This window comes from Cinclus cinclus, chromosome 8 (assembly GCF_963662255.1).
Source record: "Cinclus cinclus chromosome 8, bCinCin1.1, whole genome shotgun sequence".
Taxonomy (NCBI): domain Eukaryota; kingdom Metazoa; phylum Chordata; class Aves; order Passeriformes; family Cinclidae; genus Cinclus; species Cinclus cinclus.
In genome coordinates, this window is record NC_085053.1 from 13,707,929 (window position 1) to 13,777,236 (window position 69,308).

Below are 69,308 nucleotides of genomic sequence, written 5' to 3' on the forward strand. Positions count from 1 at the left end.
AAGAACAAAGAAATTAGAGCTTTGAAACAAAACCTTATTACACAGTTCTGGTGCTAATTACTGGTGTTGGCTAGAGTCTGAGAAAAATAAAGGAAGATAATTTGGTTCTTCAAATACATTAACATACGTGCTATACATTTTCAGAGTATTAATATAAGAAGATTTGAAACTGATGTTTTGCACCATGCTCCTCTGTCAAGCTGAAAGTGGTGCTTAGCAGTATCTCAGTCCAGTCTGTGTTAATCTAGTCACCCACTTGGGAAACAGAAAAGAGCTGGTCCTTGGGTAAGGTTCTATCCCAAAGTAAATGATTGCATTTTACCTTCATATTAAACTTATATTAAACAAGAATCAAACTTTCCTTCCTTTTCACTTGTAGCAGTGCATTCTTACTGAATGAACATGAAAACATGAAAACATGAAAAACATGAAAATGCAGAGGCAGGTTCGTGCACTTTTATGCTATCACAGAGACACACAAGACAGCACGAGGCTTGGAAAGTCTGCAAGATACAGCTGAGCAGTGTGGTCTTACCCTGCCACCCCACTAGGGTTAGCAGTTGGGAGTGCAGCTATTTCCTATCTGGAAATGATCAAGCTCTAAATATTTTAACTATGGATATAAGTAGAAAAGTTTTGTTGGCAAATTGAAAGGAGGATTGATGTGATATTCACTGAGCTGGCTGTCAGAAGATGACATTAGCTGATGCTCCCTTGACACAGAGGTACTGGTCTTGAGAAGGAAACAAAACCTTCCTATGTCTGCTTTAAGCCTGCTAACAAGGCAGATACTGCTGATGACACATGCAGGTCTTAACACGACTAAATCTCATACACTTTGAACCTGATTTTCCTCTCCTTTCTATCATCAGATTAAATCCATAAATCTTAAACTACTATACAGACAGTGTAAACAAGATTAGAATATGTGTCCTTTTAATAGAGTTGCACAACTACACAAAGATTACAAATAAATGTAAATTAATTGGAACTAAATGGTCTAAAAGTTCCAGGTTCTACAGGTTCCGGCTTGTTATGAACTACACACCATCAAATTATAAATCTAGGTTGCAATTGAAAAATCTTCTGGCAACTTCTCTCAGATCTAGAGAAAATTAATACTTCTTTAGTAATGCAAGGTAGTTTTTGATCTGCCTCAGTAGTAAACACTTTAACATTCAGCCAGCTATGTAAAGGAAAATCTCTGAACCTGAAGGAAGACAAGAAACTGACTTCTATTTGCTGTCTTTCTGCTGGAAGCACTGTTGAAGTAAAATTAGTAAAGTGTTGGGTGACTCATCTTCAAATCAAAGACACTTGAAAGAAAACAAAACAAAAAAGGCCATTATACATTGCAGAATAGTTCCAAGACAATGACAAAAATACTTACAAAGCTGGAGTTTGGTCTTTGGGTATATTCAGTTCAAATATATTTTTTGCAATTAAAAATGTTGTTAAGAGAAAATGAAGCCTCTGAACAGACAAATATTTTGACTGTGAAGCTGGATTTATGATGAAATTTTTTGTGATACAATTAAACCGGTGTAATTTTCTTGGTAAAATGATTTCTGTATAGTTCTCTGTGTACTCCAGCCATATTGCTGTTATAGATCAGTTCTCTTATCTGGCACTAGTAAGCTATAGAGGAAAAAAAACAGGTTAAAAACATATGTAATAAATATATATATTTGGCATATTTTTCCTATAATAATTATCCCCGTCTCTGAAAGCAAGTGCTTATAAAAAATTTCACCTGGGACTACTCTCCTAAAGGATATAAAAATAACCTAATGTTAACAACATCTCCATTGCTTTTAACAGTCTCTGCTACTTGCCCCTTTTTTACTGACAGAGAGAGAACTGGGAGGGTTCGTGGAATAAATCTGAAAGAAGATGGAGAACCTAGCTGGGTGAAGGCAATTAAAACCCACAACTAATAGGGGAATTAGTTGCTGGGCAACACCTATGGACACATTTGGAAAACATGCCGTATTTGTCAAGTGATCAAGGCAAAATATAGAGCTGTTATGGACACTAGCATGACAGTTTAATTTAAGAGCATTTTAGCTGCAACTTTCCGTCTTAAAACCATTTTTCCTTCAGAATTAAATTAGGACAAATTATGAATGTAAGTTACAGGAGACAGCGAAGGGGGAGGTAGCAAAAGAGACTAACAAAAGCTGGTCCTCTGCCTGCCTTTCCCAAGTGGGAGTCTACACTACCAATTGCTGGCAAAATATCCAAAGAGACAGAACAAAACTTGCCTGTTTCTTTCCTGGAAGCAAGAAAATATGTTTCCCTGCATACTTCTGTTAGTTTCTTTTGACTTTAAATTTCTCCTGTGTCATCAAGTCTTAGCCCAAAAAAGTGTCTGACCCCATTCGTCCTTTCAAGTAGTACATAAAAGCCTTTGTGAGTCTAGTATTTTTTGTTTCTCAGAACCCTGGTTCCAGTGAATCACTGAGAAATGCATCAGTCAATTCATGAGCAAAGCAGGCAGTATTTATATTCCGAAAGTGTCTGAGTTCCAGCTCTTAGTGCACCCTCCTTTCTTTCCCAGAAAATGGAAGTAGCATAATCTTTATCACAAAAAGGCTTAGGAATTAGCACAGCCAATGAAAGAAAACTCTCAGCGCATGCTGAATTCAAAAACCTTGCTAAGAATCAAAACTGTTAGTAATGTATTTTCCACACCACTACACATGACTTCCCAATTAATTCATTCGGTCTTTTCAAACAAGTAAGAAACAATAAACACTGGACTTTGAACAAGTTTAGGGTTTTCATGAGAATCCATAAAGTATTTAGAAATACTGAATACAGAAGAATTGGAGACAATCTTTCAGATTCTGGGGACATAGCTTTGGACTCAAGACAAGATAGCAAAATCTGGATTTAAGCAGAATTGTGCAGTAAGAGTTTAAATACTACATCAAAAGAATTTGGAAGCCTATATTCAACCAGTTCTGGCCTCTCACACTGGAATTCCACCTCCCCCAGTGAATGGCAGTCTCTGCCTGGCAGTACTTTTAAAAAGTAATACCTCGAGTTCAAATTCCTCTTGAGATTTTAAAATTCCAAGGTGATACAATCTCATCTCAAGCCTCTGCTGTTTGTCAAAGGTGCCTATGTCAAGCATGCTTCTCTGAATAAGAGGAGAGAGGGAGGAAAGCATTCTGTGAAACATCTGAAAAATGCTGTTCAAGATTTTGTTTGCCTAGCCAGGTTTCATGTTTAATTGAAATACTTTGAAGATCTTAAAGCTCCAACAAAGTTATTAACAAAATAAAGTAATATTTAAGATTGGAATTGGGTAATCTAGATGATAATAGAGTCTTCTTTTTTTATAAAGCATTTCAGAAAAATTTATCAGGGTTGATCATGAAACAAAATAGGCAGGAAAATAGAAACATTATCAAGGACTGCATTAGCAGGTCCAAAGATTTTTTACTAATTCTTGGGACTGTCCATTAATCAGTACACTGTTATCTGCCTTCTGAGTTTTGCAATATTGCACAATATCGTATTTGATAAAGGAAAAGATCAGCACAGATGATATAGATTATCTTCAAACAAGGGCAAAGCTACCTGTATCTAGCTAAGTCTTTCCAAATCTTTCTGTATCTTTCAAAAAAGAATGTTCTGCTAGCACAGGGAGTGTGGTGATTTAGTTGAGACCCAGTGCACACCCTGACCCTTACTGACACAAAGGCATCTTCTATATAGAAGCTATTCAAGCTGTACAGTCAGTTTTTTCCTCTGCATCTAGGACTTGCACTATAAAATGGGAACAACCTCCACCAAGATTAACTCCTGGACCTGCAGGTATGTGATTCAAAACGAGGCAGTGCACTGTATCTATATACCTGAGTGAATGTAAATATGTTTCTGCATTATTATCAGACTCAACCTTGCTCTGTTTACTTCTCCCTTCTTGTGTCCCTCTGCCAAAAGACAAAGTGAAAACAATTGCACTGATTAACAGGGGAAGACTATCCCTGCTTTGCATACTTTTTGAACATTTGCGTTATTGGTTTCCTGAGAAGTTAGAAAAGGAGACATACAAGTCTAGCAGTCCTACTTGTCTTGTACATCATGTTCTGACAAAAAGAAAAAAAGAAAAAAATGAATGAGAGGCATAGCAAGGAGGAGCCTGCAGTAAAAGCAGATAGTATAAGACTGCTGAGAAGATCAGGAAATTAATATAAAGCCAATTCTCCAACTGATTCTCTTTTTTTTTTTCTAGAGACCTAAATGAACTCTTCAAGTTTACTGCAGCCCATGAAAGATTGTGGGGAAAAGGGTGAACCTAGAGGACAGGACTGTGTTTTGTAGGAAAGAATGAGTACACAACTTTAATAAGAATTTTCATTTTTCTTATGTCTGATGCTACATTATCCTATTTTAAAAGTGTATTGTTCTGATTTTTGTCTAAATGCAAGTCAGCTTTGAGTTTATAAAACCGCTTAAAGTATGCAGCATTTGGAAAAACGGTAGTACTTCAGAGTTTGCACTAAGCTGGGTTCCTGCCACCAGCACATAGACTCCCTACTACTGCTTCACCAAAGCACCAAGGAGCCTAAGTTTGTAACTGGAATCTTACAGGAGGATGGCTTCGACTTTCTAGGTGTCTCAGATTGCCAAGGAGTATTTACTCTTCATTTGAAAGATACTTTTCCTTCTATTCTAACAACTGTTGTACCAATTAGATACCAACCTCATCTTTTGGAACCAAACCCAAAGGAACCAAATTAGGAAGTGGGCAGAAGAGATACACAGTCCAAGATGTTCCTGTGAGTATCAGCAGGAGTCAGTGAGGTTTAGATAATGGAGACAGATACCAGGAAAAAAAAATCTGGTCCGATGTTATTTTGAAGTTAAATATCATGGGGAAAGAGCAAGATAAGTGGACTAAAATATAATGAGTTTTTCAAACTTAAAATCCTAGACTATCTAGCTTTTAATGAAGTAAGATGAAAGCGCACATAACTGATCAGTGTTATTGATTTGTAGTTTTTCTCTGCTCTAAGGAAAACACTCAATGTAAGAACATATTTCCTCTATGTACTTTACGTTCTTGTCAATTACACTCACAAAGCTCTAAGCACGGCTAATCAGAGAGCTACACGTTCAAAGGCATTGTAGCAGTTGGATTAGTTTGGAATGCCAGCATTCGAGCTTTACAAGAGACCCTAACTTGACTCCTAGCACACCAAAATACAAAATATAATCACACAGTTGTTTCTAAAATCCTTGAAACTTTCAGGGTTCAACATTCAGCCGTTTGCTACAAATCACACAAATTTCTTGCTGGCTACTGGATGTTTCTCCTCAGCCCTTCCTTACTAACTCCTAAATCAATTCTTGCAGTCACTAAAAGTGCACTCTGTGCCCCTGATATGGTGAAAGAATGTATTCGGGTGCTGGCTGCTACGGGAGGATTGCTCCACACACAGGAATGCAATGCCTCAGTGAGCACCAGTTTATGCTGTAGTCATCTTGCCCTTAAACTGGTTGAGATAAAATTGTTCTTGCATTCAAAGACAGAGAATGAGTATGTCTGTAAAAAACAGTGTAGGGATACTTGAGAAAAGTCCTTCAGAACTTTCCCTTAAATCAGATCTAAGATGTTTCTTTCTCTTTATACTGGACAAATAGTAAACTGATAAGCAGCAGTAATACCCCTCCCTTTGCATGGTTTTTTTTTGTTGTTTGTTTGTTTGTTTGTTTGTTTGTTTTTTGTCAGAGCTAAAGTTGTTTATACCGCCTTTTACAATTTGAGTTGACAAGTAGCCCAAAGCAGCAGAAAATATCTAGTAAGATGAGTTCTCTGCCAGTATTTTGTCAACAATAACTGGCATTAAAGGACAGTAGAATCAAATCCCCCTATCTCACAGTAAAATACTTCACATTTTACAGTGAAGTAAAATTCACTCTTTAGTGTGATGATAACAAACTCAGCTGAAATCGTGCAGCATTAGCCTTTTATATATTTTAATATTAACTTTGTCCCTTGAAAATAAAATTTCAAGTCTGACACTGGGGGCACAAGTATACTAATTTCAGTAGATATTAGGTCTTGTCTACAATATTGTATTGCTTTTTTAAAATGTAACTTTACATTGATATTTAATTACTCAGTAAGCTGTGAGCAATTATGCCAAGTTAAATTCATAATTCTTGTAGCCTTTGGGTAGTGTTCTATTGGTGTAGCAGGCTGATTATGCCCAATTATCAAACCCAGAATTATTCTCCAATAGCTAATCTGATCCATTTTTCAATTATCTTTAATCTACTGACTCCCACCTCAGGAAAAAAGGCAGCATCAACAAAGTAATGTCAAAGAACAAAGATGCAGGATATTAAAGAAATTTAATTTAATTTGCTGGTGAGTAGAGAACGGGGCTTTTGTTGTATCAAATTTCTCCAAAAGAGAAAGCCATTTTACAAGAAGATTAAACATTTCAATAGCAAAGTCAAACAGAGTGCTGTTTACCTTTTCCTCTCTCACAGCTCCTATGAATAGGTTTAATGACAACCTAGGAACCACATTTGTTCAAATTGCAGCTTTGTTTATTTTACCCATATAACTGCCTAACCTTCAAGGCATGCTTGTACCAAATATTTTTAGAGAACACTGAATTTGACTATCACTACCTTCACTGAGAAGTTATATATGTCACATCTAATACTAATGTCCATATTTTTTAACAACCTATGAGAAACAAGTTCTACTAACAGTTAAAACAATTGTCTAGTAAAATGAATTTATTTCAGTCTTGAAATCTGAAGTCATGAGCCGAGATTGGATTAAATTTGAAAAAAAAGGAGGCCACTCTTAATGTACTTGCCTCTTTTAAAATAAGTTTCATTTATTTTTATTTAATATTTATGTTGCTTTTTGGTTTATTTTTTTAAGTTTGGTCTCTTCCTCACAAACTCAGGCATGAGAAGAAAAATAAATAAGGTCTGGTAGTTGCACTTGTGTCTAACAGCACTTGGGAAAAATAAATCTTATGAGGGAGATCCATAGATTAGTTTATGTCATTAAGATACAACAGGGTAAGCTAAACACCCCAAGAGGATACTTCACAGCTGGGACAGAACACCTGGAATAAAGGGAAGCCAGTCTGCACCACGGTGTCAAACAACAGATTCCATCTTTTAACACTTTGGTTTGGCTAAACTAAAGCCTCTGGGCACAGAAGGAACCAACACAATTTTGTGTCTCTATCTCCATAGTTTCTGTTGTGCTCCAGTGACATTTACTACATCTTTTGTAATTGCTTGTCCTCTAGCAGGAGAATGTCACTAATAAACAAACCCAGCTGTTCACAGCCCTAGAGCAGCACCCTGGCACTCCTCACAGCACAGCTGTGCTATTGCTGTAGCCACTCACTTTCAGAAGTCTTCCATGCACCAAATCAACCAAAGCGTGGTTTCAATTTTCATCTACATGATCTTATTTACCCCAAGGCATCGCTGAAGATCACAGAAATAAAATACACACAAATAAGTTGGTTAAATTATTTTTCTTGAAATAGTACTGCTAAACAAGATTTTGAAAAGGATAATAAATGCATCACATATCATTCTGTGAGAGACAGGAACTTGGAGGTAACACCAAAGCAATGTTGACAAGAATTTTCAGAGTAGAAAAGGCTCAAAGCCTCCCACTCTGGGATGCTTGTCCTGCCTTCCAAGCAAGCATCATTTCCACACAGGACCCCAGAGCCCATCCAGACCCAAAAACTCCCATGAGACTTGCTCCTGTGCTACTCACTCTTTTTGTATCCATATTATAAATGAGAAGTGTGTAAGACCAGTTTTGTAACAACACAAATTTTGAAAGCAGAATATCAGAAAAACATACAACTATTCACTTCAAAATTTCTACTATCAGCAAGAAATTAATACTGCACCTGTGATTCCCTTCCCCGTAAAAAAAAATCTCTTTTGCTAATTTCAATTTTTCTATCAATTTTGTTTATTCGTTACTTTTTTTTTCAACAAGTAGAATGAAGATCCGTTAATGCCAGAACTGGATGTAAATTTTTAACTAGTTCTATCCCAGTGAAACTTTATTATTTTCTGTTAAGCTACATGTGACTTAATAAAATCACACAGTAGTTTTAGAATCACAGAATAATTTTTAATGGTTCAGATAATAAGAAAATCAGGGATTTACAAGGAATCCACGATAGTGGGACTTTCATTGGTATGGAGATTTCAGAGAAAAACACACTTTTTAGGTATAACAGTTGATTCTTCACTCCGTTACACTGGCTTAATAGCTTTGCTTACTGAAGGGAGACTATACTAATTAAGTTTCTGTGAATCAAAAAGGGAACTGAGTAACTTAGTAACTAATTTTACAACATAATACAAATTAATTACAAATACTATTTCTCAGTGGCATTTTGAGTTTGTGTATGCATTTATAACACAGTATTTGATAAAGCAGCTCTGCAAGAGAAATGAGAAGATATTTATGGAAGCAGGTACCAAGTTACAGGTTGTTACCTAAACTTCTAGGGCTTCTAATGAAATATAATTAATTGTATAATTACATTATTTACACAATCATAAGGGTCACTAAGACAAATTAAACAAAGACTGAAATTTAAGATACGTATCAGGAACAATTACATTGTGGAAAAATTCTCAGTGATTTCAAATCCTGCTCACACAAGCAAATTTTACCCCATTGGATATGATGATATTGCTGACTTTTACGTTAGCATGGAGTGATGAACGTTTTATAGCACTACAAAATTTCTAAACATTAATTACTATTACAAAATTTTACTCACAGTCTTGCAAAACCATCAGCGTAAAGAAACCAATCTGTCACTGATGTCACCTGAGGCATTTCACTTCAATAATTATATATGACAGTACAGAAAACATGATGTGGCAATTGCTGTGCTAAGCAAAGAATTATCTGCAGCTCTCTCTAAGCAAACCAGTTAGAGACTTGGCAGGTCATATGGCAAAAATAAATACATGCATCTCTTTAAAAAAATTGGAGATTCACAGATTTAGTTTTGGTTTTCTCCTCATTTTTCCCATAATCAATTGGTTCCATAGTATACATATCAAGGAAAGAAAATCTGCAGAATCTGCTTGCATTCTGGCAAACCTTCCAAATGGGAAACAGCCATGATTCCACCCTGTTCATCAGAATGAAGATGTCACAGAGTGGCAGAGGTCATCTAAACTAAATTGTGCAGCCAGGCTTGTGCTGTTCAGTGTCTCCCACATATTTTAAAAAGTCACAGCAAGATCCCCATCTCCATCAAGAGAAATGTTCCATTTGTTTCAACACTGAAATAGATTCATTTGACTTACTTTAGATGCCTACTCTAGGAAAATATGTACTTCACCTTAGGAATTAATTTTTTTCTCAGCTGATTGTAAAATGAGCACAGGATGACTAAATGGGTTAGAGGCATGTACAGAGACAATGCCTACAGTCTGGCATTCCATTCTGGGAGCCAAATACTAAGTTTCTAGACAAATTGCCAGAGCTCTACCTCAGCAGAAGGCTTGCCTCCATGTAGCTACGTATGTTTCAAATAAGGCACAACTTTTCTGAGTTAAATGAGCTGTTGAAATACTATAAAGTGGGCAGGAAATGTGACCAGAATGTCACCATTAAGTCACTGGCTGCTGAGCAGACTTCAGAGGCTTCAGCCCATGTCAGGCTGTGTGAGGTTTCTCTCTCCTCTCCTCTCCTCTCCTCTCCTCTCCTCTCCTCTCCTCTCCTCTCCTCTCCTCTCCTCTCCTCTCCTCTCCTCTCCTCTCCTCTCCTCTCCTCTCCTCTCCTCTCCTCTCCTCTCCTCTCCTCTCCTCTCCTCTCCTCTCCTCTCCTCTCCTCTCCTCTCCTCTCCTCTCCTCTCCTCTCCTCTCCTCTCCTCTCCTCTCCTCTCCTCTCCTCTCCTCTCCTCTCCTCTCCTTCCCCATACCAGTTGGTGCCTGGAGCCAGGCAGTGCTGAGCAGTTCTCATTCTGTGCTCAAATCTGCTCTTGGCTGAAGAAAAGAAAGAAGAGCAGGGGTGGCAGCAGCAGTTCCTCACTTCAGTGTTTCTCCCTTTTCCATCACGCCCTTGCCATACCAACCTGATCAGCTCTGGCAAACGGGTGTCCTCCTCCTCTCATGCTGCAGCAAGGAGAAGAACGTCTAAGAACCTAGTGTGAGTGAGCACTGAACAGCACCTTGCTGGAAACTGGAATAAGGTGGCAGTGGTCACACTGGTCAGTCTGGACAAGGTCTGGATGGTTTCTCACCTATCTCAAGTGTGGGAGCTCTTGACAAAAGAGATGTGAATAAGAAAAAATGGGCAAGAGAAGGGGATCCTGAGATTACCTGCATAAAAACTGGAAACTACCGCTGACTCGCTTTCCATCTTTTGTGATTTAACTACATGAAATTAAGTGGAATTAAAGCCTAAAGGTGATTTTAAAGTTTTACATAAGCATCTCTTTCTTTAAACATGTGTGTACTGTTTCTCTTTTTAAAGTCCTTTGAAAATCAACTGTGATCTTATAAGGCCACCATCTTGAAAAGCTAGATACACGAGACCTGTATTTTACACCAAGTTAAAAGCAGGCAATATTTTTGGCTGCTGTAATGTTGGCATACAAACACATAGAGACAGTGCTTAAATTAGGAAAATGAGAAGGTGTATGGCTGGATTTTAATGAAGAGATGCCAGTAACTTAAAAATCAAGGGTTTAGGTACGCTTTAGAATTATATGAATTCTGATGCAGACTCTGGTTGATTTTATATTGTAGTTTGTTCCATATGTATTTATTTTGCATTCATTTATTATGAGAGAGAACTGATTGCTTGCAGACGAGTATGTGTCAACCATGAAAACTAAACGTAAATAAATATGCAACTTCTCCATTAGTCTTCTTCTCTTACCTACGCGTTCCACGTACATTGTGTCAAGACAGTATCAAAATAAAAACAAAGAGTCAGTCTAGGGCTATAAACGCGTGCGTTCCCCTGAACTACGGGACAGGTCCTACTGCACGGCGTGTTTCCCACCCTCCGGCGGCAGCCCCGAGCTCCTGCGAGCACAGCTCCCTCTAGAGCTTGAGTGTGACACGGAGCCACAGCCCCGCCTGGGAGGGCTGAGGGGACACCGTGACCGCCCCGCACGGCCCGGGAGCTGGCACAAGGCTGACGTTCAGAAAACCTGTCAGAAACGGATTCCCCGTTCCTCTGGAAGTGGCGTACCTTTCCAGTGTGACCTTGTAGGAAAAGGGTTAGCAGCCCCTGGTTTATAGGAGAGGTGAGGTGCTAAGCTCTGAACACCTGAAACTTACTTTGTGCCTGGTGTGACGGACGAGCCTCGGCGGGGCTCGCTGCGCACGGCGTGAGGGGATAGAGGATGGGATCTGGCCGAGCAGCTGTGTCCATTGTCCTGTGTGCTGAGGCAGGGACTCACATATTCAGCCCTTCAGAATGTGCGGGACCAGAGTTAATTAACCCAACACCTCTTCCGCACGACCCGCTTCCCCACAGAGCAGCCTCTTCCGAGCTGGGGAGTCCCTCGACAGCCAGCTAAAGGTTTGCAGAGGATGAAGCCGGCTATCCAGAGGGGTCCAGTTTCACCAGTATTCCAAGAAGAGAAGGGAGGGGTGGTACAAGTGCCTGGTGACACCAAGCCGGCAGAGGGACCGCAGGCATGTCCCGGTGCGCCCTCACGTCCAGCCCGGCCCGCGCCGGGGGTCGCGGGACACGTGCGTCCCTCGGCGGCCCTCCCCTCCCTTTCCTCGAAGATCCCCCGCTCTGCTTGCTCAACCCGCCGCTGTCCCAGCGCTTCCGCCGCCCTCTGTCCCCTCGCCCCCGCTGGGCGGCTCCGGTAGGGCCTCGGTCCCGCCTCTGCTGCCCCGCTCCATATATGCGGGCGGCGGCCGCCCGCCTCAGCTCCCTCACGGCGCCCAGGATGCTGCCAGCGCCGGCGCTGCTGCTCAGCGCGCTGCTGTGGAGCCTGGCCGCTGCCGGTGAGTGACGGCCCGCGGGATGGGAGGGATCGGCGCTCGGGATGGGTTCCTCGGAGCCACGGGACGGGGTGTCCCTGAGGGAGGCGCTGGGGAAGGGGACAGCGACGTTGGCCGAGCCTGCTTCAGCCGCGCTCCGCCGCCGCTCCTCACTGCCCGCGGCCGCGCTGGGGAGAGGTCTTGGATAAAAAAGGAAGAATTAAACAGGACTCCAAATTAACTCATAAATTTCGGAGTTATAAGACAGAAAATAATTTTCATTTTTCACTTCTGCTGGGACACATTCCTTAGTAAGATAAGCAGTCCTTTTGTAAGGGCAGGACTGAGCCTTTTTCCCCAAGAAAACGTTTCCAAGTTGCAATTAACAGCACTGCTTCATTTAACTGAACAATGACTGCAGGGAAAAAGGAATTATATATAATAGACTGATGGCACTCTTTTCTGTATTTAAAGGCTATGAAGAACTACCAACAGCAGTCAATATTACTTGGTCTTCAATCAATTTTAAAACTATACTACAGTGGCAACCAAAACCATCAGGCTACTTCTATACTGTAGAAATACATGGGTAAGTAATTAACACCATTATATGTTCATTAATGGCAGTTGCAGAAAATGAAAAGAGAGCATGAATGAAACAGAAATGAAAGTGAATGTAACAGGAAAAGTGCCTGAACATTAGGATTTAGGAAAATTGCCATCCCAGGTGTTAATCCTTCTGATATTACCCAGGTTTAGACTTCTGTTTTTGCCCACTTCCAAAATGGAGAGATGAGTTTTAGGTCAGTATTTCAGTTCTGGGATTCGGTGCTGTTCAAGAGGCCCAGCCAGGTTATTTTAAAAACAGTTGATACTCAATCTGACATACCACATATTAGACAGAACTTCACCTTTGTATGTCTTTAAAGGTGTCTGGACTTGTGTGCTCAGTCTTGGGAGGTGTCTAATAAATGAGTCTGCATTTTATTCTAATTGGTGAATCACAGTAATTAATAATTTTGTCTTGCTGGGTAATGCTAAAAATTACCTTTGTTTGTCTACCTCTGTCAAGACTTCCTCTGGTAGCACGTTTCATGTAAGCTGCAAAATGTTGTGGACATAAAATGTAGCCATCTTATGTGAAGTGCCTAATGCCTCCTTCAGAACTGCACAAAACCTTCCATGACGCTCAGTAATAAATCTGTGCCGGTTTTAGCTCCCATTTTAATACACAGAGAATTATTAAACATGCCCTAAAGGGAAAACACATCATCAAAAATTCCTACATATTAATGAAAAAGTGGTATTGTAGACTCTAAAAGTGGCATAAAAATGAGTGTTCTCTCATGACTAACAGGTGAAATACCAGTGTAATGGCCTAGTGTGTTTTTTTATCCTTTAACAGAGTGATTAGATTAATGGACTTGGAAGCACACACTTAGCAGAACAAATTTTATTTGATTTTGAATCTGGAGTTTCTTTCCAGAGATTTTGATGCAAAAAATTGAAATCTGTTTGCCCAAGATTCAGTATAGAATCAGGTGTAGGTCTGCAGCAAAAGAGGCACCTCTTTTGACTGAAGTTGCTCTTCTGGAGGAAGTGGGATTAAATAGTTGCTTTCTTGTGTGTGTATATTTACAAGGTACATTTGTTTAATTGCAAAGATCAAACCTCTGCCCCTTTTCAGTGCATCTTTTGTGGTACTGTCCCTAACTGATCTGTGACAAAAGAAATCTGATGAAGTGAGAAGGGAGTTCAGGTGACTCTAAAACTTGAAAATTGATCTACTTTGAGGAAAACCAGCTTATTTGTTAACATTCAGTCATCACTCACTCTTCTGGCTGAGATCACAAAATTTTTCTCCTTAATTCACCAGCAAAAAGAGGGAATATAATTGAAGGAGTAATATATAATCTGTTTTTTGTTCCTTCTTGTGAGGAAGTAAAATGAGAAATTAATACTTTTTTCATAGTCTCATTGCTACTTGGCAAGTAAATGGACCTGCTTTCTATTATTTAAAACTCAAGAGAAGTGCACAAGTCCTGCTTTTTGTCAGTGTTTTTAAATTGTCATTCTGCATTGAAATTTGCTACTGCTGCCTGGTTGTTAGTGGCATTTGCATAGATGCAAAACCAAATTACCTGTACATGGAGACACTGCTGTCACATTAAACAATCAGCATCAGTAGAGCTTCCTGTAACAACTGATGTTTCTTAAGGCAATAGCTTTCAAATGCATCAAGGATAACATCTTCAAAGTGACTTATGCATCTTATATTTTTTAAAATACATTCTGCAACTGCAGAAAAAATGCAAGATCAGAACTAGTTATGGTTTCTATTCAATTCATGTAAAAAATTGAATTTTTAATTCATATATGTGTCCTATAGCATATTTCTATAATTAATATCAATCATACTTAATCTACTTGATTCTGCTTTGAATTGTGAAATACAGCTGTACAGGATAGTGGGCTTTTGAGGTTTTCTCTTCTTTTAGCCTAATACTTGCAAGACTGTTCTACCAGATGAGGGAAATCTATACAGTTTGAGGGGAAAGATATTTTTCAACTTATCTAAATATATACTATATATATGTCTGGTTTGAAAGTGTTGACACTTCTTTCTTTCTCTTTTCAGACAGACATCTAATGTAAAGAGAAAATGCATCCTGACTTCAGAAACAGAGTGTGATGTTACTGATGTGCTCAGGAACGTGAAGGAGACCTATACAGCACACATACTGTCTGTAATGCCTGCAGAGATGGATAACTTTGAAGAGCCACCTTTTGCAGTCTCTGAAAAATTTACACCTTATAGTCAGAGTGAGTAGGATTGCCAATTAAATATTAGTATAAATTCCTTTTCAAGATTACCTCTGTTGATTTAAACAAGTTTTAGATTGAGCTTAAAGGTTTCTTCTTTAGTTTCTTACAGTAGCCCTGCTGATATTGGGGAAGAAGATATTCAGGCTTAAAGCTTTCGCTGTTGTAGGGAAGGGTGTAAGATTTTAGTTACCATTTGTTTCTCACTGCACTCAGTAGACCATTTAGTTAATATTATGTACTAGGTGAAGATTGTTTACTATCTAAGCCTTCACTGGCTTTGTAAACTTGTAGTAGATTTGAGGAGGGAAGGTAATGGAGGGAGGAAAGAAAAAAAGCATGTCATATATAAAAGATTTTGTCAGTTTTTTAATTCTAAAAATCTTTGTTTAGCTGTTATTGGAAAACCAGAGATAAAGGATTATTCACAAGGAGGTTCCAGACTGAATGTCGTGTTCAAAGATCCACTTACACCATATGTATTTCCTAATGGAAGCTTTCAAAGTATTCAAGATATTTTCCAGCATGACCTGGAATACAAACTCTATTACTGGAAAGATCAAAGTTCTGGAAAGGTAAAGTCTAACTCTAGTTTTTGTCCTGTTATAATTGTTAGATTCTGTATAGTTGCACAATTTCTGTGCTACCTTAAGAGCTGACACTTGAAATATTTTTTTCCTTTACAGAAAAGTGTAACGACAAAAAGCCATAATTTTGAAGTAAGTGTTGACAGTGGAAAGAACTATTGCTTCTATGTGCAGGGAATCATTCCCTCCCGCAGAGAAAACCGTAATGGCCAAGAAAGCATGGTGCTCTGTACCAGTGCAGGGAGGAGTATCTTAGATGGTGAGTATTGGGTGATGTTTGTCACTCAGTCTTTAATATTATAACAAAAAACCCACGTCTTTAAATTGTGATGGCTGCTATGAAATAAGCTATTTACTGTGTAAGTTAGAATACACAGCTGGAATGTGGAAACTTGTGTGAAGAACTCACTTTAAGTAAGAGTCTGCCATCTTTAGCTAGCTGGAGCTGGTTTTAGGGTTTTGCCCAACTGTTTTGGTTAAATTGTGTGAGTTGATGACTGATGCTTGAGGTTCCAGATTTCATCACTAGCTTTCAGCTTCATTTTTCCTTCCAATTGCTTTCCTCAGGTCCATCCAATAGTAGGTGCCATAGTAAGTGCTTAAAGGATTAGCTCTAAAACATAGAAGTGCTGGAAACCTGCATATCCATTTACTTGTAGTATGAACTGACCTTTAGTGCAGATGATGAGAATAAGACTTTCTTACCTGTTCCAAGACCAGAAGTTGACAGATAGACTTCTTTACTGGTAGGTAAGTTAGCAAGTGCAGGTGAATCAGCCAGCCATTTCAGACTAGCCATTTGGATAAATATTAATTCAATCAATACTAAAATAATACCACATTGCTGTACCGTACCTTTCTTCTCACTGGGTAAGAACATTTGAACTCTAGAAAAGCTCTTCGAAAATGGTAAATGAACTCAAATTAGCTTTCTTATCCAGGAAATTTACCACAAAAGTGATAAATTTCAATTTCATTACAATTTAAATAGAAAAATATTCTCTTGGTGTTTTCCAGCTTATAACCTAGAATAGATTTTCACTTGGACAGAAATAATTTGCAGGCAGGGGGAATGGTTTGACTTATTCTTGTGGTGTTAGCATGGTACTTTAGTGCACTAACTAAACTAGATTAACACCTAGAGCGAACCAGGCGAAATAAAGTTTTACAAAGTTCAACAAATTTGTGTTAAAATGCATTCAGTTCACACTGAAGTGGTGACTCCCCTTCTGTGAGACTGTAAAACATAGAAAGCATTTTTTCATTCAGTGGAATGAGTGCTAAGAGTTTGTAGCACTATGGCATTGTAAGTTCTAATAACTTAATCTTGGATTTTTTTTTTTCCCCTACAGAATATGGAACAGAAGTCTTTATCATCCTAGGAGTGATAGCAGTTGCAGTCATCACTCTTGCTATTGTCCTTCCAGTGGTTCTGTGTAAACGCAGGAAAGCAAAGAAAGCAAGAGCTGTGAGAGAAAAGGAGCTGCTTAATGGTGTATAAGGATTGCAGACAATAGTGCCCGTACCAAAGCAGAAAAAAAGCCAACAACAAAAAAACCCTAACTTGGGTAATCGGATAGAGCCTTTTAGGCTCTCTGAAACTGGAATTCTGAAACCCAAACTTCATGTGGATTAAAAAATCCACTAGACAGTACAGAAGGAAAATCCAGATATCAGGAAGCCCTGTGTCATTAGTGGCCAGAGGCTGGAAGAGTATTCTGGTGATCTGTTACAATCATAGAATTATAGAATGTGCTGAGTTGGAAGAGACCCATCAGGATCATCGAGTCCAAGTCCTGGTCCTGCACAGCACCATCCCCAAGCACACCCTGTGCCTGAGAGCTTTATCTAACAGCTTCTTGACCTCTGCCAGGCTGGTGCTGTGACCAGTGCCCTGGGGAGCTATTCCAGTGCCCAAACACCCTCCAGGTGAAAACCTTTTCCTGATACCCAACTGAAACCCTCCCTGACTCAGCTACATGCTTTTTTTTTCAGTCCTGTCACCGGTCACGAGAGTGAAGAGATTGGCACCTGCCCCTCTGCTTCCTCTGGTGAGGTTGTTGAGGACCACAGTGTCTCTCCTTAGTCTCCTTTTCTCCAGGCTGAACAGACCAAGTGACCTCAGGCACTCCTCATAGCTTCCCTTCCAGACCTTCACCTCCTTGTCACCCTCCTCTGGACCCTCTGGAACAGCTCAGTGTCAGTTTTATATCGTGGCACCCCAAACTGCCCCCAGCACTCGAGGTGAGGCCGCCCCAGCCCAGAGCAGAGCAGGACAATCCCCTCCCCTGCCTGGCTGGTGATGCTGTTCCTGATCCCCCCAGGACAGGGATGTCCCTCCTGGCTGCCAGGGCACTGCTGGCTCATGTTCAGCTTTCCCTTGATGAGGACCCCAGTCCCTTTCTGTGGCACTGCTCTCCAGCCCCTCATCCCCAGTCTGTCTGTACAGCCAGGGCTGCCCCATCCCAGGTGCCAAACCCTGCACTTTCCCTTGTAGAACTTCCTAGGGTTGGTGATTGCCTGTCTCTAAATTGTCAAGGTCTCTGCGGAGAGATTGCTCCTAGACTGTTCCCAAGCCCCTTCTATTGTCCTGTCAAACAGGATAATGAACCAGAGGTACTTTTAACTTGATCAGTATGGCCTTATTGAGCCAGAAGATTTATGGTACTTGTGAGGGGAAAAAACACTACTTTTAAAAAATAGGTGTCCTTTACCTAACTCAAAGGAACATTTTTCTGTTTCTATGAAACAAACCATGTATTTATCTGCCTTTTAACAATATTAACTGGTGAAATTATCTGTTAGTTCAGATGTGACAAAACTGCTACTATTATTTCTGTACTTCTTGGATAAAATTAACTTGGATAAAATTAATCTGTTTATCTTTGAATGTAGACAAAGGTAAACAAAATGAAACTACTGCACTGGCAACTTGTAAGAAACTCTATTGAAGCAGGTACTTGCTATTTATCCGGAGAGTATATCCAATTACACTACACCTGGAGTTATACAGACAGGGGAGTCTGATAGTTCCAAGTAAGTGTTAGAACAAATACTTTGCAGGCTTTGAGTCAGTAGTAACTCACTTTAGCTAGCACTGAATAGGAAGCAGTATTTACTGCATTTTGAACATAATTCTTAATTAAACACTTGATGAATGGTTTCTGTGGTGTAGATTCAAATCATCTTGGTGATGGGATTTGGAGATGCCTGTTGCTTTGACTTTTAGTATTTATTTTATAAATGAGACTCTAATTTTTATACTGGTGTTATCTGTATTTATGATGGTAATTTATACTTTTCTAGTGAAATAAAGGTGACTGGAAACATATGTCTTTCTTTTCTTTTTCAAAACAAGGTACAGTATTCAATCCAGAGCTAAATTAAATATACAATCGGAAACTTATTTTGGGACAGCAGTATAGGCAAGCTGCCACAATAACAAGTGTGTAAAGCAGACTACCAGGACACCTGCAAGGAGAAGCCACAGTTCCCCAACTGGAGATTTTGAAGAGTCCTGAGTCACATTTCTGCTGTTCACTTACATGAACAATTAGTCAGGATTTGCACTCACAGCTTCTTCCATTTCCACAGTGCTGCCTGTACTTGTGCTTGTGGTACTGATGTTCATTCAAGGCATTATGGGGCCTGTCCCAGAGATGAGAACTCCTAATGATGATGGTGGTCAGCATACACAAAACACAGAAACTCAAGAAAATAGAAAAAAAAATCATCTTATTGGAACTAATTGGCTGTGGATCTCAACACTTTATACATGCCTTAAAAGAAGGCAGCTATTGTGCTCACGAGAAGGAATACCTGACAAAATTAATATCCAAATCTGACAATTTGAACAGAATTATATTTTACATTTTTCATCCCTGCTGTGCTATAGCTACCATCTGTTCATGGGTTAAGAATCCTGGGAATGTGTGAGTGTGCTTGTTGGGGGGGTTTTCTTGGGTCTTTAATTCCTCTTTTTACAGAGGGAAGAAAAACTCCAGAATTTCCCCCCCAAAATCCTGTTTACTTCATGTTGAGCAATAAACGCTTAATGAATTTTCTGCTGATGCACAAGTCTTGTATGGAGAAGGAATCTTACACCAGCAATCAAAAACACGAGAGCTCGTGGGAGTCAATTTAAAAACATTCCAAAGTTGTCATCATTACTTCCCTTCCCTGAGGCGCTCTGCTTCCTCAGCTTCAGTCAGTGCCAGACTCACTAAAGGCAAGAGCTAATAGGAAAAGGAAAGTCTGTAATTACAGCATAGCATTTATTAAATTAGCCCATGCAGTTGCTTGTCATAAACTACACAGAATGATGTCATAAATAATACTTCATTACATGAAGACATTCTTGGTAGGGATCTCTAGGTAGAGATTCTCCCTGAGTAGGGAGGAGGGATGGAGGGGAGAAGAGACACCCACAGAAATGCAAACGAGTGCCTTAAATGGCAAAAGAGAGACCCCTGACTACACGAGTTGTGGAAGCCTGAAGCACTTCTGTTTCCTAGCTGCAGTATGTTATCATCCAACAATGCTGAGTAACCAGAGTCACGGGGCACACAGATCCCATTTCAAATAGAGGTTTTTTTCTGCTTGTGGAGACAGCTGAGAAAGCCCCTTTCTCATTGCAAACTTCTCTATCCCTTGGGCTGAGCCCACACAAAATGTTTTGTGCAGAGACTTTCAGAGTATTGGGCTGGGCAGAAGTTGTTACACCAATAAAGGTGTTGTCCCTAGGAAGAAAGACTAGGCCCACACATGTGGCCACTTCAGCACTGAATGGATTTAAGGTGGAGCCAAACACACAAGGAATGGATATGAGAAAGAGAAGGCTTTTCCTATGTACATAAGTTCCCTGGCTCCTCTTCTAAGCAGGCTTCTGTAAGCAAGCATGTTCCTACTGATGCTCCCTATTCCCCTTCCACTTTGCTCCCTGTCATCTGACAAAGGTATCCAACTATTTCAAGTGGATAAATAAATTTGCATAGTTCCTTACAATGTGTTTGTGTTCTCCCCTTGTATAAGGGAATGTGTAACACTGCACACTGTAACAAGTCTGCTTTAAAACCACATTCTTCTTCACATAAGAGAATAAAGGCTGATGCTGTTCTGCTACTTTTCTGTCAGCCCTAACAGCAATACAGACAATAAAATCACTGCCATTACTTAAAATGAACAACTGTAGAGGATTTCATAAGTGTATGATGGGTATGGCAGCAAACAGCTTAGCTATTTCTAGCAGGCTCAGCTTTCCAGTGTGAGAAGGCTGCTGCTGAGAGGCATGTAATGATAAGAACGTGATTATGAGCTTAACTTGGATCACTAGTTATGTGGCAACTCAGGACAAAGAGTTTCTGCATGAAGTGAGAATGAACAGCTGTGATAGATTACCCTCTTGGTTCAGTTTTGTAAAGCGGATTATTTGCAGGTTACTAGTGATTGCCACAGTTTCAGAACCTTGTAATACACATTATCTGACCCAAGAGTCAACTGAATAATCTAATTACAGAGAATTTATCCACATATAACTCACCATGCTTTCTATAGTCTATGTTTGTCCTGGTGTTCATGTTTGAGAATGACAGGAAAAGAACAACCTGCTGGACAGGACAGAAGCAGAAACTGGTCAGTTGAAAATCTTTCCACAACCCTTAGGTGTGGTGTTACTCACCATGGCATATGTTCCCTGACAGACTACACCCAGTCAGTCCCTCACAAAGACAAACTGCCACAGGGAGCTGCCCTTCCCTTATTTGATGGTGTGTGTCCTCCAATGCTCTACAGCAGAACTTTCAGCAAAGCTCAGGGCCTTAAAGATGTGCTGCAGATCTCTTCCTTACAACATATAATGAGAAACCTTTCCACCAGTGAGATTCTTCTGGCACAGCTCTCATTCAACCCACAGAGCCTCTTGCAGCATCCCTCCAACGGACCCAGAAAAAAATATCTTTCCCTGTAAGTCCTCAGCCTCTAACTGCAGCTGAATTAGCCAAGTTCATAGCAAGATTTCCCTCTGGGGTGGTTTCTTCCAGTAAAACCTGCCAGCATTTGGTTTTTTATCTTCTACAGCTCCCCTTGGTCACTATTATTGGGACAGTAACTTCCAGAACATTCACCAACACTGCTCCAAGTACCTTACTGCACCTAATTACATTTAAGTGTATTTTTCTTAGTGTCTTTTTTAAGATAGCAATGAAGTTATTAACATGAACTTAAAGAATCTTTACAGTTCCAGATCTCATTTATACTCCCTGAAGCATTTTCTTCTAAGTTTATTTTCAAGTTTTCTACCTTATTACTTCAAGAAATATTTAAGTAGCAAAGTACTGACATTATTAAACTAAAAAAAAAAATTCATTAAAAGAAGTTTAATTAAACTCACCTTCCTTTCAACAGAGAACTGTTTTCCCAATGAGATCACATGGTAATTTTTAAATTGGCTATTCAGTAATTACAAAACTCAATTAAATAGCTAGCATACTTGAAGAGCTAGGATGACAAATGAGATTTTAAAACACGCTTCAATAGGAAGCACTCGTTATTCCAGGGAAAAACGTGGGTTTGTTAGTTGAGAGTTTTTATTTTAAAGAGTGCATCCCTGATGAACACAAAAGTTTTCCCTCTGTTGCTTTCATACTTTACCACCCATTCACCCCAAATACCCGCATCTCCACAGAGATAACACTCAGTCTGATTTCCCAACTTCGCACTCGATTGCCAGCACGATCACTTGCTGCCAGCACACCCGGATGTCAGCGCTGCAGGAGTCACTCCGGTGGGACTGTGGGCACCACACCTGCTCCTCCCTGCCCTCGCAGCGATGTGTGGAGCAGCCCTGCGTGCACAGCTTCTACCGCTCTGCCATCTGCTGCCTGTGCTTCGTGTGCCTGGAAAAGGTGACACCAAGTGGTAAAAATGGGCATAATCAGCACATTAACAATCCAAATGTTTCTAAATGACTCGCATTGAGATCCAGCCTCAGTCCAGATCTCACCAAAATTTGGAAGAAAAGGGCACAAGAAATTTATTAGATCCTCTCTTTTCTACTAATGAAAAGGAACAGAGAGTCTCAACAGCTCAAAAAGATCTGATATTATGGGTAGGAACACTTCCCATGTCCTATTCAGTGCTTCCCTCTGACAGTTTCTCCAGGAATCTTGGGCTATAACATGCCCTGTGCTGTCCAATATTCAAACACTGCTGGAAACAAGACCCCACTCAACAATCCATCAGTACTTACCTGTTGTTTGCATGCTGGTATTGAAGCCTGCACAAAACCATACTCCCTTCTCCTGTCAAACTTCTTTAGTCTCAGAAACTCAGGAAGAGCTGAGAATTAGATCTTCATGCTGACTGCTAAGCTTCTAACCAGACTTTCTCTCCTCAGTTATCCTTCAAACAGAAAACAGAGTCCTGTTGCTGCCCTTTTAACTCTTAGAGGGATGGACTAAGCTCCTCACAGAAAGAGCGGAAGTCTTCTACAAGTGCTGGAAAATGTTTTACTATTGCTGCACATAAATTGAGCTGTAAAGCCCTGCGAATTACGTTGAAATACAAGCTATGTTGGGATCTGTGATAACATGCTATCCAGTGGCAAGGAAAAGAAAGGCACGGGTAGGAATAACTGGAATAGCTGTGTTTGAAACCAGGGCTATTTTTGGCTGTACGTGCTTTGAGTTCTGCTGAGCCTGTCTAGCAAAAGTAACCCCAAAAACACCTCTTGAAAATAATTACTTTCCACTCCACAGCCAGTGATAAGCTCAAGAAGTCAAAACAGGTCCCAGCGGAGAGGCTGCTCTTCTGTACCTGTCTCTCAAGCAGGTGCCTACAGAACAAACTCAAAGACAATAAAACACGTGGTGCATGCAGGAACTACTGCTCTCTGTCACACACACCCCTGCTGCAGCACCTTCTATTCCATCAGCATGAGACACCCCAGGGCCCAAGGGGCAGTTCCAGAGGTATCACCCCAAGCATGAAGAGAATGTGCCCATCTAACCTCAAGTAGCCTTTCTAAAACTCTCTGCATAGAACCACTGCAAATACAACTATTTTCATAATTGAAAAAAATTGAAAGGTTTTTTTCTTAATTAGAAGAGTAGAGTTGACCTTGGCCCTTAATTCCCTACTATGTCCCAAAAAGTCTTTGCAAATGGTTCCTGGCTTTTCAGAGAAGTCTTGTTGCAATATATATTGCATCCAAGTTTTTAAGAAGCCTCTGGCACACATGCTTTGCTTTTTAACCATTATTTTTCCCCAAGACATTAACCCCTCTATAGATACCTCATCTCTCAGTGTGTTTCCACATCTGTCCCTACATAGCTGTGTTTAGCTGTTGCTTTTGTGCCAACGCAGTAAAATACCACAATTAAGTAAATAAATAATGGTTAGCTTATTTTGGGGAGCACCTTTACACTTGTCATGATTCACAGAGATTAAAAGTAGTCAATTATTTTTTAGGACCTACTTGCACTAAACCACTCAGGATAAGGAAATTAAGGGTGTATTTGGTTACATAGAATGCCTCTTCAACTGCATACATGAAGTGTGTCTTTCAGAGCAGCATCCATCAAACTTTCAATAACCAAGCTTAAAATATTAGCTTTGATTTGTGCCAAACTCTTAAGTCATTTTAATGGAGGAAAGTTGCTAGGTCACATAGGTGGAGTTCCCTATCTCTACCCAAGTAAACCACTCTCAGCACTTTTTTTTTTTTCTTTGTCTAGACAGAATTGACCTCATTTTTCCAGTTCTGCTCTATTTTGGTTCAGCATCATGTGTAGATGCCACTCATTTCCTACAATGAGGAACGGGTGGGAAATAAAGGATGTTGGTTTGTGGACAAGCAGAGCAGGGAACAGGGCTGGGCACTACAACAAATGTGCTCTTTTCACCAGTAAAAGCAATTGTGTTCAATCTTTATGGTTCACACTTGCCAAGGGTCATTAAGACTAACACTAAGCAGTGTAAGAGAGATTGTGATTAAGCCTGGTTTGTGAAAGACACATTTCATATAAGTAGATTGTCCAAGTTTCCCTTCTCTCCCATTTTAAAATGCCAACTGGATGATTATTCTTGCATTGTAGCATTCATTGCAGAATTACTGGCAAAATGTCTTCAGTTGCCCAAGTAAAACCCCATGGAATTTGCTTAGGCATATTATTCCTCTTTAATCCCTGAATTTACTGTATTTTCCAAATTACTCCCTTAAAACATCATCTGTCTGTGAAGTTCCAGGCTGCTTGGCACCTGACTCTGCCATTGAATACAAGGAAAGAAAATGATGCAGAAATTCAAAGAAGGTTTTGAAGATAATATTTTTTCTAAAGTTTTTAACATGAAAGACAATCTGCCTTCATAATAATCTAACTTGGTTATATTTCTGTTTCAAGATGAATGATAGAATGTTTTGGGTTGAATAAAACCAGTTTCAACCCCCTCTTTGAGTACATGTGACAGGATGGGTTTCATCAGAACATATAAAGAAACACAGGAACCTGCAACGTGCACAGCCACTCTACACTTCCCAGTGAAGTTTCAGGCATCATAATAAAAACCTGACTGTGTCCAGACCACTGGCACGTGGAAGGAAAACCAACCAACCCAACTCTTCCTGACACAGCTGCACATCCCTGATTAGTGAAACCAAGAAACCTCTTTCCATGCTCAGGAAAGGGACTGGCACAAATCATGTGGCTATGTACACCTAATAAAGAAGCAAATGGATTATACATAGAAATAACTGCTTTGAACAGCAGCTTTGAACTAGACATTTCAACTTGGACACTGTTGATTTTCTTGACAGATAAAAGCTGTGGTTTATTTTCTCTATAAAACCTAGGCAACCTTTCCAGCTATTTTTTTGCAGTGGGATTTCAGATGGTACCATGAGATATCCATAGAAACAACCACGGTAATGATCAACGACAGTTAAATTTAAATTTTATTAATGTATTTTCAACTTCTAGCTTGACTTCATGTACCTAAAAATAAACTTATGTATTAAACATCCCCTCCACAACACAGAAGTTCCTTTCTTTCCTCCTCTCTAACTCATCAACCTAACTGAACAACACTTTGATTTGTAAGACTGCATTCATGACTGAGACTTTTTCCTTCAAAGGGAACATTACTCTTTAAGAATGCTTTACAATACAGTTGTTGCACAACTAATCTCAGTTAAGTAAAGGAAAAATCCATACTAGTTAGCATTACGAAACTCTGATCACTTAAAAATACATTAATTCCAGGGGATCTTGGCTGCACCTTTACACTACTGTGTTTCAAGTATCCTGACAACTAAGGAAAACAATTTAAAATTACAAATACAATAAAGGTAAAAAAATATTAACTTATTAACCTCAAAGTACAAAGATTAAGGAGCCATTCAAAAGAATCACATACTCATACTGTGTTAATCTTATTCAGGCCCTTCTAAAATCAGAGGGAAAAGAAATGGCCAGGAGACAAAGGAGAGAGAGAGACCAGGATCACAGAATATTCTGAGCTGGAAGGGACCACAAGGATCATGGAATCCAGCTCTTAGGTTAATGGCTTGTACATTATTAGCACCATGCTACAGCCAATTGAGCCAATCTCAGTGCAGATTTAGAGCAGATTAATGCCTCTATAAATCCCACTGCTACATGTATGTGTCTTCAGGAAATGAACTCATGCACTTGGTTAAGCCTAAACCAGATGGCATCACCTGGCTGATTCCAGGGCAAATTTCCAGGGCACTGCAGATTTTCAAAGCTGAACACAAAACAACTGGCTCACTGAGCAACTCAGCATTTGTTGCACATGCATTCACTGTACTATTACAGGATTGCTAATCACATCATTAAGAAACATGAAAAGCCTAGGTATATTTTATCTTTAGATTTTTTTATTATTATTATTTCAGAGGCACTTAATGTCTTACATTTACATAGCGCCATTCCCCCTCCAAAACACTTTACATTATTTACACACAGGAATGTTTCCCACCGTTGAAATGCAGCCATCTGACTATTTCCAGTACCATCTTCAAAGCACCAACAATTTGAGAATGAAAGTATTCATCAGTATGTTGTCTATTAAGATAGTTCAGAATTCCATTTCATGAACTTCCAACTTGTGCTATTAAAGAAACATAACTAAAATCACAGTGCAATTCTGCAACAGAACTGAGACTTTGATCATTTTCATTAGATTTTTTTTACAATCTCTCATTAGATCAAGTCTATCCCAAACACTTCAATATAAGGCTTTTTAAGAATAAAATTCTAAAATATCATTCCTTTTAATATTTTCTTTATAAGCCTCCCTTACAATCAAGCACAAAAGAATATTTTTCTTTCCTTCCAGTATATTTAGAAACACCAACTCCTGGCCCTAAGGAGATACCAACATCCTCAGTTTCAACAAATTAATGGCACCTAAAGGCAAACCTATTTCTCCTTGGTTTTGGAGATTTTTTGTTTGCTTGTTGTTAGTGTTAAAAATAAATACAAGATTACACAAAATTCTGTTACAACCAGTAAAATTGTAAAGTACAATTGGGATTGGCTGCTGGGGGCAATGTAAGTGTGCTGCATATGGTTTTGCTTGTTAGCATTAAAAATACATTAAAGTATTCCAAGTTCACTACTCCATGGCAAAAGACTGCCCTACTCACAAAGATCATAGCAACTTTCTCAGTTTAGAGATGAACTTTTTCTTTGTCTCCCTAGAAGGCTACTAAAACATCCCTTCCAAGAGAAGAAGTTGCATTTGTGCTGAGAACTCTCACAAAAAAAACCCAAACCAGAAAACCTTCCCAAACAACAACTTATCTGGCATCCCCATTTCCATGGTTACACTTTGAAAAGGACTACAGCCTCACACACAGCATGCTGCTACCTGCTACATTACAGCTGATGTGAGAATCTGAATGAACAGAAATGAGAGATTAGTGAAGTCAGGCACCTACCTGCCTTCCTGTAAAACAAGCACAAAAAATTTTCTGGTACCTTATTCTCTTGAATATGCTATACTTCAGAGAGAAGCTTTTTATCTTCATTGATGCATTAGACTCTGATTCTACTGTGGTCACTAAATTCTCATACCAGGATAGCTGTTTCCATTTGAGTACTTTGGAAGAACACTGACAGGTAGGGGCAAGAACTATGATAAAAGGAAAAACTATTAACTGGTAGCAATTTCAACATGAAAGAAAATTACTAATAAAACTTGGTAAAATTAACAAACAGCAGCACATCCAAGTACATATTCATTTTATAAAAAGTAGGAACTTTTTAAAATCTAAACCCTCGATAAAAGATGCACAAAGTACAGATGTATTGCATATTTTATGCATGCCTTCATGTAGTGCATTTCTATATTGTATCTTACATGGAACACTAAAAAACTACTAGACCTTCACTGTACAATAGGTATTGTATTTTTTTTTTTTGTTTTAAAGCCTAAACAGCAATTCAGTTTGAATTACACCTTCCCATTCCCTCATCACAAAAAACACCTTGCTGCATTGATGCTTGTCAAACAACAACCACAGTAATCATTTGTATGGAAAAAACAATTACAGTAAACTATTGTACGAGCTTGGTTCCTTTGAGGGCACTTGGAAGCTGGAACAAGAAAACCAGCAAGGACTGGAGATTCTTACAAAACACAGAGAATCGCTGGTAAATAATTTGTATCTGAAGTCAAGAAACATCATGATAATAAGAGAATAAACATGAAGAATGAAAGCACTGTTTCAGGCTTCACAGCCCAGAAGACCAAACAGAGTACCATTATCACTTGCTATGAAATTCAGATCTGAAGGGCAGCTAAAACTGTAAGATATCAGATTTTTTCAATAGGGAGAAAAGAAGGAAGTTGGAAAAAGTAAATTCTGTAAACTGAAGGACTAGACATAGGACAACTGTCTGCTATTTCACATATTAACATTTTTGAGCCCATTATAACCTCTACTGATTTGAGGAATGACTGGACCCATATTCTTTTCTCTGTTTCTTCTTGTGGGAGTCATTCATTTCTTCAGAGCTAAAAACATTCACAAGCTTGTTTGATACAAGGATCATCACTTTTCTTTTCCCCGTTTTTTTTTTTTGTGGGTTGATCCTTTCCTCCTTCAGCTGCCTCTCAACTCTTCATTACCACAGTATTTCTAAGACAGAAAAAGGGCATTTGGGCTGGAGGGTGGATGAAGCTTTTGCTAAACTGGGGAAGAATGGGAGCTGAGCTCCAGAGAAAACTGCGTGGACAGATAGATGTTAAAGATGAATCCAAGTCCCAGCAAAGAACAACCTTATTTTTTTTTAACACCAGAAGGAATTAGTTTTGTCTTTTAGTTTCAGTTCATCCTTTTTCAGCAAGGACATATTGGCTACATCACAAGGCTTGGACAAGGAAAAGGCTCTTTCATTTAACAGGGCACAGATCTGAAGATGGGACAATGTCCTGCACTGTGTGAGATCTCTCTGAAACATGCATAGAACAGAGCAAAAATCCAAGACTGCTGTGCAGGAACGAGAGAGGTAGCAACCCTAATTTTAACAGGGCTTTTCACTGAAGGGAAAGAAGGTCTACAAAAGTCAAATCAGCCGATTTCAAATGGTTTGCATCCCAGGATGAATCAGGTTACACTAATTTAAGCCCAATTTAATTTAGGCAGGTTTTTAAACCACAAGAATAAGGACATTCTTAGTACTTATCAATAATTAAACCAACATATACACAATTAGCAATATCCTACATAATAGCAAATGCTTAACAAGCTGAGTAATTTTATGTTACATTGTCTGGCATTCTACACACTTCCTGTAATCATCAATCTCTAGCAGTTCAGTTCATGACTTTAAGATCCAAATTCAACTGTATCTTCAGTTATTTTCTTGAATTCATAGTTTCCTCGGCCATCCATATGCAAGTAGAACTGAAAAAAAACCAACCCAACATACATTATTAACCACCTAAAAAATACCAGCTCTATAAAGACCTAAATAAATTAAATTTTGAAGTACTTTTAAAAATAATTTAAAAACATTTTAAAAGTTTTAGCAATATCTTAAACTCAGAGGGTAAGCTGCTCTCACCTCACACATCATTAAATTCACCTGCCTCTGTAAAAATGTTAAACTGTATTTTTGCATATCCATCAGACTGCTAACAGCCACATCTAGACTTAACACTGTTCTCTTGGGTTTTGTGTCAATATCCTTAGGGCACAGATTCGTTCCTGTGCATTAATTCAATATCTTTATCCACATGTACAGTCTGTCTGCATAAAAAGAACAGTAAAATCTTAGTTTGCAATAAAAAAGTCCACGTTTTAGAGATTCTTTTTAAAGCATAAATGTATTAGATATAATGAAAGCAAAAAAAATCTATGGTGTTCACTAGTTGCTGAATTCTAGTTCAGGGATTTTTTTGAGTCTAAGAAAGAAGACTTAAGCACCTAGCCAGCTTCTCATTTTATAGATACATAAAAAATTGTTGGATACCATTCTTTCATAACTAAAAGTATAAGAATATTTCAGAGTAAAATGGGATTATAAAAAGTAAAAGCTTATAAAAACCCAAACAGAACATGACCTATGAGGATGTGAAATGGTCACAGCTCGGATAACCAAGTCAATTTCACACAGTCAGTCAACAAAACCCACAAAAGTTCTTCATAAAGCAAAGATAACATACATCATGATGCTTCCAGAGAGACTTCCTGTGGGAAACAGTGAAGAGAGTGATGCCAACCTAAATGAAAAAATACCCACAAAACAGTTAATTCTTCTCATGGATAAGGTGTTATTTATTTTTCAGTAGTCTATCAGATGAAGATCTTAAATTCACAGCCACAAGCTTCCAGACAATTATTAAGACTATACATACATAGTTTTTATTACAAGATTTTGCAGCAGGGGGAAGCAATCAGGAGGGATTTATAATTTTTAATTGATTTCACTATTCTTTTGCTCCTAAAGATTTGTCAAACATAGAATTAACTGAGTAAAAGAGGCAAGGCAGGAGGCAGGTAAAACAATAAAGGTGATGAATAAAGGAATTCTAACAACAAAAAAAAATTCCAAACCCACAAAAGCTGCAATGAATTACAAACTCAGAGTGACAGTTTAAAGTGAATAACCTTCCTTTGTTTCCTTTCAACTCAGTCAACTATTCATCCCCAACAATAGCAGCAAGGACAAAATTACTCTGATGATAAAGCAAGGTAACATTTTTTCTTTCTGCAAGGACAGCCTAACCAGGGACTCTATTTTTTTCAGGAACATGCATTAGCCACTTGGCAAGCATAAATGAATATTCAAGTTAACAGAATAAGAAGTATGTGGAAAACAGACTTTAAAAATTGTCAGGATATTGATACCAGTGTGAGAAAATCAGTTCATGAAATAATGCCCCTTCTCCTGCAGAGTCCTCACCTAAAGTCCATGCACTACTACACAGGGCTCCTTTTGTTTCAAACATGGATTTCAGTGGATGCACAGCTTTGCTCCATTATCATTCTGGAATACTGACACTCAGTAACTAATGTCATTCAATAACCTTTCTTTCCCAGACTAGGGTGTGAAATTGAATCTTATTGATTTCACATGGCACCACAGAGAAATGGTGAGTTTGAGAGTAAAAGGAAACACAAAGCTATATTTAGCATTATCATATTTTCCTAGAATGCTTGGCTTTTCAGATCTCAAAATAGATGAAAATGTTAACTTCCAGCCTTTCATTTCTGTTGCCATGGCCAAAAGAAGCCTTTTGAACAAGACAACATTCTACAGTTTTAGGTTATTTGGTCCTGACTTGACATTCTAAGACTATCTGGAAAAGTAAGGTTACATGGCAGTTAGTAAGAGCTCTCTGTATACCACAGAGGCTACATGTAGATCTGTATTATCCTAGGACTACAAAATGATCCCTGAATTCTAGTGTGCATAAAGTTGTACGCCCCTCTAGGATATTTTCAGTTTTTTTTTTTCTTTAAATTTTTAGTCTGCACTAGGCATAAGGAAGAGTGAACCTTGCTCCATTTTAGGTTTCTTGTTAATGTACAGAGAGGTAATTCCAGAAACAAAGAGCTCACCTTTCGGCAGTGGCTGTAAATGTAGCCCTCTACATCCACACTAACAGCACTGGTGCACTCATCCAGAATTGCAAACTGGGGCTTATGATAGAACAGCCTTGCCATCTGGAATGCAAGCCAAAAATAAGGTACTGTGGATACAGAACAAGCAGCAATGGTATAGTGTTAAAAGTTAAACTAAGAAATAGTGTCCAAAAATCTATCATGGAAAGGGAATTAAGTTGATACCCACTGAAACACAAAAATCCAAAAGTTGCACATTATCTTACACTTCTTTTACTCAAGACAAGTACTTTAGAAGTCCTGCTTATACAATGAAAGCACAAGACATGATGAAAGTATGTTTAAAAGACAGTATTTAATCTTAAATTTTGACTAAAATCCCCACTATTTTCAGTTGTTTTCACAGTATTTAGATATTTCACATTTTGGGGGTTTCTTCTAAGTCAAATACTAATATTTAATACATAAAAATAGCTTACATTTAAAAAATTATTAAATTTTTAAAAATTAAATAAAATTTATTTTAAAATAGCTTAGTTCAGGTTTTATTTTTTACTTATGTTCTGCATTTGTTAAGCATTTATGCTTTTGAGACATACTGCCATTCTCTGTTTTTCTCCCCCGCTGAGTACATCCATCCAGTCCTGAACACTATCCCAGCCTCCTTCACGTTCCAGGATTTGACCCAGCTGGACATTATCCAAGTACTCTTTCAGCACCTTTTATGGAAACAGGAATGACAAATAAAGCTTACATGAACTTAAAAGACAAATGGTTGAAAAAAAGCTATGAAAGATTATACCACAACATTATTAACCCTGGTAAATACTAAAATACTATTAAATGCAGTGTTTTTCATAGCAGTTTCAATATTTCTGAACTGGAATAATTACTCATCCTAAGCAAGACACAGGGCTAATGAACTAATTATCATTACCTGGTCAGAAATCCCTTTCTTTTTCTGATCTTCTAAAGTATCCGGATATATAACTTGATCTCTGAGTGTTCCAAGAGTCATGTATGGTCTCTGAAATACAATTAAAACCAAAAAGATAAGTCAAATATTTTTAAACATAATCAAAGTACAAAGAAAGAGAACATGATTGTCAAGTAAAGTACTTGGTCTCACCTGAGGAACATAGAACAACTTTCCTCTTACAGGTTTTGTTAAACGCCCACCAAACAAAGGCCACAACTGCAAAAGGAAAGATTAAAACTTGACAAAAAAGTCCAGTTACAACCATGCTTTGCATTATTCCCTGTTTTTTTTATAATGCTCCCTTACCTCACCAAGAACACGGAACAGGGAGCTCTTTCCACACCCATTTGGCCCACAGATCAGCACATTTGCACCAGATCGAACCTAAAATTGCAAAGCCAACATGGGAATGAGGCAGTAGTGATGAAAGCTTCTACAATCAATAGGACAATCTGGTATTATCATATGCTTGTATACAACTTTCTGACATTACAGTCAGCAATTTCCAGCAAAAATTAGTCTTTTTCCTCAACTGGTTTAGCACCAATTGCAGCTGAAGAAAACGTACTTGTAACAATAAAACTTCTTAGGATAAAATAGCTTATTGCCTTTTTTTAAAAACTAACATGACAATTTGTTTGCACTTTTCTTATAAACACTATGACCTTTGAAGCTGTCATCTTCCCTGTAAAATTTTATATTAATTTTGTTTCCTATGATACTAATAAACTCACCTCAAAGTTAAGGTCTTGAATCAAAACATCTCCATTAGGTGTCACCAATGGAACATGATCAAACCTGTATGTATAGCAAAGATAAAAAAAAAACAACAGTTGTCTAAAAGAAGTGAACACTGCATGTTTCCTTGAGAGATTTAAGGCACTGGGAAACACTTCACAGTATTTCATTCACTCTCCCAGTTTCCAACTACTAACAGCTAAGAAAGTTCTTGAAACAAAAAGGTACCCTAGCTTTTAAACATCTACAGGGTTGGTTTCATGCTGTGTTTGTTTGGTTTTTTTTTAAATCCTTCAAAGCCTTTTGTCTCCAAAATATCTTGAGGACATAAACCTACATTTTAAACCTAGCAGTGAAGTGTATCTCACTAGTTCTACAGCATGCAATGAATGACTTCTCTGCTCACCTCCCCCTAACCTTTTTTAAAAATGAATAAAAATAGCTACATAGAGAGGAAGGAAGGGGGAAAAGAGACTTTCTCCTCTACTTCCCTATCTGCTTTCCACACTGTCCAGATAGAGATTATTTCATCTTTTAACTGGCTGTATTTTATGTTTTTAAGTAGTAATACTATGTCAATTCCTCAGACTGCAAAGAATGAAGGAATTGATCACAAGTACATCAACGAAATCTCTAAGCATGCAGAATTACGTACTTTGAAAATGAATACAGACTCGCCCCTGATTTTTACACCTGAATTATATAATGGAATAAAATCCATAACTAACGTATTTCTGAGAGGAAACAAGATGGTCTGAGAAGTCCTATTGTAAAGGACAGTACAAATACTACCAAAAAGCCCAAGTCCAGAGAGCAGATTACATCTTCTGCCAATATGAGAAGATAAGGATTGGCTACAGAACAGAAATGCTGAGCGGGTGCGACGTGAAGTTACTAGCAAATAAACTGAAGCACAACAGGAACTGCAAATTGTAATAACAGGTATTCAGACCTCTACTAATGGTTGTAGAGGGGAACACTTATAAAAAACCTACATTAAAAATATTGAACTATTGAACTTGTAGAAATTTCACAAACATACTTGATAAGGTTATCACTGTGGATAATTTCTCCAGATCCAGGTATCAAAGACAAAGGTTGCTTTTTATCTCCATCTTAAATAAAGAAGAAAGTATTAGTGACTGAAATCCTACAGAGATGCACATAGTGGATATTATATCACATCTACCTTTTTCTTGTGATACCATAGTACGCTGATATTTGCCACTGTTCAAGTCCTTCAGAACCTGCATTAATTCTGTGATTCGAGCTGTGAAACTTAAAAAAAAGAAAAAGAAAAGTTAGAAGCTCTGTTGAGTACTCTGTCAAACTGCTAAAATCACAAAGTTATTCAACACATAACAGAAGCAGAATGTTTACATTTCAGAGTTGCACCAGGTTGTCAAATATGCACCATATTTACAAGCTCCTTTTTCTGTAATAACCAAATTTTACTTCTTACAATGTAAAAAAAAGTTTGGTCAATAATCAATACATAATTGATTTAACAGCATTTGACAAGGTTTCAGCTAAACATTCAAACTGCATGCTAGTACTACCTAGATGTGAAAGTTCTAGTGGGCATTATTAATCTTCAGATGTGTTTTCAGCATAAAATGTTTTTAATTGCTGAATTTTTTGCACACTGCAAGGAACAAAGCACGTAAGCTTATCTTAATTCTACAATCAGTTTCTGAAATTGAGATGAGAAAGATTCTTAGTATTAAGCTTACCCAGCCAATCTTGTCATTTCACGGCCTGCTAGGACTATTCTGCCCAAAGCTTGAGACATTCTCAGTAGCATTCTTCCACTTTGGTAGTAATCCTAGAGTAGAAGAAAGTTTCTTTAGGTGGACTAACAAAATTTAAAATTGAGAGGTTGTTTTAATTCTGGTCTATTTACCTCCAAAAGCTCTGCATGAGTGCTATTCTGATGACGAGGATCAGACAGGTTCAAAAATGGACGACTAACAACAAGGTAGCCAACCACAGTGGCAAGGTCTGCAGTTTAAGAATAAATATTAATCTACACATTAATTGAAACAGTAAAAAAAAGTCATTTCTTATGTAAAAAGTCTGTCTTGTTATTTATAGAAATCCATTAGCACTTGACACACACTTACATTTGGCAATGATAGTATCAATGAAACCCATAGAGAACCGGAACAGGATGAAATTATGCAAGTGTTCCACCTGGTAAGTTACAGAAGAAAGAAGTTCAAACTCTACCAGTACCTGTTTTATTATCTTTTATTAGACATTTGGTTCCAAACAGTTATTTTTCAGTAGCTCAGATACATTAACATGCCTCTAAGTGTGGTAAGCACTGCACAAGAGGCCCTGCTGGCAAAGACTTGCATTTGTGATCAAAACAACGTACACATGAAGCTAAATATTGAGAACAATAATTGTGGTGGGTGACAAGGAGGTAAGTGGCAAGAGAAAGACCATTGTAACAGAAACTTCTACCAGCTAACTTTTTAATCTAATGAATGCAGCAGCAAAAACACCAAACCAGTGTAAGCCAATTTATATGAACACATATAGAATCATCATGATAGAATTAAGTTCCACTTAAAATGTTTTAAGAGATAAAAGAGGCTTACCAGCTTACGGAAAGTCTTGTGAATGGTCTGTTTTTCTCTCAAGTTTCCATTGTAAAAAGCAATTTCCTCACTAAAAAGAAACAAACAAAAATAATGGAACTTCATTTTTTTAAAGACAGCCCTTGACAAAAGTCAGCCATAAAATATGGCAATATAGCACTCTCAGTTACTTTAAAAATAAGATTTTGTACTCTTTCACAACAACAGAGCACAGAATTAGTACAGCCCACTTACCCTCGACTATGGAATATAATGCACATACTAATTACTTTACAGTACATAAAGATAACACTTGGCTCAGACCTGACAGCATTACACTTCCCCAGTATATCTTAACACACAATTTCCATTTACCCCACAGTATTGTCACTTATATCTTAGAATCCAAGCAAGTGTGTACCTGTTTGTAATGAGCCGTGAGTTGACATATCTGTACTCTCCTTCATACTTCTGTTCTACAACAGTCATCTTACCAATTGGTCTCCTTAAACGTGTAAGGAAAAACCCTGAAATAATTAAGTATGCCATCATGCTGGCTGGACCCTGTGAATATCAAAAAATAATAAAAGCTTAGGTGATCTCAAATGACAGTATCTATACCCAAAATGCCCAGAAAGCATGAATCCCTTAGTTCTCACCTCCTATGTGCCTATGTTGCCAATTCAATTACATTTGCAACTCCCATCATGTCACCCTCTAGTGTTGTAGATACTATTTTTCTGATTTTACTATTTCTCTGTCCCCAGATGTCCTTCCCACCCCAGCTTTCTATTCAGGTTTTTATCACCACCCAGAGTGGCCTGTCCCCTACTGTCCTAACATATTTCATTAATGATTTATGGTATCCTCTTACTTCTTCTCTCTCCTTTCCACCTATTTCTTTTCCTTTACATTTGCTGAACTGTCACACAGCAGTCAATATTTCAATCCCATTGTCCACTTTTATCTATATATGTATTTTCTGTGTCTCTCAAGCAATCCTGGATCCTAAGGCTCCATAGATGAAGGACAGATGTTTAAATACCACTGAAGTGTGGAATGGCATAAACTAAATTACCTCAGAGAACAGAACAAAGACATCTGAGACTGATACAGTTATCAAGGTTTAGTTTAGCCTCACTGCAAGTCTGTCTCAACAAAATTTGCACCACGTGACCCACAGCTACTCCTTTTCAACTCCTGAACATGTTTGATAATGCATCATTTCACTAATTTGAACAATTAATTCTGCAATTATTCAGCTTATCAAGTCTTACAGCTCAATGCAAGAAATGGTTCCCCTCCATAGAGGCTGCACAGAAACAGAAAACTTATTTTCACCCTTAAATGAAATTCATGCAAGACAAAGAGTCAAAGGATGTTGTACTAAATAGAATTTCCAAATAAGTACTAGAATAAAATAAAGAACTTTCTTGGTCATTCAAATTGTTGATCAAATGCCTGAAAATACTGGGTTTCATTTTGCTTGCTTCAAAACAGAGGGCGCTAAAGCACACAAAACATTAAATGTAAATGCATCTTTTCAGTACGGCCCTTCAAATAATGGAGGAATGCACAACTACCACCTAGAGTTCTCCTCAGATTACAAAGAGGTACAAGCCTATAACCAAAGAAAGGAAAATGTGTTTACAGCTCTAAAAAACCTACTCAATTTACCTGTGCTCCTATTGCACTTGTTAGCTTGAAGATGTATAAAACTATGTCCAAGAAAGGCTGTAAGAGAAGCATGGGAAAAAAAGCCTTAGAACACAAACACAAAACTAATTTACAACAGTCCAGAAGCCATGTACCACCCCAAGAACAGTTACAGCTCTGTACTAAAATACTGGCTAGCCTATTGTAGAAACTAAAAGCTAAGACAAAAGGAATCTCAGCCACATGATTTTTTTTCTGAAAACACTGGCTTGAGAATTGAACATAAAAACATCATGATCTTCAGATAAATACAAACCACATAAAAAGAGTACTTTGCTATTTTATGTCTATAATGACACTCTGCTCACTTATCAAAGGTGAGCTAGAACCCATAACAATGTAACTGAAGTAATTATGAGAAATACTGAATGAAAAGATAATGCCATATATTTGGCTAGGACCCAATAGGAGGAACATTCCAAAGTTCTATAACCTCCCTTAAGCTAAAACAGCTGAACTACAGGATTTGCAGTCAGAAGTTTTTGAACAAAGTTTATTTATACTCAGCTTGTATGAAACATATAGCATCAAAAAATTTAGTCTAAAAATGTCAATGGTATTCTCATTCACGACCCAATCACCTAAAAATTCACACCAGAAACACGGAAAAGCTTATTCAACTACACCTCCCTACACAAAATATTTGTGTGTAACTGAGAGCCAGCCATTGCTTTTCTTCTGAAAACTATCTATCTGAGAGAGCAAAGTCATCACTCTTCATCTGCAAAAGGATGCCTTATATTCTTAAAAGAAAATTGAGTACAAATTATAACAACTCGCAACAGTTCTTTAGTCATGAAATCCACAATGAGTGTGAAATAATATAGCATCATAAAAAATTCTTTTAGTACCATACTCCAAACAATCCACATACAAAAGCACATCACTGTTGTGAGCTGACAGCCCTAAATGTCTACAGTTACTATTCAAAGTTCTCTTAAAATACTTACCTTGCTAAGGTTTGAGTACAGGTCCACTACACTATTACAGAACTTTTCCACATCCTGTGTAAGGAGTTGATCTGGATTAGCTATTCTGTTGTCCAGGTTTCCCATTTTGTAGTATGTATAAGCTCTGAAACAAAACAATTGCTAAGTGGCAAGGAAAAAAAAAATCATAAACTGGGATCTGAAATAGCTGGAACGCCCTTGCTTCGCACAACTGAGATGCTAAGTAGTGCAAACATTAAATTACTGTATGGAATTAACATAACTTGTGCTTCTACCTGACTAAATCCACACTAAATGCTGCAGGATTGTTTAGGCATTCAGGCTCCAGGATGTCTGAGCTGAAGCTCAGGCTCATGCTGCTAGTGATCTTAGAAAACCCTCACACACAGTGCTACAGCACATCTGACAACCAAAATGCAGTGCAGAAGGACAAAGAGCTACTCAAGCTCATGCATCCACCTTCAATTCACCTGAAGTACTTTGGAATCTGACCCAATCATGGAAGCAGAACAGTGCATTTTTCCCCCAACGGAGTCAACTTTACTGTCTTTGTATCTATGGCATATCCAACCTGGATAAGCCACTCACCCCAATTGCAAGTTAATTACAACCTTGCAACCTTCTTACTATGCACTTAAAAGTGACTTGAATCAATAGTAGACAAGCAGACTGTAGACTTACTTAAGATATTCTTCATAGAGGTATCTGGTAAGTCTTACTCGGAAGCAGAGCTTCAGCTCATTTAGACCATACTTCAGGAAGTTATTCACTAAAGAGATCTAAAATAAGAGACAAAAATGTCTAACTAACAAGATCAAACATACTTGGATCAATTTGCAGCATAAATTGTGTGAACACTTTAAAACAGATCAAGTCTCCCCTTAAAGCCAATAATGCCAAAACACAACTAAGACCAATCAGATAGTGTCCACAGGACTACTGCTTAGGTTTCTGTCTCCAGGTCCCAGTGGATCTCACCACTTAAGATAAAATAAATTCATATTACATATTTTCAGCTCTCCTGATAAACTCTAGAAAAAAAACCACCATTCGACAACCACGGCCTTAAATCTGTCAACTAGTTTTAAAATGTATTGCAAACCAGGTAGCAACAATTATTTCTATCTGGTGCAGATCAGAGATGTCAACAAGCTGAAGGAAACCATAACAAATCTGTGGAAAATGTTAAAAAAAATTAAGTCTAAAAAGAAAAATCTTCATCTTCAGTGGTGCCAAAGGAATCCCAAACCTATAGTCAAAATTGCCATCAACAAAACTAGCCTAAAAACCTGAACAAATCTGTTAAAAAAATAGTTGCTACCAATAAGGAAATATGCTGATGAAGTCTCCCACACACTGGAGCCAGAAAATTAAATGTGTGTTCATACAGACCTGTATGTAAAACAACTAATTTCCATAGGTTTTAAGACACTCCTTTGAGATCTTTTCCTCAAAATCTTAATTTACATTTCAAATATGTTCTACTAATATGTCAGTACAAGAAAAGCACTTACAGCAGGCATTGCAGCAATGAAGTTGAACAAGTATTTCTTGAAATCTTTTCTGCTGCGGCCAATGATAGCACTGTAAATGACCACCAGCTAAGAGTCAGTTACAAGAGAAACAACAAAGTATAAACTTGCACCGCTTAAGTAGATAAATTCTCAGGGGAACACAAAGATTAAAAAATATCATCATGGAAACCTGTGGCATTAGCTGCAGGATTCAGTCTGACACCCTGGAGTAAGCTAAGTGGCAAGTGGCAGACTGAGCAGTTGTCTCCTGTCTGCTCCTCTGTAACTGCCCACGTTAAGAGCTCAGAAATTCATGGTCACAGAATACCACTTCTTTCACAGATTCACAGAAGAAAAACAAAGCAGTCCTTATATTCTATAAAGCACCAAACGTCTCTCCTCAAACACAGTATCATTTTGAATTCACAGTTCAAGACCCATTCCGATTTGTTTCAATTTGCAACATGACCAGCAAGAATAATTGGAGGTCTAAAATTCCCCTTCTAACATATTAAAACTGAGAGCATTGCTTTTATCAATCTAAAGAGCAAACAGCTCAGTGGGAAGAAATAGAAGTCCTAATAGCCACACAACATGTCTAAATCTAAGACATAAAAACACTGTTCTGAAGTACCTTCTTGGACATTCAGATCAACAAGATTTAGAGTCTTCAGTGAACAAAATATTACCAAACTAATATTTAATAGTTTGCAAATATTAATTTATTAACATAATTTTATTGATGACCAAAAATAATTTAATAAATTACTTTTTATTTACCAAAACATAGTGGTCCCTCCTCAAATTGCAGCTATACCAGTTTTCCAACAGTTTTAAACAAGCAAGCTATAAAATGTCTCAATATGTATCTTCATAGATGACTTTCCCTGTTAAACATATGAGAGAATGTTTAAAAATAACAAATGTATAGGTACCTTTCAATGACTGTTCCATTTTGAATCATCCAAATATCACAGTAAGTTCGAACTACCAGCATCACAGCAATTAGCAGCAAATAACCTGTCTGGTACAACCACAGGAAGAGCAACAGTTAAATAATGGCCAAAATTCACCATTTTTTCCAGTCAGTCATCCAACTGTACTTAACAGCAAAGTACTACTCTGCTGCCCTAGCTAATGTAACATTTGCTTACTTTGCTGGAAGCACATTAGCATACAATACTTTTAATAAAATACTGACTACATTTTTATGGTGAGTTTGCCTTTTAAAAAGCTGTATTTCATTGATACATATACTGGACACACATCATAAAATGGATGACTGCAGGAATAAAGAAATTGCTGCTATTTTGAGACACCTTTCTTCCACAAGGTTGCAAGAGACCTCTGAACACCACCTACTTGAACTCCCTACTCAAAACTGGGCCACTAGTAACCAGTCACCAGTCAGACCAACAATGCACACAGTTTTCCATCCACTTCACTGTTCACTCATCCAGCCAATTCAGTTGGGCTATCAGGGGATTAAGAGAGACCTGATATAAAAGTATTCTATATCCTCTCTTCCTCCTTATCAGCACAGCCAGTTCTCTCATCACTGAAAGCAATCAGGTTAGTAAGGTGTGATCTGTCATTGGCAAATCCAGGCTGTTTGCAATCACTTTTTGTCCCTTGTGTGCTCAGAGTTAGCTTACAAGAAGTTTTGCTCTAAGTCTTGCCAGGAATATAATGAGGCTGACCAGCCTGTAGCTTCCAGCAAACTTGTTTTCAAATATGGGAGCAAGGTTTGGGATTTTTTTGGGATTATCTGTAACCTCTTCTAATGGCCATGACCTTTTGAAACTGATGAAGGCCAGCTCTGTGAGCACTCCCATAGGCATTTCCATCCATGCTTCTACCTTCTATGCACCTCCTTTTTCTAGCTGGGCTGCTGAAGGTCTGTGTTCATGCAGGCTAAGCTGGCTGTCATGCTTGCCCTACACTCTGGACACCACAATTCACTCCCTTGTGCCTGATAAATGTTTAAGTTGTTACAGTTCATTGCTTAAGTTTTGAGCTCAACTAATGCTTTGGATTTCTCTTTTCAGAAAGTGCCCCGGAAAGCATGGGAAAGATTGAGGCACTGATTTCTACACTGCACAGCTTTCCTGAAATGATGCTGAGACACATTTTGACCAATTCATTTTCTAATACAGGTCGGCCTAGATACAAGTTACTAAATCAAAATAATGAATTAACTGCATCCTATTTAAAGACAGGAAGATACACACAGAATTGTACTGCCTTGTAAAAGATGCCTTTTTTAAAAGTTATGACTTTACAAACCCAGATGTCCTTTTAAAAGTTATGCTACAATAGTAGTGTTGAGCTGACAGTAAATGGCTTATCTTGTAATTGAAACCAGAATCTTTAGTGATTTAACAACTGAACATAACGTAGACTTTAATATTACTATGTTGCTGTTTTAAAGTACATAGCACAATTTAGTCCTATTTAAGTAATGTATATGCAATTGTTTAAATTCTGATGTAATTTTGAAAGACTTGCCTCTACCTTTATTTATTTGTTACTGCAGGCAATACTTACCTCTTTGCAAAGTGCTCTAGGGACCATTATTTTCAGGATCCGACATATTCGTGAAATAAACACTCTGTCCACCACTGCCCGCTCCTTCTTTCCCTCCTTCTGCTGCACACAGAACAAAACAAGAAAAGTGAGAATTTTTTGTATTATTGAACTGTTGATGTGGTATTTTCCCTACCCAAGTCATTTACAGCTACTTTTCTACTGCAGAATTTGCAATATTTCCCACCAACTTAAGACTTGTTCAGACATGTTAAATAAATAATTGGGAGCTATCAAAACAAACTGCAATAGGAAGTAGCTGCTATAAAATACCAATATAAAGCTGATATAAAATAGTTTTTATTTCAATTCTGTGTTGAAGAAATACAAACCATGCAGACCACAGCACTAAAGTACATCCAAGTGCAAACTGTAATGCAAACATCTCTTAACATTGCTTGTCTCTAAAGGACACCATCAGCCAGCATTTTTAAAGTTGCCTTCCATTATTTGTCTAGACAATCAATGGTTTAAACTCTTTGACTGTACAGCCCAAACTTGCTTCAAGTGAAATCAGAATTTTTTATTGCTTTACTTCTACAAAATGGTGAAACACACTATTAGGTGTATCTACCAGATTTAAAAACCCTTTGTACCCAAGGACCTTTTATTTGAATAAGTTTCATTACTTCACTCCCCATAACGCTGTATTCTCTCCTGATTAACCTGAACACTTTTTAAAAGCTAATGGTCCAGGTTTCTTTTCTTTTCTTTCCTTTCACATGAAAGAAGAATTCAGTCCTGAAAACAGACCAAAAGGGCACATGTGTACTTTGAACAATTCCTGTCTAACCAACATAATCCTGCTAGTTTTGCTACAAGGCTCATGTGAACCATGCTATTAATGCCTGCATGACTATTGCAAGGTAGACAGGAAACTTGAAAAAATCCCCTCTGAATGCTCTAAGAAACCTATACCTATTTTTCATAGCATGAAGTCAACAATAGCCCCATCCTTTTCAAAACTCCATGTGAACACAAGCTATGAATAAAAATTCTAGCCAAATAGGATGCTATGCAGCAAATGATTACAACACTTTAATTAAAAATTATTTACACAAAAATCCAAGCAATCCAAACAACTAGGACTACTGTCCAGTCCTAATGAAGCATGGTTCTACACACATTATTGCTGGCCCGTAATAGAAATTCCTAACACAATGTCTGATGGCTAGATTTCCAAATGACTAAATATATGTGAGTTGAACCTGTTCTTCCCCTTTATTCAGCCCTTCCCCATTTCTATACTTCTGTGTTGCACTCCAGTATCTTCTTTCCTAGAAGTTTATTTTCCCCTTAGACTTAATTCCATTCACCATAACTGTATCCAAGATGGGTAGGAATAAGAGAAAGGTAGTTAAGGTTTTTACAAACAGGTATAGCTATCCAAAAGATAAATGTTTATGGTAGATAATACAATCAAGGTGTGTTAGAAGCCAACACAATGCTTGCATACACCTTGCTATTTATTCAGTGCAAGCCTTTTTTTTAAGTCTTCAGCAAAGATGAAAGTAAATGGAATCAAATCTTATCATTGTAACACCAGAATCACAGACTGCCTTTTGGTCTGTCATATTTTATTTGAATAGGAAACAAAAAAATCTTAGCTTAAAGGGATTTAGTATATGACTCTCCAAAAAAATGAATTAACAGACACACAAAAGATCAGGGAAATGCCAAATCTCCTACCAGACGTCTGAAGTAGTTTATAATTTAGAAACTGTCAGACTCAACATCTTGTTCCCTACATTTTTCTTTTGCATAAAAAATAAGTATAAAATAAGTTATACCAAATCTACATACAGCTGTTTGCTTCTATCCGTCCAGAAAAACATACACCACTAGTCCTTACAAACTGATAGGGCAGTAAGATAAAAAAGGACATTGTGCACATCAAGCATCCATCATTATGGAGTCAAACTTCAGCCTCTTGTGATTAACCTAATTGTTCCATTTGTTTCACCAATGCAGGTCTGAAGGTCGTATTTGCACAACAGGCAAGATTCAACTACAGTGATAGGACTTGAAGTTTTAAAAAATCAGATTTATTTATAATTATTAAAGAATATTTGACATAAAGAAAGAATTACCTCATTATTCTGCAGTGCTTGTTTTCCACTTCTTTTACTGCAGAGAAAATAAAAAAAGTATTTATTTGTTATTAACACACTTTTCTTTGTCTTGATCTCTACAAAGAAAAGACAGGAAATCTTGGGATTATATTCCTACCTATTTCTTGCAAAACAATACAGGGTCTTCAGCAGGGCTACCTTCTATGCCAGACTTATGGGCTGCTTTTATACAGCACATGTAATTTCAGTGAAACCCTACTGATTCCAGCAACCAGTTTCATGTAGGAAAACCAAGTCTCACCCTTTCATCTCCAAGTCCTGCTTTACCTTGGCTGTGTATCATGAACTCCAAGGGTTTTTCTGTTTCTCACACATACTTTACAAGCATGGCTACATGGCTGCACTGACCACAAATGAAAACTACAAGAATGCAGATTCAGCAATCCAAGCACCCCAACTTTGATGTTTCACACTATCTACATAAGCCAACCAGATTTGTTTTGCATTGTATTTGATTTCAAAATGACACATTTACTACACAGAGAGATTATTTGCTCATAAACATGTACTGCAAGGGAAAAAAAAAAGCCAGCTCCTGCGAAATCAAGTTCCTAAAGAGATGTCCATTAAAAGGGGAGTTAATTTTTAGTCTATTTTCCTTCCCCTTAACAGAACAGTTAGTAGAAAAATATTTATCAACTGGTGCTAAACAAACATTCAAAAGCACAATGCTCTTCTGCCTCTACTTTTAAGACAGAAAAACTGACAAGTAAGACAGTTATAGTTTTTCTTCCTTTTGGGACACTCAAGCATCAGACAAGCACATGAAGCTGTCTGGAGAATTTATGTAGTTTAAAAGCAGCCACCAACCATATTAACTTTCTTAACCATGATATTAAACCACTGAGAGCAGGCTGCCTTTAAACTACAACGTTCATACACTTTCAAGGCAGACCTACGAAACTACAAGAAACAGAAACTATGAAAGGCACTGCTCCTTCAGTCCACAACACCAAAACAGGAGCAGACTACCACACAACCACAGCTGTGCTATCCCACAACATCACCAGCACCATTTCACACTTGTGTTTTAAAGCTCTGCCAAGAAAATATCTAGAATGAAACTGTGCCTATTTTAATTTATGATGATTAGAAAGATCTATGAATGTCACTGACCAATGAAAAGACATAACTTAATTCCTATGAAAGGAAGAGGCAAGATAGCAGAGGAATGAGAAAAGAAGGGAAGGAGGAGACCATGAAAGCAAGAAGGGAGATCCGCCAGTTTAGCAAGAACTTAATTAAAGGTAACAGAGACGGAAGTCTGAGAGAAGATAAAAATCTTATAAGACTACTTGTGCAAAAGACAAAACAAAGAATATGAAGTGTAGCAGGGGCCAGATTGGGGGAGAAATAATAGAAGTTCAGAAGAGATACATTTAATCAGGCTGTGATGGAAGTACATCTGTGGAAATGGTAACTAAGAAACCATCTACATCCTGGTGATGCAAGAGCAATGTATTTCTGGTACAAGAAACTGCTCAATACAGCTTGTAATTTTTCAAAGTAGACAAGGTTGACCTATATTTTTAAAACTTGAATATGGATCAGTCCATACGGATCATGTTTGGTTTGGCAGTAGGAGGAAAGTAGTATTCTTAAGCATGAATAAGTAGTTATTGAAACTATGTGGTTATTTCTCTAGATGATTCATGACTTGTCATAATGTAAGATGAAAGCATGCTGCTCTTCTAGACATGCTGTAATAACTCCTATAAGCTTTACTGCTTCAAGTTCTGCCAATATTTGAAGCCACAACACTTATAATACACAACTATTTCAGCTTTAAAAAGATCAGAAGTGAATATATTAAGAGTAATCAATTAGGAAGGTAAGTCCCAAAATTATTCTGGCAGTTAGTTGAATATCTTTGATGTATTTATTGATACATTTTTCCTACAGTAGCTGTTGAGAGAAATTGAGAAGTTGAAATACTTATAATACACAACTATTTCAGCTTTAAAAGGATCAGAAGTGAATATATTAAGAGTAATCAATTAGGAAGGTAAGTCCCAAAATTATTCTGGCAGTTAGTTGAATATCTTTGATGTATTTATTGATACATTTTTCCTACAGTAGCTGTTGAGAGAAATTGAGAAGCTGAAATTACTGAGCTGAAACTGATTATACATTAAATAGAAAGAAGGATTGCTTGGAAATCAAGATCTTACATTTCATTATGAACTCATACTTAATTAGCATTTATATTTATAAAGTTTAACATAAAAACTAAACATTTTTAAATTTAAAATCTAATGAAAAAAAGAGCTTTAACAATGTTATTTTATTTTTTCTAGAAAAATTTGTGAAAGCTCAAAACAAGACTAAGAGCTCAAAAAGAATGGAAATAATCTTATATATGAAATCTAAAAGAAAAAAAAAATGTGCCTACATAGCTCTCATTTTATTTGCAAATAAAGACATAGTTCTGCCTGGAATAAAAGCTTTGCAGTCCAATACCTATTGGCACTACTCCAAACTCCACTGTACTACTATAGAACTTTTTTGTGAGACTGGTGGTTGCATTCTCAATGAATTTAAAGACTAAATAACACCCTCAATTAGTCAGCAAGAATACAGCAAGACTATCTGGCTACAGCAGAGAGCTCTAACACTTGGAATAGATTCAAGCTCTCCATTATTCCACACCTCTCAATGCTGGAGCATCACAAGCCTCAGGGGTGGAAGAAGGTAAGTGCTACATGCTGGCCAAGTTCTCCATTGCAAATAACTCCCCTGCATGCTCTCACAGACAAGGGAGGATGGCAATGAAGAGGTTTTTGAAAAGGGTTATCTAGACAATATATAGGGAAAAAAACAAAGGAAAAATACAGTAGTAAAACATTTCTTACAGTGAATCAAAAACAGTGGAACTTGTTACCATCTATTTTTAAGATCCAGCTGCACAAAGCCCTCAACAAAGCAGTCTGAATACAGTGTGTAAAATTTCTTTAAGAACATTAAGCATCTAGAAGTATAATGGAACACACATCACCTGAGGACGTTTCAGGAAAATCAGCATTTCAGATGTAGCCTGCTACCCATTATTTAACTGCAGAGGGCTTTTACAGCAAACATAGATATAAAAAGCAGAGAAAGGTGTCAGCAGTAAGTACCTGGGACAACACAACAACACCAGACTTGTCATTCATACATGCATGGTAACTGAATAGCAACTCTCTAAGAAGTAAATAGGCAAGTAATTACCCAGTAGACAGGAGGCAATACAACAAAACACCTTTCTCCTACACTGAGAAACATGATCCACCCAAACCAGAAAGACATTTTAATAACGTTTTAAAGAAACTTAATAGTTTCAGGACTCTGTACAGGCCTTTGACAGCTGATCCAACTTCAAGGGCAGTATGGTAGTACAGTGAGGAGGGAGAAATCACGCAATTCCAGTCTCCAAATAAGTACTGGTCAGAGCACTCACTCTTTTGACTCTATTTACATACCAGCAAGGCTATTCTCTCTACAGAAACATGCAACAATACTGGTTACTCAAAGAGAATCATTCTCAACACTGCTGAAGAAGAAAGTTTGAGAAACTGTGAAAAGCCTTCAAGAGGCCTGAGACTTCTTACTGAAAGGTCTCAGGCATATTAGTTCCATGGTATTTACTAGCAAACAGGAAAAAGTTAAAGGATTACTGTCTTTAGAAATACCTGTCTCTGTCCAGAACAAAGTTCAGAGGAAGCAATCTACACTGAGCTAAGCATAGCAGGGAACTGCAGATGAAGAGAGTGATAAAGCAAGACTTGCTGTTAATTGACACGTGATGAGGATGTAAGGGCTTTAAAATGCTACATTGTCCTTAATTGAAAAAAAAAAAAAAAACCTCTATAAATTTCAGGTCCTGCTACCTTCCTTCTGTTGAGTTAGGATGACTTGTTTCTGCTCAACACAGTGCAAAGAAAGACTATCCAGTTCGGGATTAAGTGTAGCATTTCAAAAAGTTGTTACCTCTAGGCAACCTTTGGACCTTGCAGACTTCACATGTTGGAATTGCATTGTGCAGATTTCACAGCTTCCAAAAATCACACAAAATAAACAATTTTGCAATACTTCATGATTATTTGTGCAGTTTTCAGCTTAGTTTTGGAGTCAAGATACTACAGAGACATTATAACGACAGAATAAAACTCAAATTACTGAAGATGCAAGGCAACAGGGTGAAGAAATAACAGCTATAGTGAGAAATGTCTGATGTAGCTCACTGGCAGGCAGAGTTTCATAGTGCATGTTTCACACAGAGGGGTAGAGAGCAACAGTACAGTTACTTCAGGTCAAGGGCAGCAACCTTACTCAGAAGCCTGGGCACAGTCCAAAAGCATGCCCATTTACACAGTGCACTCTGAGCACACACAGAAACTAAGCACATAACTTTCTTGGCTCTAGACTGGTGGCTAGTTGCAGCATAACCAAAAATAATGTGAGGAGAATGCATTCAGGCAAGCAAGAAGGAGACTCTGAGAAGGTCACAGAGAGCTATGTTACTGCACTGCATTGCTAAAGCTCAAAAAGTTTCTACAAACTTTTGAGAAGAAGATAAAGCAGAACTGTTGGAGAAGAAATTGAATTCTAAGTTTCAGTAGAAGAATGCATCTCAGTAACATATTTTACTTATAAGAAAAACCTCAGCATTATTAATTTTATCTCAAGCTGTGCTTGGGCCTGAGCTGTGGCCGCAGATCTGTCTCATGGATAACCGCTGAAAAATATTTCTAGCTAGTTTCCTAAAAAATTTAAAAGTTTTACACTGTTACACATACTTACACTACATCCTGCCTTAGCAAACATTTTATGCAACTTAATTAAGAGAGAAACCACTAATTAGCTAGCCAGGCCCCAAACAACGGCAGTCTAAATGCCAGGATTAGGGCTGAGTCATCTGGTTTCTCCTGTCTCCATACCCTCCAGCTGAAGACCTGTTTCCTGAGCCCCAGGCAGTTTTTTCTACAAGACTATTTTCAGTGTATTTTCTAGGAATCGTATCTGTACATTTAATCTTTTTTCCCCCCCTCAATGCTAGTGCACTTACTGCAAGCAGTGCAAGTAAGGACAGTCACATTCACATCCTGAATAAATTTACTTCAATGTAGCTAGCATAAAGTTGTTCTTGTTACCTGTCACCTCTCCTCCAAGTAACATAGGTTCCCTTTCAGGCTTTCACAAATACAAAAGCAGTCTATTAATCTGCAGCAATATAATTTCACCCTTCCTGACAAACAGCCATGACTCAACTAGAATAGGTCCCTCCATTTGAAGTTCACTGGTAAAGCCCACCCAAACATATTCAGAATCTAGAGAAATTACATAAACTAACAAGAGAGAAGAACATCCTAAATATACACATATGGAATAAAAATGCACCATCTGTTTCAAACTACAACTACCACTTGCTCTATTTAAATCCTAGTTTATGTTTGAAAGTGCCTCCAAACATTTGGACATGTGTCTGTCACCTCTGACTGCACGTTTATGCCTGTCAAACTGCATGTTCACACAAGCAGTGACATCTGCTGAGTGAGTGACACATGCTGCCACTCTGTCAGCAGACAGTGGCTGAGGAACACAGTGACAGGCAGGAGCATAGGTTATGTGCCACACAAAAGGAACTGTGCAAAACCCTATTTGAAACACACTGTCTGCAATTCAACCTCTCTCCACTCAATAAGCTTCCCCCTCATTTCAGGCTTGCCTAACCTCTAAGGCCCCAAGCATGCTCTTGCTTAATTTGTTTTTTTTTCCTCACATGTGGGGAATTCCTCACAGGAATTTCAGAAGTTCAGTTTATATTAAATTATGTCCATGTCCTAGCATCTTGGATTCTAATGAATGCAGCTAGGTGATAGGAAAGGCCAGTGTGTCTATGAGCAAATTCTAAAATATTTTGTCACCTTCCCATACACTACAAACGCCTTCCTATTACTCTCAATTGTTTATTCCCTTTCCCTAATCTTGCAGTTTCAAACTCTCTAATTACCTTCTATTACTTCTTTCAATCGCTCCTTCCAGCAGAAAGTTGTATGAGTTAAATACTTTCTTTTTGAAAGTAAGCCAAGCTCATTCTCTACTTGTGTAAGTATTTTAAACTACATGGATACTCAGGAAAAATTCTTATTAGAGGGATAATGAAAAATATCCAGCTCCTTTACATAACACCCCGTAAGGTTTTAATTCTGAGGCAATCAAATCTTAAGCAAATATTCTGTTGCTACTTGTTTAAAGCAGGAATAGGGAAAGAGAATAAACAGACTTTTTTTCTGCATTATAAGCCCAGGACAATGTAGTTTCTCAAAGAACTTCTCATGATTCTAAAACATCCAAATACTACAACTGAAGTCATGATTACATTTAGATACAACCTCCCCCCCTCCCAAGAGGACAATAAGCTTTTGTAAGGAAACAGACTTCTTGAGAGCAACTTGGAAAAAGAACCAATGTATTTTTCTCTGTGCTTTACTCCAAGGAAGTAAGACAGAAAATTAACAAGTTACTATAAGCAAACAGTTCTACATCACTCTGGAAGATTTCAGAAAGCCGTGGTAAAAACGTACATTGTAAAGGGCACCACCTCTCAATCAGTGAGTAGTGCAACACTTCTTACAGAACAACATCTGTGACTAATCCAGGCAGTACTAATTAAGTGATCTTTGACCTAGTAAGGCAGGTTGGCATAACACATACAGCTTAATTATTCATATATTACTACTTGATATGAGTTGTGCTGAACCTTGCCCCTGTTGTCTGACAGCAAAGTAGGTAAAAGTTGCTACCTCTCCATCCTGCTATCATGCTTATAACGGGTTATTCTATACAAAAATTAACACATACAACACGAAGAGCCTGTCACGTGGCTTTCTTATTAAACATTCAAACACGTCTGATTTGCTAAAGTATTTTCTTTCTTTTTCTCAATTTGTATGTTATTTTACTATCCAAGTTCAACCAGCAGCAGACCTACTGCTGACATTCCAGCAAAACTTATAAAAGCACACAAAATCAAACAGAAAAATGGCAGTTACTCCATAAACACATAAAATAATAGAAAAACACAAAATGTTATTTTGAACAAGAAGTATGTATAATTGTGTATTCTGAAACTATGTGAGGAAGGAAGAAGTTTTGCAGGTAAAGTTTACAGTTGCACTAGAACACTTCAATGATTCACCTGATGTTAAGCCCAGCATTTTGCTGGTTATATTCAGGTCTGCAACATTTACCTTTACCCTTAGGACACCCAAAACTAGAATTTCACCTTCCAGAATTCAAGAAGTTGAAATTCACCTCACACTAACATGACACAACATTTTCAGGCATTATACACCAAGGTTAACAAAGGAATTCACACACACAAAACTAAATCACCTCAGGTATTTTAGTCAGTTAACCTCAAGCAGCAGATATGCTACCAGTCCTCTTCCAGACTATCTAGATTGCCAAGTGAAATTCTTCTCCCTAGGAATAAGTACAAAAATTTAGGACAGCCACGTTTTCCCAACTCCTTCCTCTTCCCAAAGAGTCAGAGATATACAACACAGATGTTAAAGGATACTCTAGACCCTGCAGATTTCAAAGGCTGTGCACTTGTTACTGTATGTCAGCTTCATATGTCAGCACAAGAATGCTGGAAACAAAGATTTGGCACAATGACAATCCTTTCCAAAAGTATGCTATAATTCACATTAGCAACAAAGCATGAAGAAATGAATGATACATGAACTAATGAGACTAAAGGAGGATGAGGCAATGGTAATAACCAGATGCTTTTGTCTAGGCTGGTGATATAGGCAATGTAGCTTACCTACTGCCTAGTCTTGATAGGTAGCATTCTGTAAGGCTCCTGGCAAGGTTTGCCTCACAGGGAAACATGGAGAAAAGAACGAAGACCACTGGGCAAAAAATCCTCAAAATAGCATTCAAGCAGCAGCACAGCTATTATTGAAACAACTGAATGTTGCATGTTAGAGTTTGGAATCCATGGCCACAATACAGTACCAGCAGCAAATAAGACCTAAGCTGTGGAGGAACTCAAAAGTGTAAAAAAACACATACACACAAGAAAAAAAATCAAGTTTGCATGCAACTGCATTTCTAATAAATTCAAGAATGCAAAATTACTAAAGAGATTACAGAAGTGAAGGACATGGTATCAGAAAGACTGCAGTACAGAGAGAAGAAAAGGGACAGAGCAGGTCAGGCTCTCACAAGCCCATGCATCTGCTGAATTAAGTGGAATGTAATTCATAAGTTATCCTCCCTTCCCAATTCCCACTAATCTTGCAATGTTTGGTCCACTTAATATATATGATTACCTCAGATTTTTAATACTATACCTAGCAAAATTGAAGGTCCACACTGGAAAGACACATTCCAAACAGTCTTCAGCATTTAGGCTAACACTTACTTTCCATACACTGACCCTCAAGCTAATGCATGCATTGTCATTGTCAAGTCCTGCAGATGAACCTCAAAAGACATGAAAGCAAAATAGTTTAATGGGGACAACCCAGGACCCACATAATATCTATTTCAGGTATAGAGAGATTACACTGGACAAGTTCTACCTGCTTCTATCAAATGACAGCTACTAAGAGTGGGAATATATTAAATGCACTTCAAAATGACATTGGACCTGCATCTACATTTGAAGATGCGCTCCAATCTGAATGTAAACTGGTTTGTGTGCTCCAAGATCATTCCTCAATGAAAGCAAGCAAGGCAAGTGTGGACAACTAAGATTCACTTTAAAAGAATACTCTTGGTCTGACTTAACACGTAAGTGCTCCTAGAATATCTGCATGGCCCAGTGTTTCTTACAAATACCACTACATTAGGCATGAAAATCCGAGCTCATAATTTTTGTGCCCTTCCATTCAGCTTTCCTGGTTTTGTTTTTTTTAAAGTGGTATTTCACTAACTTAGGCAGAGAAATTTGAAAAAAATCACTCCTCCCTATGAGTTTGATAGAAGAGTAACTTGCAGCCATAGCTCAGGATCTTGTTTTAACTCTCATGCAAAAAAAAACCAATGTAAATAGCGCATGACTTGTCAGCAGCGTATCAATTTCTGCGCTGTTGTGTGACAGTTACCTAACTTCATGAGACTCTTACAGATGTTGTGTATGAATGGAATTAGGTAAAATAAAACTGGATTGTTGCTTAATCTCAGGTATGTTATTACTCAAGTCTGTTGAGTAAGTCCATTTCAGTATAATTTTGTAGTGCCTACAAGATACCCAACTGTAATATCGCAACATACCAGGTCTTAAGCAAATGGTGAACAACCTGTAATCACAAATAGACTAAAACCGTGAAAGGACTGAGTCTACCATACATTCTTCATCCGCCACACTCTGAGGGACCAGTGCTTTGTAAGGCATTAACGAATACACACCCTAACACCATATACCTGTAAGGCAACCTCACAGGGAACATCACCGGATCCGGCCCCTTTGAAATCGCTGCCCGTGAATCTCGTTGTCACACGGCAGCATTCAAACAACAGCTCAGTCCATTAATCGCCTATGCAGACACGGCCATCCCTAGAAGTCAAGTGCTAATACTCGTTCCTAGCCCGGAAAATAGAAAAAGCCAATACAACGTGGGTGACAAGGCGGCGGTGGTGGGATGCTCGCAAGAGGGGCACCGACCTCCGGCCGGGAAAGGCGCGGGGGAAGCGGGCTGAGCCCCGCGCCCAGCCGGGCACAGGACGGCGGCGGCAGCGCCCCGCGCGTGCCACAGGGACGCGGCTGCCCCTCGGCCGGGCCCAGGGCCGTGAGGGCGAGCCCGGATCCGCTGCTTCGGCCTCCCAGCGCCGGCCCCGCGGCTCGCCCGGCCCCTCCCGCCCCGCGGCCCGGCCCGGCCCGGCGCTCACCCGTGCTGCGCGGCCGCCCGCCGCTTTCCGAGCAGGCAGAGCAGCGCGCAGGCGGCGGCGGCCCCGGCGATGGCGGAGTGCCGCGCGGTGAGGAACTTGCTGTAGGCGGCCATGGCGAGAGCAGCGCGGAGCCGCCGACCGAGCGCAGCCGAGCCGAGCAGCCGAGCGAGGGATGCCGGGAGGGGGCGGCGCCGCCCGGCCCCGCGCCGCCGGCAGGACGGGCCGAGCCGCGCCGGCGGCGGGTTGTGCAAGGCCGGGACGGCAATTACCGCTCCCCGCCAGGCCCTGCCAGCGGGCGGACCCGAGCGCCCAGGGGAGGGGAGAGGAGAAGAAAAGGAAAGGAAAAGAAAAGGAAGGGAAGGGAAGGGGCGTTCCCTCCCGCGCCGGCGGGGCCGGGCCTGTCGCCGGCCGCCCTCGCCCGGAGGTCGGGCTGAGCCGCTGAGGCCGGGCCGGGGCTCCCCCGCGGCCCCCGGGCGGCCTTGTCTGGCACCTCCTGCTGCCCAGCGGCTCCGGGCATCCTCGCTGCCGGGGCTCTGGTGTGTAGGGGTACGATGTGAGTTCTAAGTGTGTGCTAGGAATGCCTTGTAAATGTGGTAACAAGAAAGAATAAAAATAAAATTTAAAAATACTAATACAAATTTATACGTTTTAAAAATTCAGAGTAACTTTGATGTAGGTTTTGCCACACCATGCCCTTTTTTTTTTTTTTTTTTTTTGTTAGTGCCATGACAGGAGCTGCCAAGATTGGCTGTCGGACAGAGTGGAATGAGTTGTCACCCGTGTAAGTACAGGAAAGTAATCCCTATAAAGATAGAGCCACGCCAGGTACAGCAGGAGATACCAGCTAGCTTTTTCCTACAAAAGCAGTTCAACTCGCACAGGTGCTTTTCCCAGCAGAGTTAATAACACATTGGCATGTCGAGCTATACCAGAAAAAAACCACCCATGCCAGCATAACTGTATTTACACTGGATCTTCCCCTGTGGTTATATCCATCAGAAAGATGCCTGATAATGTATATGAAGTGTCTCCACTTTGTGTGGGAGCTGGTCGTTGATAAATTAAAAGCTTATATTGGTGCCATGGTTAACATTGAAATGACAAAGCTATTTCTCTGATTAAATTTAAATGCAGATCAAAATGCAGGTGGAATCAATCTATCTATTTTTAATCTTGAAAAATATTCTAATACAGGCTTTTAAAAACATTTGAATAGCTATGAATGTTGTGATTTTTTTTACTGTAGCACAAGAGTGTGCACATAGGTCAGTCCGTTTATCAGGTATTCCTGTTTCTTCCAAGTATTTCTGCCTGGAATAGTAGGTCTGAAGTTTGAGAGGTAATCCCTAGTTCTTCATTTTGAATCGCCACATATACTTTTTTTTTTTTTTTTCCTTGCTCCTTTGGTATCATCAGGCATTTTAAAGCAAGTTTAAGTTTTGGTGTAAAAGCTGGAGTTTCAAACTCTCAATTTGTTAGCATTTTTTTAGAGCATTAGAGTCACAACTGTTGAACCTAACTTTTTGCCACTTGTCCTGAGACCTTAGACCCATCAGTAATCTCCCTGCTTTAAAATATGTGCTGTACATTGGTGGTTTTGGTGTGGGTGGGAGGAATTGTAAACTATTTGAAGTATTCCAGACCCTCAGGAAAATATATAACAGAATCACACAGCATTAATTAATTCATATTGGATGTTTGTGAAAATACCTTGGTTTTTAAAATCTTAGATACTTTGAAGGCAGGTGAGTTTGGGAACCTGAAAAAGAGGTACTTTTGGTATCAAAATGAACTTCTTATATTAAAATCATTGCAAAAAGGAAAATTTCTGCAGATTTTCACGTTTACGAACCTTTGTAATACAGTTTTGCTGGTGCTTTTAATCTCAGTATCAGCACAGAAATCAAGAATGTTATGATGCTGTCTGCTTTTCTTTACAAGTCCTCTTCCCTCTTTAAGCTTAGGTTGGTTGTACCCTTCCACAGAAGCTGCTATCTAGTACTGCCTAACTTTGTTTCTGTGAACTGTCCATCAGTTTGGGCTATGCTGACCTTTGTTGTTTGTATGTCTGCATGACTTGTGTTCTGCTGTTTGTCAGCTCAGTGTCCTTATCCCACTTTCTGACACTAGCCAGTACCATGACCTGGTACATATTTTATTTCTCTTCTAACTTTTCCTTAAATATTTTCACACATGCCTATCATTTTCTGAGAAACTTGTCTCATGAGACCTCCACTTTGTCTTCTGCTGCCTTGACTCTTGAAAGTTGCTTTTTTTTTTTCCAGAATAACTTTGTGAGCATGATTGACAAGTGGGCACTTAGTTTAAAATGTGAGGTTTTTATTGATCCATTATTTCATCAGTTTCCAGCAGCACTCATGGCTAAGCATACGATTGATAAAACCACCCACACTGATCAAACGTTTTTGTGACAAAAGCTCCCCTTCAATTTGAGATCTGCTGCATTCCAATACTTTGTATCTTGCAGACATACTGCTTTCTTGCTATTCTTGGTGCAAGTCAACTGTGAGGGTTTTCCAAGGTAACAACAGCAACGTTAATTCAAATGTATCTCAAATGTAAAAGCTAGAGGTGGAAAGGTGGCTTGGAAGAAAAAGATTAGCAGTTCTGTTACCTGTATTAATAGTACTGTGTGTAGTTTCTCTGATAAAATAAGGTCGAATTAACAACCATCTTTTTAATGCAGTCCATGTTATGGTTCAAACTTCTTACTAGGTAAGCAGGAACATCCATAGCAAGCAAGCTATTTCAATGAGAAAGTGCACTCTGGAAGACTGAAGCCTGTAGGAAGAAAAATGTATGTTTACTATTAAAGTCTTAAATCCCTATAATGGACATCAGGAGACCTCATAACAGGAAGTGTTAGGCTGGGTTCCTGTGTCTGAAGTGTTAAGCAATGGTATCTTAACCATTAACTTAAAGCAGTTCTTCCATTTCCCAATTTAAAACACAAAGTCAAATAATAATAAGCAGTAATAAAATTGTTAAGCAGTTCAGATTTTTGGTTCATGTCCTTAGCCACTCTTGATTTTAGACACTTGAGTTTTATGGAGTCAAGTCAGAAATATAAGAAATTACAAGGGAGTGAATATTTCTCCCAGTAATAGTTATGTGAATACATTTTATTTAATGGAGTCTAGGTTAACAAATAAGAAGATGCTCCTACTTGGTTTCTCCCAGAACAAGAAGAACCTGTATTATTTGCTGTTGGCGCTTGGCATACAACACCCAGCTATATTCTGAGAACAACATGTCATCTAATAATTAAATGGAAAATCATGTTGTTTATTGTAGGTCCAATGTAATATATAAATATCATGGAGTGTACTTTACAAATGTTGTGAAAGGCGGCAGAAAAATGAGATTAATTTGTAAGCTAAGGCAAGCTGTAAGATGCAAACTGTATCATGTTCATTAAGTTTGAAGGTGATTTGTGTACTGCTGGACTCCATTCTGCAGAGTTACATTTGCTTAATATTTTAATCTATATAAATTCAGTAGATTGTTCACCTTTTAAATTTTAAGTAAAGTCCTGTGGTATTGAAAACTTAATAATTGGTGGAGGAAGAAGGAAAGTTCCAGGGACTGATGTGGTCTCTTTTGTGAGATTTCTGTTATCTCCTAGATATATCACTTAATAGTAGAATCTGGCCTGATTTGCAGGGAAATTAATAAACTGTTCTGTTAGTGCAGTCATCAGCATTAATTGATAAGGCTTTGTCGTTCTGCTGAAGTGCTACAACAGGGTATTAAGTTTTTTTCTTGAAGTTTCACAGAAGGAGGTTCTACATCTGAAGTTGAGCTACATTATATCATGTGTAAATTCATATGTGTGCAAATGTGTTTATATGAATGATGATACAGATTATGCTCAATAATCTTATTAAGCCTAATTAATACATCTTATGTCTGCCAACTGGTATCATTATATGTTTAGTCATTTCATAGAACTTGCAACTCCAGTGCAGGTGAAGTAGTAGGTCTGGTATCAACCACTCAAAACCCATGAGGCTCCACCTGCATATGCTGATTATAATGCAGATTTGATCTTCAGAGTGGGGCCTACAGGGTGAAATTGAAATGGACATAAATGTTCTTTGATCTACAGAACAGAGAGAAGACAAGCTTTCATTTCTTTGTACCTCCTATTTTCTCTTCTTGTTCTTGCCCTTTTCTTACCCACCCCCTGCAAGCCCCTTAGATGATTGGGGTGTTTCAGGAACTTTAGATGTGAGAAGGTAGTGTTCCTGAGCAGTGAGTAAAATCTGGGAGTAGCATGGGCAGAAAAAGAGAAGGGGTGTGTATAAAAGAAATGCTTAGATTTTCAGAGCATTGGCTTTTAAATTGATGCTTGCAGCCCTTCTGTGCCATTACTACTTCACTTTCCCACTGACAGGGGTACTTTTCCTAATTTTTTATTAACTGACATTGTAAGCCACAAGTGCTTAATTGCTACACACAAGTCTACTTTGTGCAATTCCTTGACTTCTGTCTGTATTTTTGCTTTATATACTTGGGTTTTTTGATGTGACTGTGATTTAGCCTCTGTACAAGCAACTCTTGCCTCTACTTAATACCTCATGCCTTTCCAATATACAAGACAGCAGACTGCTTTTTATAAGCAGAGCTCATAAATTTATAAGTCTGGGTGAAAATGTGAAAATACACAGGAATTACTGTTATTATACCAGTCTCTGAAATTATCTGGTCTTCTTTCTGTATGTGGAAAGTACCAGCTATTCTTAAAGACAGTATAGACTCCACACATCTGCTTTCTTAGTGGATTTTACTCTGATTTCAAACACACAATTATTTCATTCTAAAGTATGATGTTTGACACCCATTCTAATTTTTCATGTCAGTAAGCATGATCACTCATATTCTGCTGGTCTGGGAAACACACCAGTATTGCAGAGTGAGAAAACACCTAATTTGTACTAAGAACTCAGCTTTATTTTCCTTACCCTTTTTATTTACCTTTATTGTTAATTGGCTTCTGACTTCAACACTTACAGAAAGATGTCTCAACTGAGCTGTTCCCATTGATGCTTAGAATGCTGATATTCTTTTTGTGAGTCAGTTTAATTGGACAATCTGTGTAAAGTACAGAATCAGATTTAGATTTACAGATTAGTACTCTGTATTTATGAGCAGTCAGTTTCAGTTATGATTTTGAGCTTCACTTGCCTACCTTGTTAGGATTAGGTGAGTGGGCAGAAAAATGGTAACTAGGTGTTCCTGTTTAGCTTGTTCTGAAGTGGATCAAGAGCTCAGTTTGATCTTGATAGCTTTTGGTGATCTGAAAGCCAAGTTATTTCACTGCTCAATATTTATTTCTAGCTTATCTCAAATATTGTATTTTGTTTTATTAGATACATAATAAATAGAAGACCAGAAGTCGTCAATGTTAATTTTCTTATCATACCTAGAATAATTCTTGGTTTAAAAAGTGTTCCATTTTTCATCCAAAAGTAAGAAAACTGAAAGAAGTTCATAAGGAACAGGCATGCATGAGCAGTATCATGGATCTTTGCAAAGTCAAGCTGACAAGTTTGATATCTGAATTCGGTAGTTTAACAAAAGGCATTTAAAATGTTTACAACTAATATCTGTTTCATAGGCAGAGCTCTAATTCTTTTATTGAGATTGCCTCGTAATTCCCTCATAAATAGTGCTTCTCAGCTGATTAGATCTTTATTCATTAATGTATTTGCTGATTTATAATGATGCAAACTGAAAGTTTGCATAAATTTTCTGTCTCATCTTAGATATCAATTTATTTAATACAAGATGTCATGCCAATGTGGTCCAATTATTTCCCAGAATGAAGCAATGGGAAAATATTTTTTTTCAATATATTAAGAGGGTGTAACAAGCCTGTAGATCACTGTATTTTATCACCATGGTTTGCAACATAATTGAAGTTGCCAGAGACTAACATATATGAAAAACATAACTTTTGGAAAGCTGTGTCATCATCACTGTTTATGTCATGGATGCTTCTTATTTCAGGTGATGGACCTTAAATTGGAAAAATTGTTCAAGAAAGGAATCATATCTCTGTCTTGTAATTGGCCATAAGGTATCAGACATTAGATTTAAACCATTGTAAATTCAGCAGACCCATCTTCCTGTTTTCCAGGAGCTATGACCACAAATATATATAATGATGACATGTTCTTTGAACAAATATAATTTGTTTTTAACATGGGTAATGTAGAAAGAATGCTAACAGAATTAGGATTTTAATACATTCTGTGTGCAGATCTATTTGCTTAGTATCAGTAGTGAGGGTTCCAGTTTTACACTCCACAGAACTCTTCTCCCTCTTGGCATATTCCTGGAGACTTGTCTCCTCTCATTACAGGAACTTTCAAACTGTTAAGTGCATGGTGCCCAATAAAGTTCTGTCCTTGGTAAACACAGTCATCCTTAATGATTGTTTTGTATCAGTATAATTCAGGTATTATTTTGCGAATTAGAGTAAAATTGGAATTTCTCCTCTGTATGCAATACTTTGCATTGAGGAGCACTCAGACTCAATTACCATTTTGCTACACACTCATCAGCTGAAGAAAGGTAGAAGGAGCAGTGTTGTAACTTGAAATGGATTTCTAAAACTGAAGTCTTGTCTCCACCCATTATTGCACAAGTTGGTGATTATTATAGCAGCCCTTCTGATTAACCATGTCAGAGACACTGAACATTCATTCTAGGAGCCTAATGGTCTGTTTTTATACACTAGTAACAGGTCACATATGATATTCATGTAGCACTATTGAGTAAGGTTTTCATTTGTTCCTTCACACTGACAAATTACTGTCTTTTCAGAAATAGATTTGTATGCCTTCTGTAACAGTTCTTTGCTTTAGGCTACCATCAGTGCTGGAGATTCCATCATTTGTTATGTTCACGTCCCTCACAGCTCCTGCAGCTAAGCAACCTGCACCACACTCTAAAGCAGCCATGCAGCATCTGTTTCCCCCCAGCTCATATTGACCAGCCTTACAGGTCATGTCATCCAGGTCTCTGCAACCTTTCTCCATACAGGCTGAGAAATAACTCAAGCACTGTGCAGGCTCCAAGGCTTTTCCTGCAATGGGTGTTTTGTGCCAAAATGCAGCTTGAAATGGTGACTTTCAGAGTTATCCTACTGATCTAAGTGCAAGCAAATAAAACCACATTAGGAATGAAAGGAATGCATTAGGATGAGGCAAGACTGAGTGAAAGAGAAAGAAATGGCTTGACAAGAAATTGGTGAAGAAGGGGTACAGAAACTGGACTGGCTTAACAAGATAATATTTAGGAAAAGAATCTGAGCCATTTTGGGTTAGGAAGGCAGTGAAAGGAGGACCTAGAGACCAGTTGGACCAGGAGATTACATGGGCTGGACAATGATTCTGGCATTGGGAGGGAATTAAATGATTAGACAAGAAAAGCAGAGTGGATATGTGTTGCCAAACAAGAGGGTGACCTTTAGAGCTACTGAGCAAAACAGAAAGGAGGGATTTAGACCTAATTGCCTGGAGAAGAAAAAGACTGAAAGAAGGCAACTTAATGAGGTGTGAGATGGAGTGGGCTGGACCAGAAGCCTGTGGTACCTGAGCTACCAATTTTTGGTAGAGGAGATGGGGGAAACATGGTAGGAGAATTATTTGACACAGGGTTCAAGTTCAGTTCTTGGAATCATAGAACCTATAGGTTGGAAAAGACCTTCAAGTTAAAGTCCAACATTTACCCAGCTAAGTCCACCACTAAAGCATGTCCCTAAGTGCCATCTATATTTTATAGTATTTTATATGTAGTGCGTATATGTATATATATATATACATACTTTAATAATCTTTTATATACCTGCAGAAATGGAAACTTAGCCACTTCTCTGGACAGCCTGTTTCAAAGCTTGACAGCCCTTTCAGTTAAGACATTTTTTATAATACCCAATCTAAACCTCACCTGGTGAAATGTGAGGCTGTTTGTTCTCATCCTATCACTTGTTATCTGGGAGGAGAGACCAACACTCACCTTGTTACAACCTCCTTTCAGGCAGTTGCAGAGAGTAATAAGGTCCCTTCTCAGCCTTCTTTTCTCCAGACTAAACAAGCCCAGTTGCCTTCTTGCATGAACCTGTGCTGGATTCTGATGGGATAGGTAAGTAGGCTGTTGCCTACAGGCCTGCTCTGTCACTTGTTGTGTATGAGGCAGGAGATGATGGAAAAATGACAGTTCTTCAGCTGACACAGATAAACACCAATAAGATGATCTGAACTACTACTTTAATTCTGTCACAGAATCATTGTAGGATGCTACCCCAGTGTAAGTTTTCTAACACATTCAAAGTTGGCATACAGTTGCATTTTTCCCCGTTTTCAGAATGTTTATCATGAAGTGTACCAGAAAGGTACTTGCAGAAGTGTGTGCTACTGGAAGTATTTGCAGAAGTTCTGTTCTGCTAAGTGGTTACAGCTTAGTGGAGCTTTCTTTTGAAGAGCGTTTTTAAAAATAACTAGCATTGTAATTTTTTTTTAGATTTTGCATCATATGTTGATGGTATTCGTTAGCTCTGTTGCTGATTACAAAGTAATTAATTATTACAAATTAATATTAAATAGCTGTCTACTCACTGAATGAGGCAGCAATACTGTGATAAAAACCATATGAAGCCATATAATTAAACGTTGCATTCTGATACAGTCTTAATTCATGTTCCTTGGGCAATTTTAGACCACTTCTGGGGAAAACTTATTCTGGACTATTCCAGAAGCCACACATGCAGAATGCATCTGTTTTACTTAGCAATATTTTCTGCTAAAGGCTGTTTTACTAGTGCAAGTGTAACACCACTAGTTGTCCTAACTGAGATTTTGGTTTAGATCCATAATATTTGAATACAACAAATCTTGGATCTAGTTACCTTCTTCCTCTCTCAAAGCATCACAGAAGAAAAATGTGCTGGTAACAGAGTAGGAAGAAACAAGGAAATGTGTGTTGTGAGCAGCTGATACTTGTCTATTGATTAGAAATAGGGAATGCAGTGGAGCTGTACAGAAGGTGCAGAAGTGGTGAACCTTTAAATTTCATTGAGGAAATCAAGTGATACTTTAGTTCTCAGTGTTGATTAAAGATCATAGAATCATAAAAAAAAAGACTGGATGGTACCTTTGGGATCCTGGAGGGTACCTTTGGGATCATCCACATGGTCTTTAGCAAAGATGGTATAGAATGAGAGGAGCAGAGGAGGCCAGGGAAACCAGGAAAGGGTAGTTATTAACATAATAAACCTCTTAATTGCATGAAACAAGTAGGAAGAGGTAAGTTCCTGTTGTATTTTAGCGTAGGTAACAAAATGTGTAATTTAAGGAGTATAATTCAGAAATGTGAAAAAGTGGGCTTTTGTTAAATAAGAATAGGATCAATAACAGTAGAGGAAGAGACAAAAACCAGACCCTTGAAGAAACTTAAGAAAAGTTTAAAGCTTAAAAGAAAAGTTCAAAAGAAATATGAAGCTCCTCTTCATGAATGTATGTAGAAAGAGGCTGCCGGTGTTGTACTTCTTTTTAAGAGAGGATGTAACTTTTTTTTTTCCAAAGGAAGGATGTTACTACTACATATTTTTGCTAAGACTACTATTTACTAATATTACATATACAAGATATGCTAATAATATTTTTTGCTACCTATATATTAATATTACATGTTACTGCTAACAGGACTTTTTAGTCCTCATGTCCACTCGAATTTAAATTTTAAACTGAATTTATTGGGGGATCTGATGGATCATGTGTACAAATCTCATCAGGATAGTAGCTTTAATGCTATACAGGCCAGAGGTTTACAAGTTTTAGAAAAAATATGGTGGACATTTCTGTAGGTATATGGATATACTTATGTGTGCATGTGTAGATCTATACATATAAAATACAGAGATTCACAGACACACTTTTTCCTTTTTTGGTATAGAAAAAATATTTTTTACTCTCGTAGGAAAACATAAACAGTGAAGTTTTATCTCATTCTAGCAGAAGGAAGAAAAATATTACTCTTCAGCCTTAAGGGATAAAGTTGCATGTCTCTAAACAACGTGAGAAAATTCTCTGTTCCTTCCTACAGAGAGCTACACCCTAAGCCACAGCTGAAAGTTCATCTTCTCTGCCTGCCAGCTAAGGCACAGTTTATAAGGTAGAGCAAGATTCTTCACTCTGGCTCAACAAGACTGAACCCAGACAGTCCATCTTAATGCAGAACATATAAATAGAAGATACGCAGTTTAAATATGAAGTAAATAATTGTCCAAATTACATCATTCCAATCCAAAACTCGGCTGCCAATTGCCCTGTTATCTGAAATGAGAGTGACTTTTTACCACAAGTAAAGACACGTTTCCTTATTATCACAGCTTAGTTAATGTACTGAATGTTCACATGCTAGTTTATTTCACACTAACTTGGTGGGAATAGGATAAACAGGCAGCAGAAGTAACCAAATACTTTATGGACCAAACCTCTAATAGTTGTGTATTACTAAGCAAAAAGAAATATAAACTTAATCCTCCTAATTATTTTCCTAAACTTAGTCAGGCCAAATATTTGACCTTCAGAAACACCTGTGCCCTAATTTTTAAGATTGTTATATATTTCCTTTTGTAATCTGGAACTGTAAATCATCGGGCTTGGCTCATATGACTACCTGGGTAAATGAGAAGCAGAGCAATTGTGTTGTCTGGACTGTATTGTTGAAATAGCTTCCATCCCAAGAAACCCTGCAGTCTGGCAGGAAAGGAGGGTGAATAAAACTGCTAAAAGCAGGTGAGAGATCAAGACATGCAAGTATTGAGTACCTCTTGCAGGCACATTTTGCAAAGGTTATTTCAGGTGCCACTGAAACTGCTGTTTCTCAGGTGGCTGCTCAATGGGCTCATCTTCTGCCTTCTCACAGCTTAAAGAAATTGTTCCAATTCCAGGGAGACCTTCACATTTTAAGAAACGTGTCTCTGTTTTTTCCAAGGTCTTCTCTGTAAGAAAAAAACAAAACTTTATTTTCATAATGGAAATAAGACTTGTGTAGCACAACCATAGCTGGTGCTCTCTCTGCTCTGAGAAGAGAATATCTGTGAGGAAAAGATCCCATGGCTGAATTATGTGGGACCTTAGGGAAAGCTGAGCACTGACTCCTACACTGGGGGAAGGAGGGAAGCAAAGTAGAAACTGAAATCTCAGAAGAGAAGGTTAAAATGACCAACAAAACTCTAGAGAAGGAGGAAAGAGAAAAGGAGGGAGGTCTACAAATGTAATTTAAAGTAATAATAGTTTTTCCTTGGAAATTCTAGAGGTGGATATTGGAACCTCCCATTCGCAGTAGCAAGTCTTAGACTGCAAGTTTGTTTCAATTGTAGTTGCATAAACAGTACCTCACTAGTTCAAAATCATTTAACTCATCTTTCAAACTTTTTGCACAATAATCCAAACTAACCTTAAGGTTCTCCAAAAATTCTAGATTCATTATCTGCCTTTTGAACACAAAATGCAATTTCACAGTGAACATAGTGCCAATATTTTGAGGATATTTTCACTTGTGCTCTTTGAATTTGCTGCATTTCAGTAAAATAACAAATCACAATGAGCTATTAGAAAAGTAGAGCAAATGTGAAAATAAGGATTAAAGTACTCTAAGGTTTGCTTTAAGGCTACATATTTTTTATTCTTCAGAAGTATGATGTTACAGTGTATTTTGTAGACCTTCATTCCATTTCATGCTTCAGTTTCTTGGAATCAACCATTTTTTTCTGCATTATATTAATGATATATTCTAATTTATGGTTTTTTGGGTTTTTTTGTCAATAGAGCATTGGTAAGATTTGTGTCAGGTCATTAATGACTACACTGGATTCACCACTAAAAATCATACGGTACCTGACCACTTTTACCCAGTTTTTTCCTTGTACTATAATCCTCATAAAAAAGTCTCTATTTTCCCAATTTACTTAATAAATTTCTGAGTAGCACAATATATTGTGTTTTATTGATGTTCACTTCAGTCACATTGTGTGACAACATTGTGTTTGCCTAGAAAATCAAGTTATTTTTGAGGGAAGCCCAGCTAATCAAATATAAATCTTGCTTACTCTGATTATTCAGCACCTCACTATTTACTTTAAATTATTGCAGACAACTCAATTCAAATTCAGGGGCTTTTTAGATATAAGTAATTTCTGTCCTTTGCCTCCTTTCTACATTGAGATACTGTATTGCCTGTTCTCAAGTTATACACCACCCTGACTTTGTTGGAAATATTTCCCAGCAGCCTTATTCTAGTTTATTTCAGAATTAATATTTTCAGCCTATCTCAGTATTTCTTCTTCAAATACCAATCTCCCGAATCTATATTTTTATTTGTTTGTATCATACTGGCCATAGGTTGAGGAGTATATTTGGATCAATTTTAGAATAGTAGGGAAAACTCCCTTCCTCTCAAACCATTTTCCCAATTAAGAAGAAGGTGAGACTTTGCTGGAATAGCCAATGTGATGCTTATCCACAGAAAATGACATGGAACTAAAGCTCCACAGGGTTCTGATGGAGCAGTCACACGCAGGTGACAGCGCTGGAAGGGCACTTGGAGCCCTGCAAGTGCCAGGTGTGCCACAGGATGGTGCCACAGCGTCAGCTTTGGCTGGGACTCACTGCCGGTTACAGCGCTGGGAAAGCCCAAACGCTCAAGGCAATTGTGATACACGCTTTATGGACAGCTGTGTCTGCATCTGCTGTGCTCTGGACAGATAATTTAAATTTTGCAGGTAGGGTATTCTCTTTATCTGTACATACCTGATCTTCATCCCCAAATCTCATGTATATATTTGGGGAGACTGTGCACTAAGTACAGGTTTTTCACTGGTGAAACAGCAGAGCTTCCTAACTTCAAATTTTTGGAATATCTGTAAAACACATTGTGCAGAAATAATTTTAGTAGCCCAACTATTGAACTATTAATTTCAAAATCTCTTTTCTTTTGATTTATCAAAGGTGTATTAAATGACCATATTCCTTCTGTGGACATAATGGTTAAGTCAGTCTAAGTCACTGCTGGTCTACTTTGGGTAACCTTTCAGTAGTTATGGGAGCAGTGGAAAATCATATTTGTACAAGAAAACTGAGAAACAGATATTCCATTCCTTTCCTGTGGTATGATAAGGTTCTTTAAATGAAGAGAAAAAAGTTCCCAAGAATGCCTATATAACTAAGTAGTTGATGTATCTGGAGAGTGATGTGGGAGATAAAATCAAAGTGAATTAACATTGTCAGATGCTTTTTGTTGTTTATCACAGAAATTTACTTTTTGAGCTTAAGAATAAAATTATATCATTAACCACACTCTAGCAGGAGCCCTATATGATTAAGACACCTCTGTCACTCGGGTGAAAATAGAATTGTAAGTAATTCTGTTGTTTACCATCCTGGTTGTTGTAGGTATTGCACATTTTTACTGATTTTGCTTTTTGTGATTTTCAAGCTTTAGAGGCCTTCTGGTCTTGCTTTCTCTATTTTCATTTCTGCAGTGGGTATATGAATGGTGAACTATCACTGGTTTATTCTGACTTTTATTATAGTCTCTTGGAATTTATTCTATCTAAGCAATATTGTGATAAGATGCTGTCTTATAAAACTCCCTGATATTTCATCAAACTGTCAAAATATCATCAGTTAAAACACTGTTTTCAGTTCTATTCAGAATTAATGTTAATGTTTCACTTCACTTGGAACAGAACCAGACAACGTAAGTGAGGTTCTAAAGCTTATTACAAAATGCTTCATAAAATATAGTAGAAATAGAACAAGTGCCTAACAGTGGCAAACTGTGGTTTGAGTCCATACATTTAAGTATTTTTTCTTTTTCTAATCTAATTGTCCAGCTACTCATTTGGAAAAACATATAAACTTGTTGTTTTACTACTGATTCAATAGTACTGATTTGAATCTTGAGACTCCTCTTGACATTCTGTGTGAATGGTAGCTATGAAAATTATGACCCAGAGTACTGGTTGACAACATTTTGTGACAAGAATTATTGTCTGAATAGCTTTGCAAAATGTCAGGTGCCTTGTGGAATAACACTGCACAGCAGATCATGAATTGTTACGGAAATTTCCCTATTTCACCACCAGTGAAAGCAAACCAGCAACATTCTCTTCTCCATGCAGACCTTTCATTGCAAGGAAGCAATTAAAGATTTCACTCGTAACCACAACTTATTACAATAAACATTTCCTCATCTTTCTCATATCTGTTCTAAGTCTTTAGGGAGGAATTATGTTTGATGACACTTTCAGACTCAAACTTCTATAGGCACAGTTACACCCAAGAAACTCATAAATCTTCATATGCAAATGAACCTATGAAACTGCTCATGACCATGGGGCTGTGTGCTTAACCCATTTCATCAGAAAGAAATCACAGTGCCTCACTCCATAGGTGCTATATTAACTGACAGGAATTCAGGCAGTGGCCTCCAGGTGAAGACAATTAAGCTATCCTTCCAGATCTGGAATGTGTTGGGAGCAATTCAGTGATTGGTTATAAAGGAAGGAAGAAAGGAATGTGTCCTGCTTTTCCTTGTTAGGGCTTGTTACCACCCTAGGGATAAGGGAACTGTTTATTTTCCTCCTGAAGGGGTGAAAAAAAGTTTTAAAATTATGTTGCATGTGAAGCAGGTGA

The 69,308-nt window shown here is 38.2% G+C and overlaps 2 protein-coding genes across 3 annotated transcripts; one reads left to right on the forward strand and one right to left on the reverse strand.

The window, feature by feature from the left end:
- The first annotated feature begins 11,592 nt into the window (after window positions 1-11,592).
- On the forward strand, window positions 11,593-16,905 carry F3 (coagulation factor III, tissue factor). Its single transcript, XM_062497836.1, is given in 8 exon segments — window positions 11,593-11,769; window positions 11,771-11,821; window positions 11,823-12,018; window positions 12,469-12,583; window positions 14,633-14,817; window positions 15,211-15,392; window positions 15,504-15,663; window positions 16,757-16,905. Coding segments are annotated over 8 exon segments (1,215 nt in total).
- A 9,371-nt stretch (window positions 16,906-26,276) lies between these two features.
- Window positions 26,277-54,692, reverse strand: ABCD3 (ATP binding cassette subfamily D member 3). 2 transcript variants are annotated; one of them, XM_062497620.1, is made up of 23 exons: window positions 54,580-54,692; window positions 44,656-44,692; window positions 42,527-42,625; window positions 40,915-41,003; window positions 39,980-40,049; window positions 39,147-39,244; window positions 38,466-38,589; window positions 37,477-37,533; window positions 36,221-36,363; window positions 35,821-35,890; window positions 35,338-35,407; window positions 35,118-35,215; window positions 34,948-35,039; window positions 34,404-34,492; window positions 34,257-34,329; window positions 33,211-33,274; window positions 32,783-32,860; window positions 32,627-32,692; window positions 32,435-32,524; window positions 32,097-32,216; window positions 31,495-31,599; window positions 30,096-30,152; window positions 26,277-29,334 (listed from the first exon to the last, which is right to left on the reverse strand). In XM_062497620.1, exons 1-23 carry the CDS (start codon window positions 54,690-54,692, stop codon window positions 29,257-29,259), a joined length of 1,980 nt encoding a protein of 659 aa, XP_062353604.1. In that variant the 3' UTR covers window positions 26,277-29,256. The 2 variants fall into 2 exon arrangements, with proteins under 2 accessions (XP_062353604.1, XP_062353605.1); XM_062497621.1 differs by having other exon boundaries at window positions 34,257-34,323; window positions 34,398-34,492.
- Between the last annotated feature and the right edge of the window lie 14,616 nt (window positions 54,693-69,308).

Coding starts and splice junctions, on each gene's coding strand:
- ABCD3 (XM_062497620.1), bottom strand. CDS start 54,692: ATGGCCGCCTACAGCAAGTTCCTCACCGCGCGGCACTCCGCCATCGCC. Junction 42,626..44,655: donor AAGCACTGCAGAATAATGAG/GTAATTCTTTCT, acceptor TGTGTGCAGCAG/AAGGAGGGAAAGAAGGAGCG. Junction 35,408..35,820: donor ACAAGACTTTCCGTAAGCTG/GTAAGCCTCTTT, acceptor GTAACTTACCAG/GTGGAACACTTGCATAATTT.